Source organism: Tiliqua scincoides, chromosome 2, assembly GCF_035046505.1.
Source record: "Tiliqua scincoides isolate rTilSci1 chromosome 2, rTilSci1.hap2, whole genome shotgun sequence".
Lineage (NCBI taxonomy): Eukaryota > Metazoa > Chordata > Lepidosauria > Squamata > Scincidae > Tiliqua > Tiliqua scincoides.
In genome coordinates this window covers 197741447-197796628 of record NC_089822.1, presented here as the reverse complement: position 1 = coordinate 197796628, position 55182 = coordinate 197741447, and the positions used below count along the sequence as shown (strand labels likewise).

Genomic DNA, 55182 nt, shown 5'->3' with positions numbered 1-55182 from the left:
ACAGCCTGCCTCCATAAAGTGCTGAAGCACAGAAAAAGTATCTCAAAATACTATAATCCGTAGTGGTTGTGGTGTGTCTTTTAAAAGTATTTTTTTCCACCCAATGCTGTCATTTATTTCAGTCTGGCCCAAGACAATACTGTAGTATTTTTCAGACATCACAAAACTAGCCTCCCATCAGCAATTGTCTCAGTTCTGAGCCTAGAGTGACCTTCCACTGTCTCAAAGTACTTGCTCTCTGATGCAAACAGACAAGCTACTCAATTATTTCTGGGCAGTTGCTTTCATAAATGTGCAGTCACTGCTTTGGGGATCAACAGAATAGCTGCTCCATGTTTAACAAGGAGCAAGTGCTTCAGATATCAGCCTCGGACAGCTCTGTTATTAACAAGGGAACGACTTCAGCAGATTCTGTGACATCTGAAAGAGGACCTTATGGAACTGCATTGTTTCGAGGTGTATCCTGTGATGTTATGATCATCACACGCAAGAGCTGAATGGGGTCGCAGATGTTAAATTTAGCCTCCGGAGAATCAGGCCTCTAGTTCTTACGGCTGCTCCACAACCAAATCAAACCAAATCAAAAACCCAACCCTGATAGTGCGTGGGCAGTCTGAGTTAAATCTCAAAAATCAGAGTAGGAACTGAGCAACCGTCAAAAGAAAGGGCTGCTAGGCAATCAATGACTATTAGGGCACAATAAACCATGTCAAATAGCAAACAATTTACTCCCACACCACATAATCAACTTTTATGCATTCCATCCAAACCACAGGGTTCCACAGCTCTCACTTGCAAGAAAGTAATTTCTTAAATATCTGGATAGCTAATGTAGATGACACTAGATGCCCATCATCCACATTCTTCCTCCCTGTTACAGTAATTATACTACCCTCTACAGCTGAACAATGATTGTACTAAAAATGAAAATTTTATAACAGTATAGAAATTTTTGCAGGTGTGTGTTTTAAACACTACTAGAATTCCTTCTGCTGTGGTGACGGCACAAATATATATATGTATTTTTCAAATTTCATTAGTTTTTATCATTTTAAAACAGTACGCTGTTTAAGATATTCTGAATCACTATTTCATTGGCTTTCATTCTTGTTTTATTGTTTGTAACCTGCTTTGATCATATTTTTATACAGAAAGGTAGATTAGATACTCAGAAATGAAGTTCTGAAAACTTTCCTACTCCAAAACTACAGGAACTACTCCTACTCCACAAAACTAAATTTTATGAGTTTCTGAGTTAACAAGTTTTTAGAGGATAAATTTGCCTTCAGTACCATTTTAGCATGGGAACACTCACAGATGTACACTCACACACACAGACAAGCATACCTATTTCTTCTCATCATAGCTCACCTATGCGCTCATGTTAGAATTTGTTTTTACTTAGATGCTCTACTCTTCACATCAAAAGGAACTAGAAGGGGATCCAAATAATGTTTTAGGAAGCCACGTTGTTTAGATTTAGGAGTAAGTTATTTCAGAAATAAGTTTGGTTGCTGGAAGACGGCCATTACAACAACTGCCTATTAAAACACTGCATGCTTCCCATGAAACAAAACCATGCTCAGTAACAGCAAGTTAGGATAATTAATTATTAGCCAAATAATCTGAATATTTTCCCATTTATTGTCTACAAGCTTGATGATGAACTACAAGCTTTTCCATAGTAAGAAAATTTAGAAAATTCTTATCTAATGCAAGACAAGTAAGTTAAAGCAGGAAGCACAATGCAGCGCACCAGTATTTGGCATAATGAGCCTACTAGTAGTCAAACATTTCCTGAGTGGTACCTATTTATACGATGTGACAGGTCTAATAAAGCCCCTCTTTGCCCCATACAGATCTGGAAGCATGGTAATGGCTGCTTCACTGTTGCTATACTGCAGGTGATAAGATTTCAATACATTTAGCTGTCATGTGACCAATAAACAGCCATCATGCAGCAACGTTCCTTTAAATTCACCCTAAGTCAGATGCACAACATTTGGGTGTTTCCAAATTTAGCTCACACAAACAGTAGCTGGGAACCACATATCTCCATGTGCAACCCAAGTGCTCCTGCATGTTCACTGGAGTTTACCCAATTCCCTTTTCTGACTTCCACTCCTTACACAGCATGGGAAGCCACTCTGGAAGATTCTCCAACTTTCAGGAGTGGCTTTTAATTATTGTTCTGAAGCTATGAGACAAAAGACATCAAAGGTGAAGGTGGCAAATGGAAGCGATCTTGGAAAGCAACACAGAACTACAAGAAAAAGGTGGTGTAGGCAGTGACACTGGCACAGGAAACTTCTCTCACAGTAATTTGAGGGAGTGTGACAGGTTGTTTGTTTTGGTAAGAGCTATTTTCTTGGTCAGTTCTTTGAAGAGGTACATCTCCCCCTTTGAGAACTATTGCACTGGATGGAGCTTTGTTTTAAAATACAGGCGTGCGCCACTTAACTGTTTGCTTAACGACAGACCACATATATGATGGTGGTCAAAGCACAGTAAAGATGCTCTTAATGAGGCAATCGCATCTCCCATAGCCTGCAACAGAGTGTCTGTTCACACAATCGAGAGGCTCTTAATGCAAAGAAGAAGCAATCTATCTCCAATAGCCTGTGCAGCCAGCTAGTGTCTGGCAGGGAGTGTCTGTTTACACAAAAAGGCAATAGATTGGACTGAATGATCACTTAATGACCAAATCGTATAACAACGGGGACAGGAGAATGTAACCCCATCATTAAGTGGCATACACCTGTAGTTGGGGTGAGCTGAACCCTAATTTTTCACCAGCTAAAAAGCTTCATTTCTTTCTTTCATGAAACAGGTGAGGAATAACACCTGACCTCATTCCTGTAGTCAACAGGTCAGTTCTAGGGGTTTAATAATCTTAAACCTAACCTAATTACTTGAGATTCTTAGGATGAGATATCCCACAGCTCTGAACAACCACAATGACAAGAACACATGACTCAGAGGCCCCCTCTGTACCACTGACAAATGTGCCTTTCCTCTTCAAATACTAAATCTGTCTGTATATTTGAAATGTGCATACTGTGTATATCACCTCTCACTGGACACATATAGTACTAAAAAGAGCTCAGAGGATGCCCACAAAATTGCATCCACTTTTCACAGATCTGAGCTACAACACACCACAATTATCTGCAAAATCCATTTTGTCTCCTGTCATTTGGGGCTTTCTTGGCACTAAAAATTAGCTAACTCATTTCCATCCCACTCACATTGTGTGGGTTCAAAAGTTTCACTGAGATGAACATGGCTATATAGTGTAGTTTTATTCTATCCTCAAGAATGAAATTTAGCTACAGGTTTAAATGATGTGGGGAGGAAGGAACAACAAAATAACCATTTTTGTTTTGGATTTATTATTGCTCAAATATATACTTTGACTGGTTTAAAGTACTTCTAATTCTACCAGGTTTGTTCAGAATGACTACTGGCTATAATATCTTCCTTCTTTCAGTATGACTTGCAGAAATTCTTTCTACAGTTCTATTATTATTCATACCTTCAACTCTACTCCCTTGTCATCTCTTTTTATTTTGTGTTGCTAATGTGCATGCTTGCTGTGAATCCAAATTAATTTCCTTTGATCCTTTTCCCATTCATTCCCCCACACCCATATTTTTGTGCCTGTGCATCTTATCTTCAATTTTCCACCAATAACCCCCCCCCAAAAAATGTCTGAATTCCAGGTTGATGGCACAGGAAACAGATATCAGGGACTGAATCCCCCCCAACCTCTGCTATAATTAAACCCAATCTGCTTGTCCAGAAGCATCAGATCAGCATTTCATTGCATTGCACTGAGAATTCAACACATTTTTTTTTTCCATCCAGAACAGCAGTAATTCGCTTGGATCACATGGTAGTTGCCTGGTGCTCTATAATAAACAAGCAGGCCTTGGAATATTGCAGGTAGCTCTAAGCATTCTGGGATGCTGTTTGCGAAAATCCCTCCTTGGAGCCCAACTGGGCCCAGTTTCTTTTCCTGGAAGAATGGCAGCACCTGCCTTGCTGGCTGCCTTTGGCAGCCCTCTTTCTCCAACATACAGTGGCACGAATGAAACCCCAAGCTAGCAAGCCCCAGGTCTGGCCAGAAGCCTGTTGCAGAATGAGAGAGGCTGCGATCCGAGCCCCACTTTCCTGGGAGTAAGCTCCCTGGATTCTAATGGGATTTACTTCTGAGTAGACAGGGCTAGGCTTGGGGTCTCCATTATGGCAGAGCTTTGCAGCCGGAGAGCCGGCCGCCCTTCGACAAGGCTGTCACTCACGGCTCCTCGCAGGCAAGGAGCTTGCTGGCACCCGCGGAAGCCTTCTCTGGGGTGGCACAAGCCCAGATCTTCCCTGCATCACGCACAGCGAGCACCACCACCACCCTGGCGCCCTGGCAGCCTGCATCAAGCCTGGCAGGGAGTGAATGAGTGGGGGGGGGGGGTTGAGTGGGGGGGGAGAAGGTCCTGGTCCCTGCACCTGCGAGTGCTGCCCTTCCCATCAGCATCCTCTCCCCCCCCCCATCAGCCACAGCCACATCTCGCCAAGCGGCAGCCTTCCCCCCTGCTGGAGCCGCAACCGCGGGCCCTCCGCCTCCTCCTGCCCGAATGTGGCTGCCCGGGCGGGCTGCGCTTCCTCCCACCACCCCGGGGAGCAGAAGAAGCTTACCTGGCAGGGGACGGAGGGGAGGAGGCTGCCGGCCTCTGCGGCTGGGCGAGGGATGCAGCAGCAGGGACGGAAGGAGGCTGGGATGCTCAGGCGAGGCGCTGCTGCTGCTGCCACCGCTTGGCAGTCTCCTCCTCCTCCCGCCGCCGCCTGCTTTATTTGTCTCCCCGTCTCTGCCTCACACTCACAGCGCAGGAAATGGTTGCAGCCCGTGAGCACTTCCTGAGCTCTGGGGCTGCACTCGCCGCCCCCCCTCCGCCCACCGGGGAGTCAGGCACCGGCCCTCGGCTGCGCCGCCCCCACCCAGCCTCAGATGCGACGCCTCCCTGCCCGGCTGGCGGCTGCACCTGTTCGGCGCGCAGAGCTCAGCGCTCTGACCTCGACTCAGAAAGAAGGTGATCAGCCATACGTGGCGTTTGTGGTGGCTCCTCTGCACCAGTTTTGTCCATGGAGGTGTTCATTTTTGTCCCTACAATGCATAAAGGATCATCATCATCATCATCATCATCACACACACACTCTCTCTCTCTCTCTGTATCTTATAGGTATCTTTTTATAATAATTGTTGTTGGTTTCATTGTTATATTGCTTTGATGCTTGTCAGGGGCCTTGAATTTTTATAAGAAAATACTGTATGCCTGGGGTGGGCAAACATTTTGGCAGGAGGGCCACATCATGTCTCTGACACTGTGTCAGGGGCCAGGAAAAAAAAGAATTCATTTACATTTCAAATTTAAGTAAGTTTACATAAATGAATGCATTAGAGAACTGATATGAATGAATGAATTTTACTGAGCTTATTTACAATACACGTGAGAAGTATAATGCAGGCAGGTAGAACCACATGAGAATTATGAACTGTTTGCCGCACACCTCTTGCACAGTGAAAACATACAGACCAAGCCAGAAACACAGGGAGACATAAGTTGTTCAGTGGCAGTTGAGGGTGGGGTGGGGTTAAAATAATGCCCAGGGAAAAGCAGAAAAACACATGGAGACTATAAAAGGCCTTGCTCTAACTCAGGCCTTAACTTGCATCTGGCAGTCACCAGCCAACACCGGCTCCAACAGTCTCTGATGGGCCAGAGCTCATTGAAGACTGGGGGCTCCCTGTGGGCTGGATTGGGGGTCCCCGAGGACCGCAAATGGCCCCCAGGCCAGGGTTTGCCCACCCCCGCTGTATGCGATAAACATCTTGTAAATAAAAAGAAATACATAAATAATGACCCATTTGGGTTTTTTTCCCCCCAGCAAAATATCATTAATGCACACAAGTTAGAAATGCAGCCAGAAGACAGCCCCCTGGCAGACACCTGGTTAGCAACTTCAGTCTCAAAAAACTATGGTATAAGCCTACAGCACCCAGTATTCCCAGGTGGTCTCCCATCCAAGTATTAACCAGGCCTAACCCTGCTTAGCTTCCAAGATTAGGCATGTGCAAGGTAACATCTCTGGTCTATCAAATCTTGTTAGATTGTTGGTCACAGGTCCCTCCCTCTCTCAAGTTTACTTTGCTATTCAAATAGATAAAAACAACCTTTTTATGAGCATTGATACAAAATAGTTTAATCCACAGATGCTCTCTTGCCACAGGAAACAAGCAGTCAGCAAAGGCTGCATGAAGTTTGCCAGTGTAGTTTTAGATAACATGACATTGTGGCTCTTTTCACATTTTGAAAGCCTGCGTGCTGTCCTGCAATGATGTGGTGCACTGTTGCCCAATTCTTCAGTTTACCCAGAGGAATTGTGTAAATTTTGGAGGCCACATCAAATGAGCAGAGAAGCCTACATTTAGAGGCCTAAGTAAGCCTATAGTCTAAACATTATGTGTATTGTAACAAACACATTACACATTAATGTGTATCAGTGGCGTAGCTAAGGAGGTGCAGTGGGTAGCAGTCGCACCAGGCAACAAGCTTTAGGGGGGCAACAAGCTGAGCTTGACACCAGTGGCCAAAATTGTGAAAAAATTTGGTATGTATGAATAATAGCATCATGTTATATATCATTGGAAAGGTGATTTAAAGCAGAATGCAATGAAACAAATCCCATTTGAATATCTGTATTCTATCAAAAGTTATGGCCAATTAACCAGAAAACAAAAACACAACTGCTTTATGGAACAAAAAGTGGATTTCTCTAACTCAAAACTGACCCATGAGATTGATTGTTCTGAGAGCCAATGAGATGTTGTTATGATACAGCATGGAACCACTAAGGTGTTAATATGAGTCAGCTCTCATTTCCATGTATCATAACACAGCTACTCCTGCTAACTGGTAAAGAGGCACTTTTTCGAGTAGTGCTCCTCTTATATTTAGCAGGGGGAGAATAATCATCCCTCTTCACCCCAACACAGTGTCTCTAACCAATAAGGTGCACACTTTTTATTTATTTACTTAATTAAATTTGATTTTGTCATGGAGAGCGGCTACAAAATCTTCTTTGATCCCAGGTAGCATATAGATGTTTTAGCTATGCCACTGGCTGGGGAGAGATGACAGATCAAGTGTGTGGTGAACTGCTGGGGGGAGGAGGCAGGTTGCTCCCCAATTTGCACTTTTTAAAATGTGACGTCACTTCCGGAATGTGACGTCACTTCCGGTTGTGCCATCACTTCGGCGGCATCATTTTGAGCTCTGCACCGGGCTACATGTTCATTAGCTACGCCACTGATGTGTATTGTAACAAACGCATCGGTAAAGCAGCTACCACGTTTTCCAGACTCACAAAGAGAGTATGGTCCAACAAGAAGCTGACAGAACATACCAAGATCCAGGTCTACAGAGCTTCCGTCCTGAGTACACTTCTGTACTGCAGCGAGTCATGGACTCTTTGCTCACAACAGGAGAGGAAACTGAACACTTTCCACATGCGCTGCCTCCGACGCATCCTCGGTATCACCTGGCAGGACAAAGTTCCAAACAACACAGTCCTGGAACAAGCTGGAATCCCCAGCATGTGTGCACTGCTGAAATAGAGACGCCTGCGTTGGTTCGGTCATGTTGTGAGAATGGGCGAGGGCCAGAATCCAAAGGATCTCCTCTATGGAGAACTCGTGCAAGGAAAGCGCCCTACAGGTAGACCACAGCTGCGATACAAGAACATCTGCAAGAGGGATCTGAAGGCCTTAGGAATGAACCTCAACAGATGGGAAACCATGGCCTCTGAGCGGCTGTGCAGAGGGGGCAGGCTGTGCCAGGCTGTGCAGCATGGCCTCTCCCAGTTTGAAGAGGCACTTGCCCAACAGACTGAGGCAAAGAGGCAAAGAAGGAAGGCCCACACACCAGGGACAGACTACATTTGCTCCCAGTGTGGAAGGGATTGTCACTCCCAAATTGGCCTCTTCAGCCACACTAGACGCTGTTTCAGAACCACTTTTCAGAGCGCAATACCATAGTCTCCAGAGACTGAAAGATGTCAATGAATGTAACAAACACTGTAGGGGAAAAATCTGAGCATTTTCATTGCTGAAATTTGAACATCTAACCATTTCATTCTGAACCCTCTGGCACAAATATGAGCATTTTATTTGTTTGTTTCTTTTAGATATTAAACAACATGGAGGACAAGATGGAACCCTGTTGCTCCCCAATGCCAAAGCCCTGAAGTCTCCCAGTAATAGTTTCTGGGACCTGTCAGTCAGGAAGGACTAGAACCACAGCAAAATAGTGCCTGAGCTCAGCCAAAAGTCCTAGAAGGACACCATAGTCAATAGTGTTGAATGCTATTGAGAAGTCCTGCAGGACCGACAAAGACACACTGCCCCTGTCCAGTCCCCAGCATAGATCATCCACCAAGGAGACTAGAGCTGTTTCAGCCCTGGGCTGAAGCCAGATTGAAAAGGATCCTGATAATCTGTTTCATCCAGAACCTTCTGGAGCCAAAATGCCATCACCTACTAAACTACATGTTGATGCTTTCAAACAAGGAGAGATGAACTATGTTCTCCACAAACTGTTTAAGCCGAGGTATTGAAATGAGCCCCAATTATGTCATTCAAGTCAGTGGGATACAGAAAGATTTAAGTGGTTTGTGGACTGCTGCTCATGTATGGAACTCATAACTGCACATCCTCTGAGTCAGGGAAGGAGTTTTTTTCTTCATTTATTTTGTTACAGAGACTGCTTTGTAGATTTTTGTTGTTGTTGAAAAGAGGTATGTAAATGAATGAATGAATGAAGCTTTGGAGGGAACTTGATAGGAAGCATAACATGTACACTGTGGAAATCCACTATCAGTTAGAACTTCCCAATGTGTGCATAGTAAAACAGACTTGCATGCATGTGTTATCTGTGGCATTACACAAATACACAGAGGAGAATGAATTTCATCCCTGACCCCACCCAGCTATTTTATAGCCTCCTTCAAAAGTCTGTTTTCCTTGTCATATTAACAATACAGATAGTTTTCTCAGTGACTGGAATGCTATAGTTCCTATGGAGGCTACAGTGGGTTCTCCTGTCAAGCAGCTAGTCCTGTTCATGCCAGCATAATGGCTTTTCCCATGGCTGTTTGCTAGTGTCCTTTTTATGACATCTTTTTTCCAGGTTGTGAGCCTGCTGGGACAGAGAACACTTTAAAAATGAATTTTGCTACGTAAATCACTTTGAAACTTTTTTTAATAAGTGGTATACACATATAACACGCATAAAGCTGATCAGCAAAGCTGATCCAGAGAATTGTAAACCTATCAACTGACTTGAAATTACCCAATTTCTTCTTGGTAATTTGGAGCATTGGGCAAGGAAATACCACATCATTGTGGAAGCACAAGTGGGCTCTCAGAAAAGGAAGAGAACCACTGATCTGTGTGTGTGTGTGTGTTAGTGTGTGTGTTTTAACCACATAGTTCAGAAAGGTACTGGCAAATGTTATATGGCCTTTGTTAACTTGTTCAGAACTTTTGGTTTTGTAACATTTTTAAAACCTTTGTGTGAAAAAATACATGCTCAAGTTCTATATGGAACTGAAATATGGGGTGTAGCCAACATGATCCATGGAAATTCAAAATCAGTTTTAAGAGTGTGTTTGTGGGATATCTCTTCCATGATGCTTTGTGCTGAAGCTGGCCTTTCTTCTATTGGAGTTTATAAACAAATGCTTAATCACTCTTATTTACCCTCTGAAATTGTGTTAAATGCCTGATACTAGGTATCACAGATAAGAGGAGACTCCCAAGAGACATCAGCCTGACCTGCTGAAGTAGCACCTAATACTTAGCACAATTTCCCTTTGTTGGATGAGCAGCTGAGGGGAGAAAAACCTTGACAGAGTGTACCTGCTGCCACCAGCCCTGCTATAAGATCAGACAGAAGGGAAGGAGTCTACTGGGCAAAAACCCCTCCCAGGTGTGCTCTAATCCCCAGGGATTCCTATGAATCCCTCACAGTAGTATTGGCAGAGCAAAAGGTGTGACAATCCACTGAATCTCCCTGTAACCAGGCGCCAGACGGACCAGAGGTTAAAAATAGAATAGTTTTATTTTTAATTTAAACAATAGAAGAGTGGATCAAAAATTGTAGCTGAGAGGCCTTCACCAAACAGACTGAAAATAATCCAGAAAATCTGACGTGTCTCACTAGATCTTTTCCGTAGCTACATCACCCTGCCTGAAGGGTTCTCCCACTCTTTTCACTAGCTGTTTGGTGAGAGGCTGCTCTTCTCTGAGACCCATGGAGGGGGGGGGGGCTCAGGCTGCTGGAGTAGAACTATCCACAGCTTCCTGTATGCTGAAGTACAGTTCCTTACATTTGCTGGAGTGACATCATGACACTCCTAGGTTGGAGGAATGGAACCAATTGGCAGGCACTGTGTGACAACAGTATATAAAGTACTTTCAAGGCCTCACATGCTGTCCTCTGGGTGGCTTTTACACAACTACAGTTTCCAACTACGCCTTTCTTGATGGCGAAAGCACAGGAGCAGCTTCTTTGTCTGTGTGGTCAAAGCAATGGAGAAGCACTTGCCCAGTGCCCTACGTCTGAAGAAACAATTTGCACTGACCACCTGCTTCCCAGAGTGTTCATAACTTCTCTCTCTCTGCTCCACAGAACCCACTTCCAGGCTAGACAAATGGCACAGCAAATAAGGCAGTAACAGTAAGGCAGTAACAACTGCTCACAATCTCATAGCCAAGGTGGTTACTTTATCAAGAGTACAAAGGGCCAAAATGTTTGCAGGTTGAGCCATAATTTCTCCATTTTGTTTATCCTGCTTTTCAAAATGTTGGTTAATTTTTCTGGCTTCTGAACAAGCCCATAATTTCCATCTGAGAGTGGGGTTTCTGTGAGTTTGGTCTCTATGGTGATTTGCCTTGAGAAATACAGTGCGCTATCATGATCCATGAGGAAGTACATGTGAAAGTAAGAATGACCCAGCAGGCAGGGACTGTTAACAGGTACCAGCAACAATTAGAAAAAGTCCCTGAGGACAGAGAAATCAGTACAAGAGAAGTAACAGAATTTCAGTTAGTATAATATTTATATAGCTTGTTGTATGGACATCCTCTTTACAGAAGCAATCAAAATACATAATATTCAACAAAATAAACTGGGTTAATATTAAAAAATGCACCAGTGTATTTTTCACATCCTCCCTGTTACAACTGATGCCATAGGCACAAATATTTATTCTTGCTTATGAATCCTGCCCTAGGCAAATGAAGTTCTCGAACAGTTTGTTTCCAAGATACCATTTTTAAAGTGCACAAGTTCAACAAAACAACAAATATGGCTTATACATACAATATTTAATACTGTTAATTGTTCTCTTTTGTATTCAGGTGGCAAAAATTAAAAGGCTAAAAATTCAGAATTAAAGAACATAAGAACAGCCCCGCTGGATCAGGCCACAGGCCCATCTAGTCCAGCTTCCTGTATCTCACAGCGGCCCACCAAATGCCCCAGGGAGCACACCAGATAACAAGAGACCTTATTCAGGTGCCCTCCCTTGCATCTGGCATTCTGACATAGCCCATTTCTAAAATCAGGAGGTTGCACATACACATCCTGGCTTGTAACCCGTAATGGATTTTTCCTCTAGAAACTTGTCCAATCCCCTTTTAAAGGCATCCAGGCCAGACACCACCCCCATATCCTGTGGCAAGGAGTTCCACAGACCACCCACACGCTAAGTAAAGAAATATTTTCTTTTGTCTGTTCTAACTCTCCCAACACTCAATTTTAGTGGATGTCCCCTGATTCTGGTGTTATGTGAAAGTGTAAAGAGCATCTCTCTATCTACTCTGCCCATCCCCTGCAGAATTTTGTATGTCTCAATCATGTCCCCCCTCAGGCGTCTTTTCTAGGCTGAAGAGGCCCAAACGCTGTAGCCTTTCCTCATAAGGAAGGTGCCCCAACCCAGTAATCATCTTACGTCGCTCTCTTTTGCACCTTTTCCATTTCCACTATGTCTTTTTTGAGACTTGCCATGGCTTTACACACTGTTTTTGGTACTCTTTTATATGAGCATTTTTGGCTCACCTTTTTTCATGTGAGGTATTACCCACCACACATACATGCATGTACAAAGGGGTTAAATTATAATTATTTCCAGTACCACACTAATGAAAAATGTGCTCCATAGCTGCTTTCGACTAGTTCGGTATCCACAGACATGTTACCAGATACAACTGTAATTGACTCCTTTGATCATGTAATTGTCCGTATGTGTGGTGGGCACACTATAAATAGAAAAACAAAAAAACAATTAAAAAGAATAAAATAATGAAACTGCCTTAAAGACTGGCACATAAAACACATGCATAAGTTCACCTGCCTATGGAGTATGAAGTAAATGCTTCCTGCATTAGAAGTTCCTGTGCTTCTAATTTCACTGGCTCCATCGCAAAACTTATCCAAAGATGATGACAGTGTAACAGCCTAATCCTAACCTGTGCTGGAACAGGCACCCACTGCACTGTATCTAGTGCAGGTTAGAAAGTGGCTGTCACGCAACTCAGAGTAAGGGGATATTTTCCCCCTTATCTCGTGTTGTGTGCCAGCCATCCTTATGGAGCTACTTGGATCTGTGCCAGCAAAATAATGGGCGAAAATCTGAGCAGCCCAGTGTAAAGTTGGGCTAGCTGAGAGAGGGGTTAGGATCCAGTCTAAGCTGCTGAGACCCCCCTCTCCCACCACCATTCTGGCCTCCCGTCATCCTCTCCAACCCTCTGCACCAGCCACCCTCAGTTAGCACAAACCCACCCCTGCCTGCTTGGAATCTGATGTCAGGAGGCCAACATACATCCTTGCACTGGCCTGGCTGGCTCATGAGACATTGCACATATACTTTATGGCGCATCTGCAACACTCATAGACTGGCACTCATAGGCTGGCATACGCATTGGGCCGACTTGCACTGATCCAACGTGAGGTTGGGATTGCTTTCTTAGCATCCTTAGTATTATCTTTCCTACTGTCCATACTTTCTGGTTTAAGTGTAATGACAGGAGCTCTCTGGCCAAGATTCTGGGACCACACTGGAATTCTTTATTCAGTTTTCCAGGCTGTGTAAATAGAGAGGCCTGGTGCAGATATAATAACAAACCATAGTTTATCATGAACAAAGACAAGCTTTGGGCTTGTGTGCTTCATCTTCCTATTCCCTTTTATTCACACAGATAATGGAGGAGATTAGAAGTTTTGATAATGGAAAAAACTATGTTTTGCCTAACTGTAGTTTCCCACATTCAGATGAAACAGTGAACTACTGCAAACCATGCACGTAAGCTTCAATTCTCATGCTCTTGTGAGCAAGAGGCAGAACATGAAACCTCAGGATCATTGCAGCTCATAATGACTAACCATGGTTTGTCATTAGATCTGAGTCAAAATGGTCAGTCAATTCTTCATACGCAAAAAGATAGGTGTATCTTTTCAAGCAACTATTTTATCACTTAATTTCCCATCAGCAAGCTCTGTTGAGTATTTAATCTACTGAGGATTTCATACAGGACACTTCATACTCTATTAGAACATTATCTAAATGTTGAAGATGACAAGTACTAGTACTCCCAGAGCTTAGAGCTAACAGTCCTTCTGTCCCAGCTGTCTACCTCTAGAATATATGCATGATGGAAACATCTGAGCAATGCATGTAAAAGCAAGGTCATTTTTGTGTGTGTGTATTGTTGGTTCCAGAAACTTAATAGGTTCCTTCAGTCCTCAGCTAAAGATCACATTCAGATATTTCATTGAGGTGGTACTGCAGAGTAGAGAAGGGAGGTCTGTCCTCTGGCTTCTGAAAGAGAAAAGAAAAAACATAAAAATACTACTTTGTGAAGATCAAAAGAAATAACAAAAGCAATACTGAAAACCTCCTGAAACAGACTAAAAATAGTATATTGTAGGTGTTTTGTAAGTATTGCATGATGATAAAGACAATAGCCTGCTGCTCATATATGACACAAGCCAGCTCAGACTTCTGTTGCCAAGAAATTAGCTCACTTTTTTTTTTCTTCTGATAGCAAATAAAGTCTCTTTCCACTTAGAAATGTCTGGGTGAAGAATATGACGAGAGAAATCACCATGAGATAGGAAAGCTGTGAGGAAGGTTTCCTCTGAGTGTGGTCCCCCATATTACGAGACAACATTTAATCTATTCTGGAGAATGATTAAAAACATTTTTCTTTAAATAGCTTAAACATTAATTAGGATATATGGCAGCCCCTCCAGAATAAAGATTATTCATGGAGAAAAGATAGGCCAGGCTTGTCATAGTAACATATCTTGTCTAAAATAATAGTGTAAGTTCTAGAACGGGGTGTCAAACTTGTTTCCTATAAAGGGTCAAAGTTAACATTCGTGATGGCTGCTGAGAGCCAGAAGTGACATCATTAAGCAGGAAGTGAAACCATGAGGCATTGGCCAGAAATAAGCATTTTGTTCTCATATAGAAACTCCTTAGCCGCAAATGGCATACAAGAAAATGGGTAAATTTTGATAGCATTTTCATGATATGGGAGAGCTGATTATCAAGCTGCAATTATCAAGCTGGGAGAGCCAAGTTATAACAGGGACCAGATAAATTGCTTCCAGGAGCCTCATTCAGCCCGTGGGCCTTATGTCTGACACCCCTGTTCTAGAAAGAGTGAAAAGACCTTTGTTATTTAACCAAGTGCTTTGAGAAAGCCTATTGAGAAAGGTGGGAAGGGGGAAAACTGCCACTGATTGACTTGGAAGTGTCAGTGGCGACTCCTCCTACTTTCTGAGTGGAAGGAGCTACTGACACAGATGCAGATCAGTAAGTTGAGTGGGCAGGCAATGAGGTACAGTAAGCTGGGAAATGGCACACAATGGGAGGATGGTATGGGGGGATGGCACCCAGCATATGAGGGTACAGTACCAGAGACCAGCAAAATCTGGCACTGGTTCAGCTCCTAAATCTTCAGGATTACACTAATTTAGTCTGAAATCCTTTCAGATTAAGTATAAATGAAAATGATATCTTGTGCACAATCATTTATGTAGATGTTTGTTCAAATATTAGAACACTTGACAAATTAAAAATCCTATATTTTATACATGGTTCTTCTGTAAAATACTGAAATATGTTTTAAGTTTGGGGTTAACTATCTTCCTACAATCCCCCCCCCCCCACAATCAATGCTGTTTTGAAGCCCCTTTTATGAGTTAGCTTTCTAACAGCCCAATCCAACTAACTTTTCGTGCTGCGATACAGCACAGCTAGAACGCCCCCCCCCCCGTGTATCCAGTGAGGGAAGAAAGGCCCTCTGAACAACTCCAAGCAGCCTGAGGTTGAGGAAGCAGGCTTGGGAAGGGGGCCAGGATACGGCAGAAGCAGGCCGTGTCAATCCTGCCCCCCTCCAGGGCCTTATCTGCCCTTATCTCCCTGTCCCCATCCCATTACACCCTCTCCCCAGCCTGTTCCACCCTCTTTCTCTCTGCTCTCCCACATGGGACCTACCTGTTCTGGCATGCACAAGCCCTGTACTGGCAATATAGGTATTCCCACCAGTGGCACAATCGCCTGTGCTGTCATAACATGGTTCACGGCACATGTGTGTATAACGTGCTTTGTGACAGTGCATACACTTATTCTGCCAGCACTACCCTGGCTGGGATTGTGCTGTAATCCACTTTTCACATGAGAGAAGTTGCACCTGTTTCAGCACTGACCTCACTCCAGCAAAGTCTCATCAGCTTGTAGATGGTACTGGAGGCCAGTCTGGGTTTATACAAACGGAGACCAGCATTGATTTCTTCCACCACTTCAGCATTGCTTCGGTTTTCATAAGGTATTTTGCCCTCACTGAATACCTCCCACATCAGCACCCCTGAAACAAAGCAAGCAACATATAATTTCTAAAAACAATATGGCACCAAAGCCACCTTATTGTCCCCAGTTCATCTTTCTTCCATAGACATTTTCCTGCTCCTTATCTAAATAAGACTAAGGGCGCAAGCCAGAGGAACCCATGGGCCGGCGCAAGTCCTTTGCGCCAGCTCAGGAGGGTCGCAAATATGCCGTAAAGCACGTTTGCACCTCCTCAGGAGTAAGCCATGCCGGTGCACAAAGGTGCGCCGGCACACAGAGGCTGAATCCAGCCTCCAGGCTGCTTATTCCGTGAGCCTTGTGTCATCCCGACCAGGCTGACGCAAGGCTCTGGGGTGGGTGGCAGGGAGGCATTCCTGGGCGGGGGGAGGGTGGGCAGTGGGTTGCTCTGGGGGTGGGCAGGTGGGGAGCAGGAGGCAGGGCTGGGATCCGGCAGTTATGCCGGATCCCAACCCTCATTCCTGGGGAGATCAGAGTGGCTTGAAGCTGCTCTGCTCTCCTTGGACTTGTGCCACCTCAGAAGGTGGCGCAAGTCTGAGGAGATCCATAGGGGCCAGCGTGCTTTACCCAGAGGTAAGGAGAAAAGTTCCCCTTGCCTCTGGCTGAGCCGCTTTGGGGCCCTATCCTGCGCTGGATACAGTGCAAACCTCTTGGCTTGCCTGTTCCAGCACAGGGTAGGATTGCACCCTAAATGAGTACTCTGTCAGTACATTATATGTTTACCTCCGTCTGTCCATTAGTATTGTTAGTACTGCTGCTGCTACAGCTACTAAGCTGGAACATTTTGTGAACTTTACCACTGACTTGCCACAACAATCTCATGTGATTTATTTAGGCTGTCTGTCTCTTTGTGTTATTTTCCACTGACAATCTGATTTGCATGCTATCTGCCTTCAGGAGGGGTGCGGAATATTTTTGATGTTACTTTTTCTGGATGAAAAACAGACAGAAGCAAAACATTCTCAATTTTGCTGAGAATCTCCATCTCAATTTTGTTGTTTCATATTATTGGAAACAAAACCCCAGATTGTTTTTCAAACCAAGTTAGGGAAATGGCAATGTTTCATTGCAGCTCAGCCAAAACAAATATTTTTCTTTGACTGAAGTTTAGATACCTGTATGCAAAGGAAAGAGTTACCCTAACTGTAGGTCAATGCCATGTTCATTTCTGCTCAGTAATGCTGGCACTCAGACAGTGAGATACCTTTATATAATTATTCTATACCTTTAGAATAATTAAATTCTAAATTAACCTTTAGAATGTTCTATATGTTCTTTCTAGAATGCTTCATTGTGGAAAGAACAGTCCTTGAGATGCTCACTCATCGGTTCAAACGAGCTCTTATGACCAGGGTGCTTTGACCCTGGTCACAATAAGGACTTAGTTACATGTTACTCTAAACAAGTAACCCAGCCTAGTAGGTGTTTTCATTTTTTAAAAATAGCAGTGGGAGGGGGCACAAAACAGAGTGAAATTGCAATGGGGAGTTGGGACTATAGAACTTGATCCTCACTATGTTTTCAGTCTTGCTCATGCCCTCCTCCCCAAGCATGCCCTTTACATATAGAGAAAAAATGCTTCCACTGAAAGCCAATATAAGCTTTTTTTCTCTTTATTTTTTCTTGACAGCATTCTTGAGGGGGCACGATAGGAAGCAGAAATGTAGGAGAGGCAAAGTCCTAAGGCCCCTTACCCCAGTTCCACTCTGTTTCATCTTCCCCACCTCACAGACTGTTATTTAGAAACACACACATGAACACACATACCCTGGGCCACATTACATGTTTAGAGTAATGTGTAAGTTGGCCTTAAGCTGGTTTAATAATGTACTGGGGAATATGAAAAGAGTGGAGAACAGCAAAGCAGAAATGGTCTCTGAAGCATGATGCCGTGACATGACAGAGGAATCCCCTTGTGTAAACTATGCTCTGTGGAGTGGCAATCATAAGTCACAGACTATGCTGGCATCTGCACATTTCTTCCTGTCTATAGGAAATGGTAAACCAAATACAGCTTCAAGTACTTTACATTAAAAAAAAAAACAACAACTTTGAATATGGTTGTAAATCTTCTCACAGAAATGGGGATGTGGGACACAGGCTGGGGCATCTTAGCTGGACATGATTAAGGAACGTTTTTCAAGACTAAGAACTCAAAGCAGTTATGTCGATGGGAATGTCCTTGTTAAAAGCTCTTACCAAATGCCCAGACATCAGATTTGGTGCTATATCGGCTATAGGAGAAAACCTCTGGTGCTGACCACTTGATGGGGAATTTGGTGCCCATAGAGCTGGTGTACTGATCATCAAGGACATATCTAGAACAGACCAACATGCTTAGAGTCGCAAACCCTTGCAGTCATTTCAATTTCACACTACAACGACACCATTAAACATGGGAAAACGTAACTCAGTGGCAAATATAACTTGCACATGCACTGCAAGTATCGGTTTCGGTTTTCGTGTGCCTAATGCTATGATGTCTCAATGTGAACTGGCTCATATCCATGAACCACTAACACTGCTGTAACGAGAGTAAGATGCCTGTCCTCAAGATAAGAAGTAAGACTAAGGGTGCAGTCCTAAGCACACTTGCTGGGTCCTCCAACCCACTCCTGCATCCAGTTGGCTTCAAATTGGAGCCCTCCAGATGCTATTGGAGGCAGCACTGGGCCTCCATAGGCCTCAGAAAGCCTCTGCAGGCCTCCAGAAGCAGCTGGAAAGTAACTTCTGGTTTACTTCTGGGTTCGTGAAAGTTACTTCCAGTTGCTTCCAGAGGTCTGCGGTGGCCCAGCGTTAGAGAAGGAGGCAGGTTGCAGTACCCTCTGCTACAGAACAAGTGGGTTGCAGCGGGGGAACGTTTGAGAACCCTGAGCTAAAGAGTACAGTTGAAACATATCTGGGCAGCGATTGATGACAGGATGTTTACAAAACAGTAGATGAAATAGACAGGTGAGTGGTTTACATAGGAGTTTTTTCAGAGAGGAGAAAGTGATGCGATTACCTGTGGTGTGCTGTTGCTTGCCCAATCTTTTATTTCCCATCCTTTCAAAGCATGTAGGAGACACTCATATATACATGTATACTTGGTGCTGATGGCCTACCAGGAAAGCAGGGACCAGGCCAGTAATATGCCTATTTATGGGACTGATGACAAGGCCTCAGATCCACAGGCCACACTTTTTATAAGCTAATTAACACCCCCCCCATTGATCTAATGGAGCCCTGACTGCTCCAAACTAATGTAGCTCCAAAAATTCAATTACAGATGTTTAAAAAGCACTGCTAGTAACATTGCTTACAGCTTTTATAGATTTTCATATGCTACACTTCCATACACTTTTACTTGAGAGTAAGCTCCATTGAACATAGCGGGGTCTACTTCTGAGTAAACATGTATAGGCTTTCCACTGATAATGCTTCAAAAACCTGTTTGGCTACATATGAGAGCAAGGCAAAAAAAAAATAAAAATCACTGCATAAGCCATGAGAAATGATGCCTCTGTCAAACCATCTTCAGCCCTTAGAAACAATTGTCTCTCTCCAGCCATAACAAAGGAAAGGGAAGAGTGAGAGGAAGTTTCAGCAAAAATGAAGCAGAGATGAGCTCCAGGACATTATAGGTTTAGCCACCATAATGTGCTTGGTGTTGGATGCTCTTCAAATAGAGGGAACAACATCAGCAACGTTCCACTAGTCAGGCAAATGATTAGTTAGGCATATGAGCTGCAAATTACCGTGACATTCCAAAATCAGATACTTTGACAATTTGAAATTCTCCAACCAAACAATTCCGAGCAGCCTATGAAGAAGGGACAAAAGGATGGTTATTAGCAGCTGACTTAAATTAATCATTGTTTACAAGGAACATTTTGGTAGAGTTGAAAATTGGACCTCCTTTTTTTCCGGCCCACTTCTATCACCCTCCCCTATGAGCATAACTAGCATTGCACTGGTGGAAGCTGCCTTACAGCTGTTGTAAAGCAGCCTCTGCCAATGAGCACAGTGGACCCACTGGCAGGGAGGCCACAATGGCCTTCCATGTGCCAGCGGGCCCACAAACACCCACCAGCGCAGGTAAGCCTGTGCAGGGTGTTGCAGTGAGGCAGGAAGGGAGTTGAATGGGGTGAAGATAGGTGGAACAGGGGAGGGAGTGGGCAGAATCTGACAGTGACGGAGCAGAAAAGAGGGCAGATCAGGCTCCAGAGGGGGTGGGATCAGCAGCTGTGGCACATGCCAAATCCCAAGCTCCTTCCCCAGCCTGATCTGGCTGCACAGAGCAATGCAGACTTGTGCTAGTGAGTGAGTTGCCTCATAGCGGTTGCTGGGGCTTACCCGAAGACAAGGGGACAAATGTCACCTTACCCTGAAGAGAATTCCGGCAGCCGAAAATCCCCTGTGAGATGCAGTGGAAGCGAATATTCTCACAACTAAATGGTTTTTTCAAGAAATATTTCAACTCTTTCTCCACTCCTCAAAATTGGGCCCAAAATTGAAATGGAAGAACATTTGGTGCAGCTTTACTCATTATGTGGTGATAATTTCCCTTTCTTCCTATTTTAAGAGCTGCTGACTTATTTCCAAGAGATAAAAGAGACAAAGACATGACCCAGACATACCAGGTCTCTGTGGATGACAGAGGCTTGCTCCAGATAAGCCATTCCTTCACACACATCTTGGCACATTCCCAGGAGGTCTTCCTTTGAGAAGCAGCCACGCTGCCTGTACAGGTATTCAGACAAGCAGCCATGTTCCATGAACTCAAACACCAGGCACATGGGAGCTTGCTGCATGCATACTCCATGCAACTGGACTAATTTGGGGTGAGACAGTTTCCTGTAAATACAAGAAGGAGAAATCACTGCTGTCATGGACATTCTTTTGGAGAAGATGATATGTGGACATAACCAGGAACAATTTAAGGAAGGAGCAAGACCATAAAAAGAAAGTCAGAAACAAGAATGATATAGAACTCAAGAGTGGAGAAATCAGTTATCCACTGCTTGGATAAACAAACCTAATCTAATAATATATTTTTCCCTAAAGTAACAAATTCCCTTATTGAATTGTAATTCAGCCAATTCCTTCCTAGGAACAACTGGGGAATTATTCATTGTATCTGAGTTCTCCGAAGTTATTGTCATTAATTCCGTTCCGTATGTTACATTTACACCATTCTTACTCTTCTCTTTGGATGAAGTACTTGGTGTAAAACAAATACTTTATATTTTCCTCAGTAAATCTTATCTAGTAAAATATATGACCTAAGCATGTCTGAGTCACTCTGAAAGGAGATACTATAACTACACAACATCTTGATTGTGAAGTGAAGTGATTGTGAAGTGGCTACACAAATAGAATGATTTCAATTTTTAACCAGTGTACCTCCTACGAGGTTCACATCAGTTACAAGAGGATCAATTATCACACAAGCCTTATTTAGCTTATTAACAGACAATCCTTATTTAGCTTTTCATTTTTAAGGAGGGACATAATTAGCATCAGGGGCCACTGTGGACACTTAGCATGAACAAGAATTTCACAGCTAAGCTGGATATTTGATGAAATCACTTGTAATATTTAACCACCTAGGACAGAGGTTCTCAGCCTTTCATGCCTTTTATGCACCCCCCAGGGGAAATTAAACTGCTCACATACACGCCTCCCAAATTTTTTTTTTGTTTATTTAATTTCCATTATTATTATTACTTGCTATTTTCCTGAAACTGCATTGAACATACTGGGCAAAAAGTGGAACTTCAAAAACCAACATTAAATTTCATTTAAAAAATATTGTTTGGCTTATAGAATGTAAAGTCATAAAAATAAACCACAAGAAAAGTAAAAAAAAAATATTGCAACCAATACTGAAATATATTATTGGCATGTTTTGGCCCATCAGTAGTAGAAAACTTAAAAAAACAAAACAAACAAAAAAAACCACCAGTCCTAGCCTATTTTTTAAATTTTTTTTAATAAGGTAAAACATTTTTCTTAATTCTGGAAGAATCTCATGCACCTTCCTGAACTTCCTTGGGATACAGGCTCCACAGATTAAGGGCCCAATCCTATGTTGCCCACCCTGGGCACTGCAGCCCCAGCACTGGCAGTGGGTGTTGCAAAAGTGCCATAAGTCACTTTGCTACTGCCAGGAGACACGAAGTGCTGGCAGAGAGGCCCATGCCACTCGGTGCTGGGCCTCTGCACTGGCAGAATGCAGAAGATGAGCGTTGGCCAGTAAGTGTCCCTGCTGGGTGGTAGGAAAACTTTTCCTGGCAGAGAACGGGGTGAGCAAAACTGGGCAGAGGAAGCAGGCTGGAGGGCAGATTGGGTTCAGAAGGGGGGTGGGATTGGTGGCAGATACTGCTGCCAAATCCTATCCCCCCCTAGCTGCATAGCCCGACACAGGTCTCCAAGGTTCCCTTACCCCAAGAAGTCCTCTGGTGGCTGCTCTGGCCTTTTCAGCACTGCTGTACTGCGCAGCACCAGGGCAGTATAGAACTGAGCTGTAAGAATCCCTGATCTAGGGCAACAAAGGATCTTTACATTCATTGAAAATAACTGATCATCTCTTTCTGGTTTTCAATCTTGTAGGAAAGGCTGATGTCACATTTTCTAGTGTTCCTTTTCAACTATGGGTGCAATTCTACCCTGCGCTGGAACAGACAAGCTAAGAGGCTTGTGCTGTATCCAGCACAGGATAGGGGCACAAGGTGGCTTAGCCAGAGGCAAGGGGAAACTTTTCCCCTTACCCCTGGTTAAGGCGCCCTTGCCCCAATGCGTCTCCTAAGACTTGTGCCACCTCCTGAGATGGCACAAGTTCAAGGAGAGTGAAGCGGCTTGAAGCTGCTCCATTCTCCCCGGGAACAGGGGTTGGGATCCAGCATAACTGCCAGATTCCAGCCCCACCTACCTCTCCCCACCCGCCTGCCCCTGGGGCCACCCACTGCCTGCCCTCCCCCCTGCCAACGAATGCCTCCCTTCTGCCTCTCCCCCGCCTTCCCCCGCCTACCTTTGCTCCTTGCATTGGCCCACCTGGGCCGACGCAACCTGCGTGGAGGAAGCCGGTGCGGAGGCTGGATTCAGCCTCTGTGTGTCGGCCCACCTCCATGCACCAACACGGCTTACTCCTGAGGAGGCACAAATGTGCAAACGTCCTGGGCCGGTGCAAGGAACTTGCGCCAGCCCAATTCATTTTAAGGATTGCGCCCTATGACAACTAAAATCAGAAAGTTTTAAAATGAATGCAAAGATTCTTAGTGTTCCAAAGAAAAAAAAAGCCAGCAAAAACAGTCAGAGGTTAAGTTGTTATAGTATCTGCTGGCTGTAGACCACTTGACCATGAATAGTGCTAAAAAGGAAGTTTTTTGCCAGCTGAAACTCTGCATTCTCCAATTCAAGCATCACATCTTTGTTAATATTAATGCAAACATATAATAAAGAAAATGTAAGTCCATTGACAACTACTCTTCTAGCAATATAAGTTTTACCAAAGCACTCACAACATAAGAAAAAGGCACCTAAACGCTATGCAAACATCATTCACCCAGTTTTGCTGTAGATAAGCATTGTGGACCTTAGCAGGTTTTTATGCTGCTTACATCATGACTTGGGCCTCCTCAATAAAGTCCTCTTCTGACATTGCTCCTGTGCGAACGGTCTTTATTGCCACTTTCATCCGCTGAAGCCAGTAGCCAAGATGCACCACCCCAAATGCACCACAGCCAATTTCATGCTCAAATGTCAATTCCTGAGGATTTATCATCCATTTTCCTAGGAAAGGACAGAAAAAAAACCTTGCTCGTTGCTTTTTGACAGAAAAAGATCAGAACTATCTTTTACACAATCCCTAGGCTATTTCTATAGGTGTATGCATGCATAATCCAATTCGGATGCCTCACAGACATTCCACAGATGCCAGTACAATGTCCATCATATCCTAAGCTGTCCAGGCAATGGCACGCCAGTCTTGCCCTTCCAGTGTCACTGGCACAGCCCTGCCCAGTAATGCTGACAACATTTGTGGAAACTCTGACACAGCCCATCACCCACAGAGCAGCATCCTGACACTGGCACATCATTGGTATGACATCAACATGATGTGCATGTGACATTGGTGGACTTAGCAAGGAGCCAATCACTGTATCTACCCAGACCCAACAACAGTGGCCAGAGAAGAGCTACCAGGTCAACAGACCAAGGGGTGACGGCAGGTGCAGGACCAACGAGTGACCAACCCTGGGGAATTCCCTCCTGTCAGCCAAAGGTATAGCTATGCCATCTGGAACCCAGGGCAAAAAAAATTTTAACACCTCTCCTCCGCAAGCATTTCTGTCTTTAGCAAAAACTAGAATTGTGTTTCTAAGGCTTCTGGCAGGTCTTGTAAGGCCTTCAAGGCTTGGGGGGCATACGCAACCTCTCCAGGCCTCAGAAGGTACCCCTGATGTCCCCCAGACATGGTGCCCAGGGCAATTGACCCTTAGCTATGCCACTGCTGCTGGCCACTGCTGGGACGAACAGCACAACAACAAGCACCTCTGTTAACCATGGGGAGGTGCCTCAAGGACACCACACACACACAAAACATGACATGATACAAGGGTGCCTATCCAGCCCCACCCTTGCAGGAGCCACAATAGCATCAGCAAAAAAGGGGTAAAAGCAAGGACCTGATAAAAATCCCTGCAGCCAGGGTTCAAGTCCCCCTTTTCCACCCACACCCATAATAAAACAGGATGGGTGTGTGGGTCTGAGTTTTGGAGTAAAAAGAACACCTGAATGGGTGATAAACTCTTCATTTGCAGCTAACCTCTGGGCAGCCTTTAAAATGGTGTCAGTTCCAACCCTGGAAGTGAGCCCAGCAGTCAGAAAAGCACCTGAAGTGCGGAACCATGGAAAGGCTAGTGGCAGACACCCCTATTGCTTGAAAAACTGGATCCCCCACCTCTCTACATTATACATGACTGAAGCAGGGCTGAGTTTAATCAAATATATCTGCTGCTGTCACATGTCATAAATTCTGTGGGAACACATCAATGGAAGATGTAACTGATTCACTCCCCAATTTGGCCCATTATACCAAAGAAGATTGATGTACCTGAAGACTAAATGCATCAAATCAATGTCATCAGTGTGGTACTTACCATAGCTTAGCCCAGCAGTAACAGGGGCCTTTTCTCTCCAGGAGCAAACAGCATACCGCAAACGAGTTACAAGACCTATAATACAGAGAGCAATATATAAGGCTAAGAGAAAGAAGCAGAAGAGTGCCGATGCCTGGAGAAGCATCATTCCTACTTTCCTACGTAGGAATGTTCACAGAAGAGACAGGCCAGAAAGTCTACAGACCATGGAGCACATGGACCACGGAGATAGGTTAGCACCTTGTTGTGTTGCAATTGCTAGGGTGTTGGAGTTGGACGAGGAAGACCCAGGTTCAAATTCCTGTTTTGCCATGAAGTTCACTAGGTGACCTTAGGTCAGTCATTATCTCTCAGTTTGGCCTACCTCACAGGGTTGTTGTGAAGATAAAAGGCAAAGGAGGGAGCCATGTACCCCGTCCCTGGCTCCTTGGAGGAAGGGCAGAACATAAATGTGAAAAATATTCACATACTGATTTGAAATAACCATCCTCATTTTTTGTCTGTGTCTAATACAATAGAAGTGCCATTAGTTAAACTTCAGTTACCTGTTTTCCAACTTGTCTGAATTCCTAATGAAGCTCATGGAGCCACAAAATGTGAAATTACGTAGGTAACATATCCATCAACCTGAATTTATGCCAGTATTCTATGGTGCTCTGCCGGTCTTATATTGATAACTTTGATTCTCTTTTTGATCTTATTGTTTTATAGCGCAATCGTAACGTGCGCTGGAACAGGCAGGCCTGCACTTACCCGCTGCATTGTGCTGGTGATAGTTGATCAGTTGTGGGATACAATCAAAAACATGCTTCTCTGCCACGTAGTACTTCTTAGGGCTGTCATTTGTCTCTTTGATGTGATAGTGCTTTATAACTGGGTTGCTCTCATTGCTAAGAAGATAAAATGCTTTCATTCAAAATAATGTTGAGGTAGATAAAGGTTGTCCTCTAAGGCAAGACAGACTGAGTAGAAAACAACCAAGCATCAATTAAACATTTAACACTTCTGAAATAGTTAATTGGTCAAAAGCATTTGACCGCCTCCATTGTTTTGCTTTGAACTGTTATCAGAAATACCTTAAATGTGTTTACTTGGATTTGAATTTTGCGGTGTAAGGACTGCAGCCCAATTAAAATGATGTGACTTTTGCTCAATCACATTTGCAAATACATGTCTATAGTATATTTTGCCAGTGTGTCAAGCAAACAAACTGAAGTATTTTTAGACTGAACAACATTCTGCATGAATAGTTTTCTTTTGTACTTTATGAAAATAAAAATGCAACTCTATCTTAAGTCTTAGTTTTTTAATGATTTACAATTAAGCTGCATGTTTTGAGGGCAAGGAGGAAGAGTACAAAAGCCTACCATACATGTCCCATTTAACCTCAAATAATTGAATCAGTACACATAAGACTTGACTTACCTCAAACCTCTTGTGAAAACAGAGACTGTATATGTTCCAGTTTGTCTTGAGTCTCTTACCATGAAGGCTCCTTCCTTGCCCTGATATGAGAAGGGCATAAAGTGAGTGGAAATGAACTCATAGACTAATAGCACAAATCTATGGATGTTCATGCAGGAGTAAGTTCAGTGGGAGTTACTATCAGGAAAGGGTGTATAGGATTGCAACCAAGGTTTGTATAAAGAATATGCCTAAAGTCTGAAAACTAAGGGTGCAATCTTAACCAACTTTCCAGTGCTGAGGTAAGGGCAATGCAGCTTCAAAGTAAGGAAAAAAATTTCCTTACCTTGAGAAGGCCTCTGTGACTGCCACCCAACAGCAGAATGCAGCACATGCCCCATTGGCATAGTTATGTCAGTGCAGGAAAGTTGGTTAGGATTTGGCCGAAATCACTTTACTTTTGCTTACATACATGTTATAAATTAATCAATGCACTTCTGAATTTCCAAATAGCTGTATGGTGTACTTCATTTAAAAAGAGGAGAAAATATTAGCGGTACAAATCTCAGAAACATCATATCCTCAGAGTGCATAATTGGCAGTAGCTTCAGGAGGCTCCACTCTACAGGCATTGGTAAGGTAGTGGGGACTGGGAGGAACCAGGGGGCATTTTGGGGCAGGGAAGGCAGGGAGCAGGTCAGAGAGGGAAGATCTCTTTAGCAAAGGTGCACTCCAGATCCTATCCCCTTTTTCAACCTGCCCCTTGCTCTTTTCTCTCCTTGGACTGACTATTTCTAAGGGATCTGATGAGACCCAAAGGCCATCAGGAGGGTATGAAAAGGTAAGTTAAAAATATTTTTATTTATCACTGGCAGGACTCCTGATCACACCCTTACCTTGAGGTCCACCATTGGGGGAGCATGCACTCCACTGATACGGCTGCATTGGCACCAGTGGTAAGGGACAGGTAGTAAGGTTATTATCCTGAACATGCTTAGCTGGTTATAAGTCTCACTGAACTAAATTGGGCTTACTTCTGAATAGGCATGCATTGGATTCTATGCTAAGATGGATTTTCCAAGAATAACAAAAGCAGAAAAAAAATCCTGTTCAAGCAAATTAAGCAAGGCCATCACCTTACCTCTTCCTTCAGCAGTGCTTCTGCCTTGCTTCTGCTGATACTCTTGTTGTACCACCTGCAATAAGCAAACTATCTTGGCATTTGATGTTGTTAGCATGTACAGTTTTGGTTTTTATCCCCTGGCTTTACATTTATAAGAACTGTCACATACAGAATCTTTACAGAAGTATTTACTACTGCCTATATTCTACATTACAGAAGTAGTTATGAATGCTTTAGGATTCAGGGAACTGTTTGTACTTTCTTTTTGTTATAAGTACAGTAATGCCCACATCTCTGTCACTGTCACTTTCACTCCAGATGCTTTAGATGTTGTTAGTTTTGCTCTCCAGACTGTTAGATTTCCTTGGGAGCTGTCAGCATTGTTGGTTTAAACCCAGACTTTGTCAGATTCACTCCACTGCTATCAGTTTCACATGGAGCCTACTGAAATTCTCCTGAGCAGCTACTCAGCAGCACTGGTTGCAAACCAGAGGTTGGGGCTGAAAAATTTCGTTCATAAAACAAAAGTACATAAGTATGCTTCTGTACTTTCTTATTCTGAATTGTTAAGTTAATGGATAGCAAGCATGAAATGGTCCTACCCCTAAGACCAGTCCTGAATGTTAATTTGGTTGGAATATATAGAGAATTACTCTTGCCTTAAAAAATCAAATAGGATTCTGAATATTCAATACATATGAAGGCTCCATTGGCTGTGACTAAGTTTTGCAGATGAAAAATGACCTTGGATTTTCACTACTTTGCTATATTATCCCCAATGAAAGACAATCACATGAAGTGGTTCTTGAATAGTTTTCTGCTACTACCCAGTTAAGAATTTGGCATGAGTTTAGCAAAGCTGATTATCGGTTTACTTCCGTTTTCTCCAAAGCAGAACCTATTTTCTCTTTCACATGGTTGTCTTGGTAAAAGTTACTTAATTCAATGATAGCGCATCAAGCTCGGGGTTTTGGCAGTAATAGCCAAGAAAACAAAAGGTGTCTTACTCATATATTAGCAGATTATCTGGAGATTTTTCTACCACATAGCTGCTTGGGACATAGCCTTCATGCCTTTAAAAATAAGATAATATTAGTACATTAAAAATATTGCCATTTCTCAGGAAAACTGTAGTTGATTTTAATACATATGAATACCTGTTAACTTTCAGTTAGTATTGTGCATTTTTGGTAGTAGTAGTCTTTTTTCCCCAAAGTCTGTCACCATGGATAGGATCCACAGTATGAATGAATCCTGTTCTCATAATTGACATGCACTGAGTGCACACTGGTCCTTCATTTGTAGGGCAGAAGTGGGAGCTGTGAGGGCTGCCTTTTCTGAGCAAGGTACCAGGTTTCTGAGCAACCGAGGTCCTAACATCAGTCACAGTAAAACAGTGATACATGGTGCCCAAGATGAGAGTTTAACAGGTGCATTTAGTCAGTTCAGCAAGGTCCAGATGAGACATGCAGAGGGAGATGTGCATCTACATCCAGCCTTGTGCATATATATGAAATTTATATACATCCAGCCTTGTGCATATATATGAAATTTCTGAGTTAATGTATCATTTGCATCTTCCTGTGCTACCTGACATGCCACACAGGAAACCCAGTAAAATTGCAGGAATGATTTTCAATGCAGTGTGAAGTCTGGTGTTTGAGGTAAAAATGGGAAACCTCACTGTGTTCTGGAATTAATCCTCCGGAATTTGTGGCATCATTTTACTAGAATTATGGGTCATGCTACTGTATCTTTAATCAAGATGAATTACACATTAGTCCAGGGAAAGTTTCACAGGAGATACCAAAGAATCTGGTATTCAGTTGAGCATCTGGTTTTCAGTGGCACTATGAAGTTCAGTACAGTCTGTAATTAAAAACAAAGCTGACATCAGTAGCTTAGCTAGCGGGGTGCAAAATGCTAAGCAGTGCAGGCTCCTGAATGTGAGAGTAAACAGCTCCTCCCACTCACCCTTGGGAGCCATTCAGGCAGCAACAACTGTGTGTTGCTGTTGCTACCTGACTGGCTCTGAGGGCAAGTGGGAAGAGCTGCTTACTCTCACATTCAGGAGCCTGCACTCTACATACCATTTTGAACCCTTCTAGCTGAGTTACTGGCTGACATTCAAAAATATTGGGTTCTATTTTCTGAGATACCTACCCATTCTTATCCTGAACCAGCCACCAGTGGACCTCAGAGTTGTCAATGATACAGTATTCTTCATTGCACTGTAATGGCAACTCCTGGGGATTCTGGGCATTATAGTCATAAATGGCTATTACTGTGGATTTCTTGAAGTCTGGAAATAAGCTCTGTAGAAAAGCAAAATGTGTTATCAGATATATTAAAAAAACATAGTAAATTCCAGCAAATACTTCCATATACACAATGTCTTAGATTTCTGCTCCCTTTTTAAAGATAGACTGTGAGGAGGGGGAAGTGTGTATATGTGTGTCTTTGTGCATGTGCAAACTCCTACATTGCATTTCATTATATATGCATGCTCTTTTGAAAACTGTATATCACTTATGCAAATATTTGAATGTGAGTTACACAAATGAAAGTGTAAAACGAATTTGCAGTCATTTTAAAAAAATGTTGAGTTTAAAAGCTGATGCCAATTTTAAAAGCTTTGCATTCTGGAAATGTTTTGTTTCTTCCCTATACATGATCTATTACTTTGTACTCACCTGGTTATTGTCTGGAGTTGGAGGAAGAGGTTTCTTGGACACTGCCAGAAAATAGAAGAAAATAATGATACAGGTCTAGAACAGAGCAGACTCAAACCTACTAGGAAAATAAGAGGTATTCTGGTACTTCACTTATTAGAACACTCCAATGTTGGAAATGTGGGTCAAATAACCATATGATGGTTGAGGCAAAATCCGGAGCCGGAGTCCCTGAGGCAGTTCATGGCTGAACACAGTCATGTTCTGGCAACTCCTGCGATGCCGCTGGAACCAACCGTATTGGTCTCTGCCTTTCCATTGGACCATTTCAGCGACGTGGAGAGGGGATTTGCTGCATGGGTAACAGCCTATCCTCCATACCTACTTTACCCAGGCTTCGCGCTCTGGAGAGGTCACTCTGTTCCAGAACCACCATTCAGAGCACAGAAGGCTTGTTACCATAGCTTCTACTTATGCATTGAAGCACCTTTTATGACACCTGCAATGGTCCAGAAACTGGAGGAAGCAGAGAGTGGGGGTGGCATGACAATGGTCAATTAACTACATAGCTAGAAGTGTAGCTCAGTGGTAGAGCACATGTTTGCATGCTGGAGGCCCTAGGTCCAATCTCTGGCATCTCCAGATAGGGCAGAGAAAAATCCCCACCTGAAACCCTGGAGAACTGCTGCTGGACAGTGTAGAGAATATGATGGACCAATGGTCTGGCTCACTATAAGAAAGCTTTATATGCTGCTATGTTCAGCTCTTTGTCTGATTGGAGCTACCAGGCAGCAACTGTTCACTTGAACCCATCTAAGGTATGTTTGCAGCTCTTGTTTTTGAGACTCATATAACCATTTCAAAATTATAAAGAGTTATGCCAGCAGTCATTTCATCCAATTTTCTTACTCAGAATTTGCCAGAATCCTTCTTTAGATCTAACTTCCTTTCTATCCAGTGGGAGTGGTAACACATTGTTTTAGCAGTAATGCTGTGAACCCTTGGAAGACAAACTAATGGTATGAGGCAACAAACATATTAGGCCTATGTAAAAAGGTTCTCCCGTGGTTGCCAGTACATTTCTGGGTTCAGTTTGGAGGTCTAGTTTTGGGTTTTGAAGCCTTACATAGTTTAGGGTTGAGGTAACCAAAAGACTGTCTTCTCCCCTTAGCATCAGCTAAGATGTTTGTCAGAAGATCTTATTCAGGCGCCTCAAATTTCTGAGACTAGGCTATTGTCAGAGGCCCTTCTCAGTGATGGTCTCCAGATTATGGAACCCCAATTGCCATCATTACTTTCCTACAGTCCCTAGACAAAGACTGCACTCTTGAGTTTTTAACAGCATTTGATGACTTTTCATGATATCTACTTCCCCCTTTTAATTGGATGACAATTTTAAAAGTCTTTTTTCACTGGCTTCATGTTGTTATTGTGCTTTATCTGCTGTAATTGGTAGCTGCCTTGTGAGGGAATAAGTGATGGAGCACAATGAAATGACTTGGTCAAAGTTTAACCAAGAAAGATGAAGCAGACTTTTTTTTAACTTCCTTTTAGAGATATAATGGAGTTTTAGGTACTAGGTGGGGTGACTAGGGCCTTGCTGGGTATCTCATGAAAGCATCTGTCACAAGGTTAAATAACCACTTCAGTGCTGATTTAGAAGGGATAAAAAGTACATCTGGAATGAATTTCATACCACTCCTAGATGGAACGTACTCCACACAGCCTGTTGCCAGCTTTTCTCCCTGAGCACAACATCTCCATCTGCCATCTATCCAGAAATTGGGGTGATACTTTGACACCAAATTGTTGTTGCTTCTAGTCTCTGAGTGGAAAAATTAAGATCATGTCAAATACCATCAGTACATTTGGATCATGTCAAATACCAACCTAATGTTGGCCAACAGTCTTTACAGTTACGTGAACCCAGATAACTGGAAATGTTATTACAATCCAAATAGAAATTGCTAACGGTTGGGAATCAGAGGGGGGAGGTGTGATAGCAGAATGACTTCAACTTAGTTTTACCTGCCCCGTGCAGCTCTGCACACTTGGTTCATCTCATCACAGTGGATTTTAGTTTGAGCTATCATTGGTAGCTCCCAGAGCTGTGGTACAATAGTTTCTCTGCTAAGGCTCAATTCAGCTTCCAAGGGAAAGGTAACTGAATAATGGAATATGTAAGAGGTGCTCTACATCTTTTGGAGAATGTAGCAATAGACTTATGACCCAATCCTATTCCCCCCCCCACTGCCGGCGCAGCCAGTTTTTGATTGGCTACTAGTTAACCAATCAGTTACCTTCTTTCAATGTCAACACCCATCTCTGACAGCTTGCTTGGTTGGGAGCAAACACATAAAGTAGATAGTTGTCATGAACAACCTATGGAAGGAAAAACGTGATTAGTATTAATTCCAGACCAACAAGCAGTTAGCCATAGCAATGCCCTGATGTATTTTTAAAAGTCAAAATCTTTGTGTATTTTCTGCAGCAGTGGCATAGCTAGTGGGAGTGGTCTGCACCGAGTGCCAGCTTCGGGTGGGGTGTGACACCACTAATTACCAAAAATCGCTAAAATCACGATTTGTAGGAATAATACCATCATGTTATATATCAGTCAATGTATAATTTACAGCAGAATGCAATGAAAAAACCAGAGTGAAATATCTCAATTCTATCAAAAGTTATGGTTAAAAAACCAGAAACAAAATGCATCTGTCTTATGTAACAAAAAGTACAATTTCCTTGACTCAAAACAGACCAATGAGACTGATTGTTCAAAGAGCCAATGAGCTGTTATTATGTCACAGCATGGAACCAATAAGGTATTAGCAAGGTGACACCCTGGGGAGAGTGACACAAGGGTTAGATTTAGTATTTGTGTTGGGGGGGGGGGGGCATGAGCATTAGCTCCAGAGCCCAGGTCAAGCAGGTGGGTAGACCTGGGCTCCTGGTTGAATTTTGGCCTCTGTGGCCAAGATTTGCTGGGTGGGTAGACCTGTCCTCCCATCAAGACTTGGAGCCCATATCTACCTTGTTGGGTAGACCTGGGCTCCCATGTCACCCTCCCATAGGGGGTGACAAAAATTTATGGCTCCAGGTGTCAAATGACCTAGCTATGCCACTGCTCTGCAGTATAAAAATGATTCAATTCATTGCAAAACAAATTCCATGACTTGAACAAAATTGTACATTGGGTGTATTTGCATATTGTTTCTTGTGTGTAAAAGCTATACTGCTTCTTCTAGTCATGGGGATGGGCAGGGATCGCAGCAGGGATATTGGCAGGTGCAGCTCATCATGCAAGGCTTTAAAAAGCTGCACCTGCCAAAATTTCCTCTTCTATACAATGGCTAAAGTCATAGGCACTCTGTATCTGGTAACCATACACTTGGGGGGGGGGGGATTTTCAGTCAGTTAAACACTCCCTACGTCTGTGCCACAGCTGGAGGAAGAAGTTTAATCTTACTCCAGTTGCTGCTTGTCTTCTGCAAACCCAGTACCCCAACTGATTTTCCTGACTTAACTGACAAACACTTGAAACCCTGTCTAGAGAAGATGATGGAGAGGAAAAGTGTCAGACATGGGAAGAGTTAAGTACCTCCCTCCTCCTCCTTCTCCTGCATCAATCTCTCTTTCCATCATTTTGCATATTTGCAACTGAATGTGTCATAGTAGACTTGGAAGGTCCTTGATGTTGTGCAATCCTGAATGACCCCCTCCCTGTACCTCACAGAAGAATTTCCCAAATTCAGGAGGCCATTTTTGTAATATAATCTTTTCCATGATTTTAAAACTTAAAACTCATGACAGCAACAACCCAGAGATTAAGCAATGAATGTTGACTATAAAATTTGAGGAAGGCAAAGCATGATACATTGATGAGTCTCAAATTATGAAACATATTAGTTTTAGTCCCAGATGTTCCAGACATTTTGGGTAGTCTTTTATAAAATATGACAAAATGATCACCAACAGATGTGATTTCATTCTGTTAGGGAGAATGCACACTTCAAACATTTGACCGATATTTCTAGAAAGAGTCAATAGCTCTGAAGAGCTACATCTGTTGCCACTTATCCTAAAGCAATATGGCCTCAGGAAAACATTCAAACTAATGTGGCAATATATTGATGTATCAGAAAAACAAGATATGCCATCTTCAGCTATCCTGAGAACAGAACTAATGGCTGGTGTTTCATGAGGTTGACTTTCACTTACCTGGAAAGGATATTTATAGTTACATGGAATTGTGATGTCACTTTTCACAATTTCTACGCATTTAATCTTGGACAGTTCGATTGAGCCCTTTAGGATTTTTCTTTTCTAAGAGATGAAAAGCAAACAGAATTCAGTTAACAGCTGTAGTCTGTTAGTTTTTAAAGGATTCAATTAAATAGGCGGTGTCTCTTTTGCTGTTGACATTACAGAAACAGACCTTGGTCATGTCTTCAGGTCTGAGAAGCACATTGAAACATAAGAAACATAAGAACAGCCCCACTGGATCAGGCCATAGGCCCATCTAGTCCAGCTTCCTGTATCTCACAGCGGCCCACCAAATGCCCCAGGGAGCACACCAGATAACAAGAGACCTGCAACCTGGACATTGGCAATGCAAAAGTCTGTAAGTGCTTCTATATGACACATGCAACATTTGCATTTTTGCCAAAACTAGAGAGCAGAAAGAGAAAGAAATCAATTAAACTCCTAAACACGTAATTGCTTTATTTCTTGAGTACTAAGAATATTTCATTTCTCTTTGCAGGTTATATGAAGCATCAATGGATTCACTTGTATGCAGCTTCAAAAGCTGGGTCCAATAGAAAAACATTGTGTACAAACAACCAGAGCTGAATAAATGCCTGCCTTACCTTGGGTTTTCACTTGAAGGATACTTGTTATTTGGAGGCAAAATCATTAACCGTCCATTCCTAACTAAATCCATCCTCTGCTGATGCAGCTGCACCAATGGAACTGTGCTGGGGGGGGGGCAGTCTGGAGGCCTCCTCAAAGTAAGGGAACTTTTGTCCTCTTACCCTGGGGCAAGTTTCTGCTGCTTCAATGGGTCTCCCAGGCAGGGCCTATGAGATGATTTTAGCAGGGGTACAAAGTTTCTTCTGGGCTCCTTCCCAAAGGGTAAGGGGGGCAATGAGGGCAGGCAGAATGGGGGGCAAAATAGGGCAGGGTGCTGACAGCCACAATAGTCGTTGGAGCTCGGGTCTACTAGGTTTCTTGATGTACAGCCCAGGTCTACCCAACCATGCAGCATTGGCAGCTAGATAAAGTAATATGGAAAACCAAACACACTCCTAAGTCTCTAAAAATTTTGAAATATAGAATATCAATTGCAGAAAATTAGCATCAACTAGACTGGATCAAAATGAACTTCTGCAGCAGCTGTAGCCCCATAGCTGGGTCCCTGAGCTTCTATACATTCCTTCATGGTTATGGGATCCACAAGCCAACGAGCTACTGTAGCAGGCCAGTTTCCTCCCAGAACTGACACTGTGTTAAGGAGGGTCATGGATGCTTTCCTGGGCCTGGTGCGTATGGCTTGCAGCAGCAGTTAACACTACACGCATGTGGTTGTGCCTCAGCATTATGTGCTGACAGTGAGTTCAGGTGAGATAGGAAATGTCAGGTCCCAGGATCTTTCTGGGCTCCCTCCCTTGGCTCCTGGCCCCCCTTTCTGACCCTGAGTCCAGGTACAAATTACCCCCTTTACCCCCCTCTCCTAGGCCCTGCTCCTAGGATCCGTGCCAACTATTTTGCTGGTGCAAGTCTGAACAGAGTAAGGGAGAAAGAAGGGGAGAGAGAATGGAATTAGGTTCTGACACATGCCAGTGTCACCAAGATCCAATCCCTTCCTCTCCCATTCTGTCTCCCACCCACCACCCTTCGCAGCCCAGAAACTCTCCTGTTCCTCCCTGCTCCATTTCACCACCACCACCCTGATTTGCCTAGGCTTCTGGAGCTAGTCAGCTATGACAATGGGACTCTAGCACCACTGCCATTTGTGGTGATGGCACACTGGATGCTGCCATATCACCATTTATGATAGCGGAACTGCATCACCCTATCATAAAGAGTGCAACCTTAGTAAGAATTAGGCTGTCAATCTTCCACAATTGCGTTGAGAAGCTGCTTATCACTCATCATAGAGAAAATCTTAAAATCTGAGTTTCTTCAGACTTAGCTCTCACGAACAACAAACTGGGAGGTAAATTCATTTCTGGCATATAGACTGCAGATGGGAGCTTTTATGACTGAATTCTCCCACTACATATACTGACAGAAAAAATATGTTTTCCACACAGAAAAATAGTGCATCAGGGAGAAGGCTAGACTACAACCCTTGTCTCTGACACATCAGTCTTCAGTTTTCAATTTATACGAGTCCCTACCTGTAGCCCTAAGTGGTATAGCCTAGAAATAGGTTTGCCTCCTCACCTACCATTTGTGAGAACAAGCAAGAGTTGTGAAAAACATGGATTTCACTGCATTGAGAAAGTTACGGCTACACACCTGTAAATTTGGGAATATGTCCTGGCTTAAGCAATATGGAAGGATCAGAATGAAATGATGGAGATACCAATAAAAGAGCACTGGGTGCTATTTTTTCATATTCTTTTGCTAAGGTGGTCCAACATTCTATTTAGGCAAATGAGAAAAGTTCAGCAAGGACTCAACAGTCTTTTTGGAAGGACCTGGTAGGGCAGTGATGGTGAACCAAAGACAAACATGTCAAAGGTGAAACGCCTCAACATTTTGGGTGACATGCCAATATTCACCAGCATCCGACAACAACTATTCCTCTTGTTTGAGTTACCAAAGAACGAAAATACAGGTTGAATCTCAGCTTCCGCAATGGTTCAGTTCCCAGAACCTCTCTGGATGTTGAAAATCGCATTAAATGAAATCCATTTTAAAAAGCAATGTCCCTTTACTCAGTGTTTTAAAAATAGTCTGCTTACCATTGTAATGCAAAAGAGTGGCAGCAAGCATGCCCATAGACAATCTCTCTCTCTCTCTCCAGGCACTTAGAAAGGCTTTTCTCTGAGGCACTGAAAGAATGCAAAGAGAATGCAAGGCCAAGATGATAATCACTTTGCATTCTTTCCCCTGCTCCAGGGGGAAGGGAGGGGTCACTTGCTTCCAAGTGAAGCTCTTCTAAGTGCCAGGAGAGAGAATGATTCATTGTCTGCCTGCTAAGCTAGGTTGTTTTTAAAAGGGATTTCAAAAGGAACATTTTTTCCTTTAATTGAAAGGGGCCCTTCTCATTGTGTTGAGGTAAACCCGCAGGCAAAAAAATCCGTAGATAATTAGGTTATACCTGTACAAGAAATCTGTGACCCTGCAGCTAGGGCTGGTTTTAACCTAATTTTGCCAATTGCACCAAATTGGGCCCCGCCCTTGATGGGGCCCTACACAAGAAGTGGGGCACAGGATCTTCAACAAACCTCTGGATGGCATGTTGCTTGCCTTCCCTGGAGCCAATTAAAGCCCAGGGTGCACAAACGACTGTCTCCTCAGTTTCCCCCCTCCCCTTCACATTCCTCCCCTCCTACCCTCTCCTGCACAGCTACTTGCAGATCAGGTCAGCAAATGCCACTACTGCAAACCTGCCAGAGGCTTCCCACCTTTTCTCTCCCTCCCCCCCTGTCCCACCAAGCAAAAAAACAGCAAGAAGAAGGGAGACAAGCTGTACACAATGGTCTGGTAAGCAAAGGGAAAGGAAGGTGGGGATGCCTCTCTTCCCCCTCCTCAGTCACAGGGAAAGAGTGCCATCCTATCTACATACTTATAGGAGCTCCATGCACAGCCTCTCTTCACTGGGGCTTCTGTTAGAAGTGAACAGGAGCAACACCTGTGCCCACTACTCCTATTCATTTCATAAAGAAGAGGTGCAATGGAGGAAAAGAGGGTGTGTAAAAAGCTTGAGTAAGTAAAGGGAAAATGGGGTTGGGGATGCCTCACTGTTCCCTCTCTAGGCATGGGGGCTCACTGCCCCCAACTAGCTTGTTTGCTCTGTCATTCACCCACCCACCCACCAGCCCTTCCCTTTCATCAAATGGGTGATTCAGGAGGCACTGGGGTATGGGCCAACACTGATAAGAATGTATTTCCCATTAATCCTCCCATCTTAAACTTGACCATGCCCATGAGGAAGCTTATGGTCATATATATTTGCATTATATATGGTAAAGTCATCCTGGTTGTTTTTTTTCATTTTTTGTCTTCAATTTTAAAACTACATTACTTTTGGAGCCGAGCTTAATTTGTTTTAAAAATAAAGTGGGGAGGGGGTCTGGAACTTCAGCTGACTTGGGAATCATGCTTTCTGATCCAAAATTTTGTCCCTGCAATCTCTGACATATGTGGGCTGGCTATGGCTGCTCATTTGTGAGATGGGGCACTCTGCATATGCTCAGACACAGTCATTCTCTCTTAGAACATGCTGTCAGAAAGTATATTTCACTAGCCTAGCCTGTTGCACAAGTTGTAAACTCTTTTTTGGGCAAAAAAGTCAGTCCAGATATCCAAGTCAGACTCCTGCAACAAGTTATACACGAGGCTGTCTTTTAGGATTAGTTTTGCAATTAGTGCAAGAATTGAAGAAGCAAGAGTACTGATTAGGAGTGGTTGGACAAAACACATCTTGCTTTCTTAAAGCAGCTTCAGTGGCTTCCTGTTTGGCTTCCACTGCACAATCAGAAGTGTTGGTTTTAATGTTTGAAGTTCTATATGGTTTGGACCCAGGTATCAGAAGAATCATTCCCTTCCATATAAGCCTGCCTGTGCATTATGACCAGCATGAGAAGCTATTCTTTAGGGATCTTACCAGTAGAGATTAGACAAGAGACAACAGGGAAAAGCAATTGTGCCCTGATTGCATAATGCTTTCCCTGAGCTGCTCACCTGGTTCCTTATTTAATGAGTTTTAGCCAGGAGGAAAACATGACACACACACACACAAATCTGTTCAGGCCTTCAGTTGATTTTTAAGCTGCTGTTTCATAGAATTTTTAGAATTAGTCTGCTGATATTATTTGCAATATTAGTCATCCAGTTTATTGTGTTGACTGAACTCTTTTGTAAACTGCCTTGAAAATGTAGTTTTGTGAAAGTGGGACAGAAATATTTCCTTAAACAAAGAAAAAACAAAACCAGTAGAATCTTTCCTCTCTCCCATCTTTTCTCTGAAGCTCCTCCCCACCTCCATTTTGTACTTGCTATCCTTGTAACAGCAAGGAACCTATCACAAGATATCTTTATACAGTAGTTGCCCCATTGAAGAGAGCTAGCTGTGTTGCAGGAAATGTGTAAATGTAGCAGTGGATGTGAATACAATACCCACATGTAGCCCTAAATAATGCAGGCAAACAAAGAAGAATTTGTAACCATCAATGCCTGTTTTAGAACACATTGGATTCCCACAGTTTTCTCTAGTTTTAAGACAGGGCAAACAACTCTTGAGGGATGGCGGCTTCTTTGATAAACATCTTATTGATTGCACACACATTAATCAGATTCCCATTATTATAGTGAAGTTGATTCAGTAGCATGCTGTGGACACATTGCATCATAATCACAGGCAAAGGAAGGCATCACTGATTCACTTCATTGTTCCTTTGTAGCACAAAGAGAAAGTAGATCAGTGTTTCATAAGCCCAGATAATGACCTTCACCTTTGGTGTTCTTTTTGGATCCTTTGAGGGTTTACTCTTTCAATCTGAATGATGCACTAACCTGAATGTTTTCAATTAGTTCAAACTGCAGTCACAGTGACTGGGGAAAGCATGGGAAACTGAACTGCTCCCAGCAAATTTAAAGATCTTCAAGGTGTAATGTACTCTGTACTTCCTGCCTTGATGCTGCTATTAATCTGAAGCAAATGTATTGTGAGTTGCACCCTTGCAACCCAGTCCTAACTTCCTTCCACTGTTCAATAGGGCCAATGATTGTAACACTGCCCTGAATGCACAGTTGTTCTACACTTGAAGGGGGCCATGCCCTCATTTCAGCACCAACTGTTGCAGCAGTTGTCAAGATCAGCATAGAGGCAACCAGATTCACTGAACCATCCCGTGCATGTTTACACAGAAGTAAACCTCATTGTGTCAAAAAGGTCACATTGGAATTGTGCTTGAAACAGGTCACCTATTTCTCCTCCTCTTCCCAGCCATCTGCTATGCTTCTCAAACGACATGCAGCAGAAAAGAGCTGCATCAGAAGGGGCCTTCAACCTCCCTCATGCTGTGGTTTCAGCACTGAAAGCCCACAAGGTTCGCATTTCATGCTTAGCAAAACAAAGAGGGCAAAACAAAGCACATGTGTGCACACTTGCACTGCATTGACATATAAATCACTTATAATGAAGTCTGAATGATAATAGTAGAAACACATAATATGTCTCTTAAAACAGCCCATAAAAGCACATTTGATTTGAGCATGAGTAAAATTTTTACTAGGACCAGGATGGGACACAGCTTGTCATGCATTCTATCTTATCTTTTCAAGCTTATTAACCTGCAAACCTCTACTAGTGCACATGCTCTGTTGAAGACTACATGAAACTCCACAGATAAAGAAAATCTCAGATAAGCGTCATGTTTAACCTACCATGGCAAAAGAGAGTCAACAAATTGTTTTGTTTAAAGATGCCTTCATAAATCAATTAGTACTCTTCAGGAACATTCATGCAGGAGACTTAAAGCCTAAATTGATGTGAAATGGTAAAGCAGGTAAATCCTCTGAGTTTTCCCTCCATATCTCTGGCTGTGCTGCCTCTCCTGAAACGTGCATCAGCCTATTTTTCCTTTCTTTTTTCCCCCTCAATGTTCACCTCACATAGATCTAGCTTGGGTGTGTCCATTCCATGAAGGATCCCATTTTTCAATTTGAACTGCATCTATGCTGTACAACATTTAACTGTCAATTGAAATGCTAAGCAAGTCACAGAGCATCACACCTGCACTTCAGCACATTACTAGTCTAAATAAGGATTATCTCAACCAACCTCTGGATAGGAGTAGATAAAAAAGACAAGGCTATGTTCTTATTCCCTGGCTAGAAGATACAAATCAATAGAAAAGGTGAGTTGATGTATGGCATCTATGAGAGAGAGAAGTAAAAAAAAAAAATACATATATTAAGGAATGTGTGTGAATGGACACATGCACAGCACTCATAAGCAATTTCTACTGGCTTCTAGAAAAATATTCAAAGATGGGGGTGGGAGTTGTCACACTACTTTCTGGACCAAGTAATTTCTACTAAGGTGTTTGCTGGAAGGCAATAAATGAATGACAACGAGCCTATTCATCAACATCAGAGACACTGTAGCAACGACTACCTATCCTGTTGGGCACGCATTCATATTAATATTGTATATAGGACTGGATCTGGACAATGATACACCAGACTGCCAAGAAACAAGTGGTTTGAAGGGAATCATAGTTACTAGAGCATAATTTTGCATTCAGACAGGGTCAGCACCTCCATGAGGCTGAATCCATGAGATTATCTCAGACAACAGATGGGAGGGATGCCCACCTTTGTCTGTTCACTTATCTTCACTGCTGCTCCTTCTCCTCCATCCACTTCCTTGACTGGAAAAAATAAAAGAGAGGGATGGAGCAAAAGAGGAACTGGTTGGATGAACCAATGGTTTGAGAGTCTAAGGCAGCCATTGTCAACCACTGTGCCATGGCACATTGGTGTGCTGTGAGTGGTTCACAGGTGTGCTACAGGAATTTAGGGGAAAGGCATTTATTAGTAGAGCCAATGGGGATGTGAGCACCCCATTGGCAGCATGGTATGCCTTGGCAATTATAAAAAACCTGATGGTGTGCCTTGACAATTTTAGTGCCTTGACAGTGTGCCATGAGATGGAAAAGGTTGAAAATCACTGGTCTAAGGGCCCAATGCGATCTAATTTTCCAGTTCCGGTGCAGCCGTGCCAATGAGGCATGCACTGCACCCTGTGGTAGGGAGGCAGTCACAGAGGCCTCCTTAAGGTATGGGAACATTTGTTGCCTTACCTTGGGGCTGCATTGCGGCTGCACTGGTGCTGGAAAGTTGGATGGGATTGGGCCCTAAGGCAGCTTCATATCTTTGAATCAGTGCATGTGTGCAAGGGGAAAAAAAACACTGCTTGAAAGTGACAAAAGTAAGCCGACAGCTGTGGAAAAATACAAGGAAAAAAAAACAAATAGAACTAGCTGAATATACTTTTTTTTAAAGGATCTTTAATTGCAAGCACGTCTCAAACGTCAGCCTTTCTCAATGATTATTCTATCAAATGAGTGAGCAGATTCAAGCCTGCATTGGTGAAGCAATGTTTTCCTTGAGAATTCTGAGTCAAGTTGCTTTGGAAATTAAAGCATACATTTCCCCCAGCTGCTTCGTCAGGAAAAACTGCCTCATGTTTATAATCTTTGCACTTTGTAATCATAGATTTAGATCAACCGTGCCCAAACCCCAGCCCTGGAGCCACTTGCCGCCCTCGAGGCCTCTCAATGCAGCCCTCGGGGAGCCTCCAGTGAGCCTCTGGCCCACCGGAGATTTGTTGGAGCCCACACTGACCCAATGCAACTGCTGTCAGCATGAGGGCGACTGTTTAACCTCTCGCATGAGCTGTGGGATGAGGGCTCCCTCCACTGCTTGTTGTTTCACATCTGTGATGCAGTAGTGGCAGAAAAGGAAAGGCCAGCCTTGCTTTGTACAAGGCCTTTTATAGGCCTTGAGCTATTGAAAGACATCCATTCATTCATATAAGTTCATCTTTAATATATTCATTTATGTAAACTTATATAATTTTATTCAAATGTTAAATGTAAATTAATTCTTTTTTTCCCCGGCCCCCAACACAGTGTCAGAGAGATGATGTGGCCCTCCTGCCAAAAACTTTGGACACCCCTGATTTAGATAGATCTAGATGAATAGAAGTAAAGCCATTTTTCAACGATACAGAGAATAGCCCCCCCCGCTAACTCTTCTAGTTGTTTCTAACTAACAAAACTAAAAAGGAGAAAACTATTATTATTGTCACTGACACCAGCAGATACAAATCAAGAGATACAGAGGGAAAAGACCCTTTGAGTAGCAAGGTGACATTTTAGAGTCACTTCCTGAATGACAATCGCACTTCAAATTATTCTTGATCCATGTCCCTCAAGGTTCAACAGCACAGCAGGGCTGTACTGGCTCCAGTGAAGGAAACAACATAAGAGAAGAAAACATACAAAGATACCTCACAAAAGAACAGTTAGATGCCGGATTTGAACATCTTAAAAACAGTTACAATTTAACTGTCTCGTTGAGAAAGGAGGAAGCAGAACTAGCAGTAAGTGTTTGGTGCAAGAAGGAAAGGATACAGAATAAATTACATTACATCTATAGCTCATAATATTTATAGCTTGGTTCCAAAATATTTTTTACTCTTTATTTTTAAAATGTATAATTATATGTTAAACTGTATAATCAAATTATTTAGAGTGGTGGCTGAGAGCCCAATCCTATGCATGTAAGAAGCAAATCCCATTATAATCAATGGGGCTTACTCCTAGGTAAGTGTGGATAGGATTGCAGCATAAAAGACTATGAATGAAGAAGTTCTTCACTTTCAATTTCCACTTTGCCATGAATTGCTGGGTGCCTTAAGCAAGTCACTCACTCATTCTTACAGCAGAGTCCTAAGGACACACTAGTGATCAGTTCCGTCACTGTTGCAAAAGTGCTGTCAGGCGCTTTATGACAGTGTAGGAGTTAGGGGTGCCAATGGGAATGCCTGTATTGACCCCCATCTGAGGGGGCTCTTCATCAAGTTCCACCTCTGTCTCAAGTTGGAGGGACAGTGACTCGGGGCAAGCCTTCTCGGCAGTGGCACCACAATTATGGAATTCTCTTCCAGAAGAATTAAGAACTACTTCCTCCCTCTTGGCTTCTCAGTGAGGGCTCAAACACACCTTTTCGTCTGCCATTTGGTTGATGGATCGGTGTTTGCCATCTGCATCCCTGTAACAGTGCAGTGGCTTGACCGCTTCCTTCTGGACCAAATTGTTACCCCCTCGTAATGACTCTTCAGTGTGTTTCTTTTGGGGCTTTCTTTTTTGTATTGTTTTAATTGATTTTAGTTATCTCACATTGTTGTTAAACATTGTACATTTTATTATTGAGCATTTGTTTTGGGATAGGAAAGGCAGGATATAACTTTTTCAAATAAATAAATAAAACAGTCACCTTGGGACTCTGAACCAATTCATGTCCTTATTTACCATTTTCATGGCAGCTATATTGGATCTAAATTCATGCCATACATAGTCCTTTTACAAAGGTCATTTTTAAAGGGAATGAAGAATTGGTGACAGCCGGATTGCCAGAAATCTAATTAAAACTACTGGATACCCTTTCATTGTGTCTTGAAATTAATCTTTTAATTAAGAATTATCATGATCTCATCAGACATATGATGCAGCTACTTTAGTTCCTATATCCAATAGCAACCTCTTCCAAACAGGACAAAAGAAGTATCAAGTTATGTTACTGGGAATACTGGTAGTCTGCTTATTATGCCTCTAGTTTCAACTGCATGCTAATGTGATACATTGACTTCATTTTACAGCCCAATCCAACTAGGACAGTGGTATTCAAACTGGAGTGTTGCGACGCCCCAGCCTGTGGGTCCTGGCCTCTGCCCCCTTAAGAGGCAGGGGCAGCCAGGAGACAGGGGGAAGGCAGCGGTGTGATCTGCAGGATTGCACTGTTCAGGGGGGCTGCAGGTGCTTGGGTGCACTTGCCCAAGCCTCCTGCAGCCTCCCGGGGGTACTGGGAGCCCTGCACAACCTTTGGCAGGGCTCCCCAGGTCAGGAAAAGTGAAAGCGGAATGATCGTGCCCCACTCCGCAAAATCAGAAGCGGAGAACGATCGCTCCGCTTTCCCTTCTGATGGGGCTGCAGGGACTGGGGTGCACCCTCCAGTCCCTGCAGCAACCATCCCTGTGTGCAGGGAGCTCTGCGCGAGTGCCTGCAGGGCACCCCAGGTCAGGGAAAGGGAGAGTGGGGCGATCATGGTCCGCTTCCGCTTTTGCGGAGGCAGAGCAGATTGCTCCACTCTCCCTTTCCTTGACCTGGGGTGCCCTGTAGGAGCTTGTGCGGGGCTCCCCAAACACAGGGGCGGTTGCTGCAGGGACTGGTGAGTGCATCCCAGCCGTTCCCCTGCTCCCCCCCCCCCCGCAAAGACTTACTGTAGGTTTCAAACTCCCAGAGAGTTTGAAAACCGCAGAACTAGGGCCGTATGCTGCTGGAACAAGCCATCCTCACCTTGATCTCCCAACCTTGGCCCACTGCAGCCACTGCACTTTTCTTGATGGCCAGAACCTCTATAGGCTTCACCTATACCTGAACCTTTTCAGCCAGCCAATCCCATTCTCCTTTTATGGAATCTTATTGAAGTTTTCTTCGGAGCTTCTTACTTTAGGGTCAGAAGAAGTATCAGTACAATAACATATCAAAGAGAATGTAAAAGAGTACAGTGCAGTAGTTGAGAATACTAAACAGCAGTGATGGCGTCCTTAGCATCAGGAATGTGTTGCTGATGCTTAGCAAAAGCTGCTAAAAGGTTCACACTATCTTTTTGGAATTAGATATAAGAGACATGAAGCTGCCATCATTCCATATCTCTTGGCCTTCTTTTCTGTAGGTTATTACTTTGTGCATCTTTCTTTCCCACCTGCACCCAGTAAATCATGTGCGGCGGTGCAGAAACATGCACAGGGTGATGATATCATACCACGTAGAATACACTATGAAGAAAAGAAAGCAAAGAATCACACAGTCACAACAGCTTCATGTCTTTTATCAGAAATAATTAGAAATTTCATTTCTTTTTGTCACTGCTCTCACGTTAATGTACTTAATTAACTACAAGTGTAACTAACAGCCCAATCCTACTCTTTGCTGAAGCAATGTGGCATGCACTATATCCTTTTGGAGAGATTTGGGCCCTGGAGGCCTCATCAGGGTAAGGAGACATTTGTTCCTTTGCCTAGGGTCTCCAATTGTTCCTAGGGGTAAGACTTCACTGGCTTGCTGGGTCTACAGGGTCCTGCACCAGCAATTTCAAGAAATTGTGCAATGGCTGCTGTGCACCCAAGAGAGAGCTGTACATGTTTTTATGCTGTCTGAATAGCAGGCACCAGGCTCACCATTCAGGACTGAGCAACCATGACATATTTTGACAACCAAAACCAGCTCACTGAAACAGATCAAGGTTTTGTTGTACTGTTTGCACATCTTCTTTTCAAAAAGGCGAGGGAAAGAAACCAAAGAAATGTGGCAGTCTTTGGAGAATTCTGTTTTTGATATCCAGTACTGACAGAGCTACAAACTTCTTCAAGCCCATGAATTGGGGCAAGAAGGCCTTTTTTTTCCCCTTTAGTATGTAGCAGGCAGACAGGAATTCCCTGGCTTGGAAGCATGCTGTGGAAGAAGAGGAGCTGAACTTTCTGCCCCAGGCATGATTCTGATCAGAAACCTACTGCTATTTGCCCTGGGGAGAAAGCTCCCATTGGTGCCAATGGAAATTGTGTTTCCAGGGCAAATAGGAACCAGGGAAAGGGCCCAGGTAGAATTGGGACAAGGAGCAGAAGGTTAAAGCTCCTTCCTCCCATGCTATAGTTCTAATCCACAGGGGCCAGATCTGCCTGCTGTTTAGTAATAGACACACAAGCCCCACTCATGTGCTTAAAATTGGCATCTACTTTGACCCTTAAAGGCAAGCTTTGCCATGACTCTAAAAACTCTAATTCTCATCCTTGGCACAGAAAGCTCTTTCACTTCTTGGGTTTAGTATGTAATTGCCATAAGAATTAATGAAAGGTTTGTACATACATCAAGGGAAGAATGAAACTCAGAAAACCTAGCAACAATAGGGATCTGTGTTTCTGACATTCATTATACAGCACACAATGAGGTTCATAATAGATGTATGTGTTTTCAGTCTTGCCTTCCTGCATAAGTCCACCAGTGTCCTATAATCAGTTTCCTTCTTATAACATGCAAATTACTACTACAGACAAATCTCTTTCTTTGCAGACAGCCTGATCTCACATATTCTGACGTATGTATGTGAACTATGAATGTGCCAGTGGCTTGACTGAATGCAACAAGGGTCTGTTCATGAGTTGAGAAAGATTCTCATGTAGGCTACACTTGCTGCTGTACTGCTGTGATCTCAAAAAAAGGCAAATACGTAATAAATAATAAATATCGTAATAAATATCCTATCGTAATAAATAGGACAACACACATTTACACTCAAGGGAAAAGGTAGGGAGACAACCTGCAGTGGCGGACCTCCCACGCCCCAGGGCAAAGATCCACAATAGCACCCTCCGCAGGATACTGCCACCCCATGTTCAAATCCTCTCCCCCCCCACACACACACTCACCACAATGTTCCGGAGCCTCGCACATCTCCAGGACATGTTGGAGCAGCCTTCTGAGGCTTCTCCAACGTCTTAAACTGTGCTTCTGGCAAACCGGAAGCACAGTTTCCCCGTGCTGGGAGCCACAGAGAGGCTTCTGTGCAGTCCTATTGGCACATGAGGCTCCATGCCCAGGGCATTTGCCCCTTTTAGTTAATGGCAGGTCCACCACTGACAACCTGGACAGGTGAATGACATCTTGGAATGAATGAAATCCACCTCCATCCTGTAAAGAGTGGTCAGTGTGGATCAAAGTGTGACTAAACACCCCAGCTGGAAGTGCTAATCAGGTCATAAGCCAATTGGACGAATTTCTCCCAGTTGAGTCCCACTCTTAAGCATTCATTTGTTTTTACCCTACCCCATGGTTGGGGGAAAATAAAAAATAAAATATTTGTTTTTAATATTTGTACTAAATCATTTCACAGTCACTAAAACAAGTGGTTTTGTAACTACTTTTCAAAGGTAATCTACACGTGTTGTCTATAATAAATTTTATTTATAGCTCTAAGGGCGCAATCCTAACATGGAGTGCTGTAAGGCAGGTTTGCACCTCTTCGGGAGGAAGCCAGGCCGGCGCTCCCAGAAGCACTGGCCTGCAGAGGCTGACGGAAGCCACCGTGCTGGCCTCCTCCCATTGCCTTGCGTTGGCTCGGATGAGCCAATGCAAGGATGAAAGGTAGGCGTGGGGGAGGTGAGGAGGAGGAGGGAGGGAGGCGTTCCTGGGCAAGGGGAGGGCGGGCAGGGAAAGGGAGGTGGGGCTGGGATCTGTCAGTTATGCAGGATCCTAACCCCCATTCCAGGGGTGAATGGAGCTTCAAGCTGCTCCACTCTCCTCTGACTTGTGACACCTCCAGAGGTGATGCAAGTCCGAGGATACCCATTGAGGCCAGCAGTCCTTACGCAGAGGTAAGGGAAAAAATTTCCCCTTGCCTCTGGTTAAGGCGCTTATGGTCCCTATCCTGTGCTGGATACAACGCAAGCTTCCTGGCTTGTCTGTTCCAGCGCAGGATAGGATTGTGCTGTCAGATTCTACAGACCTTGGCTGTGAACTGGGGTCCTGCAAAAAATGTTTCCAATTGGGCACAGCAGCTCCTAAGGCTGGCCCTGGTGCCAATATGTTCAAGCTCATCTTCATGGCCATAACATGTAGAAATTTGCTTTAAAATAAAATAAAATAAATTGTCCACTATACTATTCAATCCATTACTCATTTTTTCTTTAGGCAAGGCAACTGTCATATTCCATCTGTTGTTAAGTTCAAGTAATACTACAGCTCCTGTATGGTTCTCCAGTACGGCTAAGCTCAATTAACCATTCGTTCGAGCATCTTCAGGCTAAATTTTTTAGGAGTATACTGGGTCTCCCCATATGTGCCCCTTATGCAGCTACTTGTTTAGAACTTGGGCGACTGTTGTTGGAGACTAGGCTGTGGCAGCTAATATTTAAATACTGGCTGTATGTCCTTTTTCACACTAACCAGGATAGTCTGCTATACCTCATGATTTCTGAACATGATGCCCCACGTGGCTCACTAGAGTCTGGAAGAAAATAGAATCTATGGTCTTCTTTTCAACCACCTGGCCATGCCTTTGGAGATGGCACTTCTTTTAAAAGTTAAACAGAAGCTTTCGGATATCGAATCTCAAACCTCCTTAGTCAGGCTGCACGGACTTGTTCCCCCTTAAACCTTCACATTCCATTAGCCCACAATCAGATGGCTCCTTATTTGACTCTTTTGATTAATCCTAAGGAACGTAGTGTAATTATGCAAGTTAGATTTAACGTTGTTCCATCGGCAGTAATCTTGGGAAGGTATCATAAGGTCCCTTTTCTTGACCAGCATTGCCCTTGTTCTCTGTTGCATGTCGAGATCCTTTCTCATATACTCTTCTCCTGCCCAATTCATATTGATAAGTGCTCTGTCTATCTAGAATCTAACCTAGCAAAGAAGACTGGGCTCTCTGAGCAGCTGAAGCTTGTATATCTATTAAATGAAGGCCCAGTAGATGCGTTGTCAGACACTGCTAACTTCCTTTTGTCAGTTGTAGAAAAGTATGGAAACAGACCGGTGTGATATGGTTCATTTGTATGGTTTATTTGTATTTTAATTTTAAAATACATGTGACTTTTTTCATTATAAATTCTATTTCTTGTGGAACTCTCTCCCTGATGATTTAAGAACTATACCCTCATTAGCATCATTCCTGCAGGGACTAAAGACCTTTTTATTTAGAACAGACTTTAATTAGGGATGGCTGGGTTGGAGGTTAGGCCAATTCTATGCTTGGGATCATTAGGAAGGGTATTGAGAACAAAACGGTTAGTATTATAATGCCGTTGTACAAATCAATGGTAAGGCCACACCTGGAGTATTGTGTCCAGTTCTGGTCGCCGCATCTCAAAAAAGACATAGTGGAAATGGAAAAGGTGCAAAAGAGAGCGACTAAGATGATTACGGGGCTGGGGCACCTTCCTTATGAGGAAAGGCTACGGCGTTTGGGCCTCTTCAGCCTAGAAAAGAGACGCTTGAGGGGGGACATGATTGAGACATACAAAATTATGCAGGGGATGGACAGAGTGGATAGGGAGATGCTCTTTACACTCTCACATAATACCAGAACCAGGGGACATCCACTAAAATTGAGTGTTGGGCGGGTTAGGACGGACAAAAGAAAATATTTCTTTACTCAGCGCGTGGTCGGTCTGTGGAACTCCTTGCCACAGGATGTGGTGCTGGCGTCTAGCCTAGACGCCTTTAAAAGGGGATTGGACGAGTTTCTGGAGGAAAAATCCATTATGGGGTACAAGCCATGATGTGTATGCGCAGCCTCCTGATTTTAGGAATGGGTTAAGTCAGAATGCCAGATGTAGGGGAGAGCACCAGGATGAGGTCTCTTGTTATCTGGTGTGCTCCCTGGGGCATTTGGTGGGCCGCTGTGAGATACAGGAAGCTGGACTAGATGGGCCTATGGCCTGATCCAGTGGGGCTGTTCTTATGTTCTTATGTTCTTATGTTCATTTGGGGACTTTGCTTTTGTTGCTGTTCGAGGGCACAGGCCTATGCATGTCTACTCTGAGGTAAGTCCCACTGTATTCAATGGAACTTACTCTCAGGAAAGTGTTATAGGATTTCAGCCTTAGAGCCCAATCCTATGGGCTGTGAGCGATGACGCTGTGGCTGTAATGATGGTGCTGTGTGTCGTAAAAGTGCTTTAAAGAATTTTTTGGCACCCAGTGAGTACCTGGCACTGTCAAGAAATCTAGTGCCATCTTACAAGGTGCCGAATCTTGTTCAACAGCCATCGTGAAGTTAAGGTTTGTGCCAGGTGGTGGGGGAGCAGGAGGAAGCTGGCAGAAGGGTAGTCCAGAGGTGGGATGGGGATGTTTCTGAGCAGGAGGGGGGGTGGAATGGGAGTAGCTAGGGCCTGGGAGGCGCAGGTTCGAGTAGCCTCATTGAGCAGGCTGGGGGGGCTACACAGGACAAAGGAACAAATGTACCATTATTCCAAGAAGATCTCCTGCCTGCTCAACTGCAGTGCTATCATAACATGGGGCTGGCAGCCCTGCTGCACCAGCACTGCATAGGAGTGGGCTGCCTGCTACTGTTTTTGTTGTTTTTTTTGCAGGTTTTATTTTTAACATCTTCATGCTGCTGCTGTTTTGAAGTTCTTTTAAATCTTTTGCTCTGTGTGGGACTTTTAGAGTTGTATACGTTTTTATCTATTACTGAATTTTAATAATGTTGTTAGCTACCTTGAGTGCCCTTTGGAGAAAGGCAGGATAGAAATGTTTCCAATAAATAAAAGTATCAAAGCAAAACTACATGTGACTTAAAAAAAAAAACCCGATGCAGCCACTGAGGCTGCAGTATAAAGTGGAAGACTAATGCAAGGTGAGAGGGTTTCCTTCACTCTTTCTCCTCAAGCCGCTTTGCGCTGAAAATTGCCGTTTTGGGGATGCCTTTACCTTTGTTGAAGAAATGATATAGATACACTTGCCACCTCAATGGTTACATGGTAGTTGTTTTTAAATAGCCTCACAGACACAAAATAGCATGGAACTTTGTGTAAGATGCCCTTCTGCTATCAGAGATTATCATCTCCATGATAAAGGCATCATGCAAATGCCAGCGGTCTTGCACTCAGATCACCTGATCAAAGGCTAGACAGCTGATTCATTCACCAAGGCTACCATCTGGTGCTGTTAAAATCTGGAAGTTTTGTTACTTGTTTCTGTAGAAGTGGGACTGTACTCTTCAGTTGTCTTCATAATCAGGATTCACATAAGATGTACTGGCAAAATTTGATCTCTACTCAGCACAGACATAATATTTGTAAATTTTCACAGATGTGCTCATTCCTGGTCCAACAGCGCAATTATTTGCATGCCTACTCAGAAGCAAGTCCCACTGAGTTCAGTTTATTCCCAAAAGATAGGTATAGGATTGCAGCCCTAAATGGATTATTCTACCTTGGTTTTATCATTTTGCTGTTTTCATAGTCTTATTAGCATAAATAAATGTAGCAATGCTGTCAATGTTAAGCCTGCAGTCTTATGTACATTTACTTTGGAGCAAGCCCCTTTGAACACATTGGGACTTACCCTCCATGATCCTGTCATCCCCATCCCCCCTACCTTTGCTGTGAGCAGGGCTTTTGGTGTGCTACACACCTGGTGAGAACAATAGCAGGACTCAAAGGAAATGGATGAAAACAGGTGCAACTGCCTTTCTTTCACTTCAGCTGAAAATGTAGAGGACAATGTTCATAATCTGGGGGAAAAACAGGCTATTGGGTTGCCAACTCTGACTGAAGCCATTCCTGGAGATTCCCTCTCCTACAACATAATGAAATCCTATGTTTTTCCTTAAAATAAAGTTGCTTGTGGAATAAAATCATTTCTTTTAAAACACAATGAGATCTTTTAAACCTTTCTACATTAGAAACTGCATCATTTACATACCTCCATTTAAAAATTTAATTTCTTTTTAAAGACCAAGAAGTGCCAGGCTTGGGGGGGGGGGGAGAGCTGCTGTTGCATAGGTTTTTAGTTCCTGGGTGGTAACTATATTTTAAAAATCTGACTTTAAAACTAGGACAAGATTTTAAAAATGATTTAGGGGCATTATTATGAGAAGATCCTGGGTCTTAGGGACGTAAGGGGTGTAGCTTTTATGCATTTTGGGACTGAGCAAAACTGGGAATTAACACATTTTTCCATTCTCTTAGCTTATCAAAAACTGAAATCTGTACTCTTTCATCTTTGTTGGTGCTTATAAGCCCCTTAACTTCACCCCAGCCAGTTATCCAGTCCTCAACTATCTACTTTCACAGTAATGTCTCTATCTCCTTGTGCTGCTTGCCTACTCAGCATCTTTAAAGCTGGGGAAGAAGTGCAAGTGTAGAAGCCATAGTTAGGTCAGTGCTCCTTTCTCCTCTAGTGAGGACAGGAGAGTCAAGACAGAGACTCAGGAGTGAGAGGTAGGCACTGGAGAACTCGAAAATTTCCCTGATTTCTCTCATTGGTTCTCCAGATTCCATGAGACCACTGGAGAATCCTTGAAGGATTGATAACAATTGATGGTTACCAAAATCCTAGCAGTTTACCCCTAAACACTTGCATTGGCCTATCTATCTGCAATACTTTCAAACTCTTTTCCAATAATGTTCATAAAATTAACAGAAGATCAAAATGGATTCAAATACAGTATGAAAACAGCAGAAAGTACGAGTATATCGCAGAAAACAGTGCAATTTAAAAGTGACTTAAAACTTCTTAGAAAACACAAATGTTTTTCAGTGAAAGTTACACAGAGAAGTGGCCAACAGGAGCTGTTTTTGCAGAAGCTGCAAATATTAGCTAGCTCCTATTTATTTTACTGTGGTAGTTAGTAAAACCACACCATATTGGTCCCTTAATTTTCTGAGGATATCTTAATCCCTAAACAACAGAACCATGTTAAGAGGTAGAAAGATTTTATCTGTGTGAGGTTCAAAAAACAAATTCATTCTGTTAGTGCTCAAATAATGGTTCTCTGTAACACATGTGTGAAGCAGCTGTTGTCCTGTGCGGTCGTGTGAAACTTGAGTTTAATTTCCTTTTCTTCAAAACTACAGGAGATAAGGGGCCCTGATAAAACTCTCAGCTTGTACTCCATAATTAAAAGATTGTCCCTTAACTAGGGATACCAAAACACTAAAGTTCAACATTCTCACATAAACCGCTCAACTTTCTTACCATTAAAGACATACAATGTAAGCAAAGAACATGGCAGTTTTTACTTCTTGTGATTACGTGGAGTCAGTCCTCTTGTAAAGGAATCAACATTATCGGGCCTTTAGATGGATCTCTACAGTGCCACAGACAAAGATTGGATTTGAACATGGCAGAGCCCTTCAGAGACATAAAGCTCAGTAGGTAGCCTTCTGAAAGTCATTATAGCTGAGGCTACTTCACTGAACTGTTTTGATGTAAATGAGTCACAGCCCAATCCTATGCATGTCTACTCAGAAGTACCATTTGAGTCAATGGGGCTTATTCCCAGGAAAGTGTGGATAGGATTGGGCTGTCAGTCAAGAACATTGTACAAAGCAATTAATAATAACCACAAAGAAGTCTGAATCTTGGGTCTCAAGGTTCAATGAGCTAAGCCTGATTTTAGAGTCAAAGTATCACTCAATTTCTGCCTACCCTTTATTCTCTGATATAAAGTTTTGTAACAAATATAGGAGATAGCACACATACCCCAGGACGACACTCAAAATATGCCAGCCTCGATTTGGTCAAAACAAAGAACCGAACTTTAAAGTTGGAGGGAGAGGTTCTTCTCTTTTGTTGAGACTTTTTGATGAGCTCTTCTTCAAGAAGAACATAGTTATTCATTGTTCAGCAAGCAATGAGCCATATATGAGTCCATGAAAGAAAAAAAGTAGGAGACAGTTAATTTTCACCAAAAATGACTGAAAATGTAGCGTAGGTGCTTTATCTTTCCATCTGTCATTCAGGCACTGCTTCAGCTTCCTTTCTGATGTAAAAACCCATAACCACATCCTTTCACTGCCATACGAACAGTGTTCACTACTTTATGGTACGTGGTGAATGTTCACATGATGAAAAAAAATTAAGAAAAATTAAGAAAAAGACAGTTGAAAAAATCTTTAATACATATTGATATAAGGAATTCAAGCAGCTAATGATAATAAAATGCTGAAAGACAATTAATTGCTTGTTCCTAACTTAATAAAATTGACAATAAATAAATGTGGGATGCAAATCTGTGTCTAATGATTAACTACCCCCAAGAATGTAGATCATGTATCCATCTTCATTATTTAAATAAAAAGTATAAACAACTTGACTCTTATT

General features: G+C 43.1%; 1 protein-coding gene across 1 annotated transcript; it reads right to left on the bottom strand.

Moving 5' to 3' along the window:
• Positions 1-13735: 13735 nt before the first annotated feature.
• On the bottom strand, positions 13736-54699 carry ITK (IL2 inducible T cell kinase). The gene is made up of 17 exons (XM_066614036.1): positions 54562-54699; positions 34548-34652; positions 32627-32708; positions 32023-32151; positions 30348-30388; positions 29818-29969; positions 28662-28727; positions 27673-27727; positions 26553-26632; positions 25881-26017; positions 25128-25202; positions 23586-23757; positions 20604-20820; positions 19722-19786; positions 18184-18302; positions 15828-15985; positions 13736-13929 (listed from the first exon to the last, which is right to left on the bottom strand). Exons 1-17 carry the CDS (start codon positions 54697-54699, stop codon positions 13858-13860), a joined length of 1863 nt encoding a protein of 620 aa, XP_066470133.1. The 3' UTR covers positions 13736-13857.
• Between the last annotated feature and the right edge of the window lie 483 nt (positions 54700-55182).

Excerpts from the sequence above, each read along its gene's own strand:
- ITK (XM_066614036.1), bottom strand. The coding sequence starts at position 54,699 with ATGAATAACTATGTTCTTCTTGAAGAAGAGCTCATCAAAAAGTCTCAA. Across the intron at positions 34,653-54,561 it reads ATTTTGAGTGTCGTCCTGGG|AAAAGAAAAATCCTAAAGGG; the intron begins GTATGTGTGCTA and ends TTCATCTCTTAG. Across the intron at positions 20,821-23,585 it reads GAGGAGGCCCAAGTCATGAT|GAAACTGTCTCACCCCAAAT; the intron begins GTAAGCAGCATA and ends TTGTATTTACAG.